The sequence below is a fragment of the Corapipo altera genome, unplaced genomic scaffold (assembly GCF_003945725.1).
Source record: "Corapipo altera isolate COAL_440 unplaced genomic scaffold, ASM394572v1 78, whole genome shotgun sequence".
NCBI classification, from domain to species: Eukaryota; Metazoa; Chordata; class Aves; order Passeriformes; family Pipridae; genus Corapipo; species Corapipo altera.
Genome location: NW_020884904.1, coordinates 5,812,371 through 5,883,470, shown reverse-complemented (window position 1 = coordinate 5,883,470; position 71,100 = coordinate 5,812,371). Strand labels below are relative to the sequence as shown.

Below are 71,100 nucleotides of genomic sequence, written 5' to 3'. Positions count from 1 at the left end.
GTTTACAAAGCTGATCCTTAAACAGCTCTGCTGTTTCCTCCGGGAGCTTTTCCGAATTACTAGTGGTGGATGGAAGTGTGTGACTGGCTTACTGTTCTTGACTCGATGGGGTTTATTATTCTGCATCAACACAATAAAAACGGTATACCTGCACCTTTGTTAGCACAAGTAACCTCCCAGTCCAGCTATGCTGTTGTTGGGAAAAGGATGTGGTGTGAGATGCACTCAAAAGAAAAGCGTTTGGAAGAAAAAAAAAGATGGTTTTCCTAGTAATTGTATTACTTATTACAAGTGTGATGCTAGAGCATAGCACAAACTGATGTGGGGTAGAGGAGAGTTGCAGAGGTTTTAAATAAGAACGTTGCTTGTTTGATGCAGATCTCTTTCCAAACGGAACTGAAAATTCAAGAAAAAACGTGTGATGTTTGTACAAGATATTGTGCAATATTCGTTTAGAATACAATCTGTGTTCAGGAGTGGTAGTGGTGGATGATTTATGAAGAATCCAAAGGGGAAGCAGAAATGGGGCAGGGGAAATGAAATCAGACACACAAAAGTATTTTGTTAGTTGGCTTTGTCGTCTTTGAAGGCAATTATGTCCTTCATTCCCCTGACACTGCGAGTGGACCTGGAAAAAACTTCATTATGTATCTGGGAGAAAGAGAAGTTGCTTAAATTGAGATCACTTAAATTGGAGATCGCTTAGCACATTTGTGGGAGGGGGGAAAGGGACTATAATTGCCACCAAGTTCTGTTGTCTGTGTTTTGGGGTTGTGTTTTTTGTTCTAAAAGCAAGTTGAAGCAAAGCTAGTAAGAGAAAGAAAGTTGCATAGAAGATAAAGGCACTGAGAGAAAACAGAGAGACTGACAAATACTTGAAGTTATGTGCCCTTTTGAGGACAGGACCACAAACTAGGCAACTAATAGGTTATTTAGAGTCCCATCTTCTTAAATGGTGTACTGTATTTGAATTTTCTTTTATGTTCGAATTTCTTTTACATTCTTTTACGTCTCTTAAAGATTATTGTTTTTAAAAAGTACATGGGAGATCTCAAAAAAGATTTAAAATTTTGTCTGATTTAATAAAACAGATTTGCCCTTCTTGATTACAGTGCAATAGTAATCCTGATTTACATACTTGAGGTTCCTCTCTCCTTTGGGTTATTATTGTCATTGTTAAGAACTCAAACATAAATGTTCATCAGTATAGGTAATCAGTGTATCTAAATTGATTATTTAGTTATTTTTATCTGATTTGAGTAGCACTCTGTGTCATAACAGAGGTAATTGAATGCCTGAAATAGAAAATGATGCACTTCAAAATGTCAAGTAAAAAAATATTTTCTGAATTTGTGTTCCTTTGTTTCTTACTTCTCAAACTAAGTTGAAACTGATGATATTTCTTATCCAGTGCTGCTATTATATCTGCTGTCTAGCTGGAGAAACTTGGATTAAATTGTTTTAGAAATAAAGATGCTGAGATGATGTTTTGGAGCTTTTTTTTTTTTTTTTGTCATGTTAGACTTTTATGTGGGATCAAAACCAGACCAGTATGGGATTATTTAGAAAAATGAATGCTAGATTTGAATTTTATTTGAGCAGGATTGTGTATTGTTTGCCTTTAAACTCTTAAAGAATCTTAAGGCTGACTTATGGGAGCTTTAAAAATTGCAATAAATTAGTACTGGTAGGTAGGCCAGTGTAAGTATAATGCTAACATGACTAGAATTCATAAAATACAGTACATGTTTTAAGGTCAGCCTTAATGACATTCACATGATGATGTTCCATTTTTTTATTTTAGAAGTATTGTCTTTTAGTATTAACAGTCAGTGCAGGAATTACTTGGTATTTATTTATTTTTAGAATAGGACAACAAACTTAAAAATGAGACAGTACAGCACAAATGCAAATTGTTTGCTTCGTGGAAGTGTAATTGTAAACATGTTGCTCCATTTTAAGCAGAAGATGTGGATGTGTGACTAATTACCAGAACCAGAGTTCAGTTTTTATCAACAGTGGTCAATAAAATCAGTCATGTAAAGAGCATCATCCAGCCTCTTTGTAGGTGAGGAGGTCACGGTGAAGTCAGTTTCTGCAGAAGAATGATGAAGTTGTTTCCAGACCTGGAAGGGAAGGAGGAAATGTTTCAAAGCATTCCAGTAATGATAAACCTCACTCAAGCTATAGAAGTTTCAGAACAAAATGCTTTCCTCAAAGCTCACATTCAAAAAAGCTATGAGAAATATTACTTTAAGCTGTACCTTAGAAATGCAACCTGACATTATTTCCTTAGGTTAAGTTTAGTTTGTTCCAAGTGATGGTCACTTCTGAGTGCTTTCATAGAAGAGATTGAAATTGAGGGCAAAGGTATGTTTGTGTGTTTCATGTAACTTGTAATTTGAAGTTTACAAACAAACCATCACTTACAAAATCCCAGCCACAATTGGAAACCTGCAGTACGTAGTGTATGAGGACCTCGTGGTATTTGTGCTGAGAGGATGTCACTGGTTCCCATCTGGAGATTGGTCAGTGCATGGTGACCTAGGGTAAATAATTTAGCTTGTAGGTTTTGATATTGTAGTTGATGTTTTTAGGAGGTGCATTTAGAACAGGTCATCAATAACTGATGTGATCTTCTGCTTAGATTGTAGTCACGGTGAAGAGCAGAGCGTGGTGACAGTGCTGAGTTATGAGGCGAGTGCTGAAAGTTTAGATGAGTTCAGCATGTGGCTGGACAATTTGTGGATGAAAAAGTTCATCAGGAGTCTTAATCTTAGAGAAGTTACCTCAGGATTCAGGAAGTACTTGAGTGGCAAATTAGTGGGGACTAGAAGGGTATTTTGAGGAAGTGTCATTACATGCTTGTCTTGGCTTAGGTTTTTCCCATTTGCATTTCTGAAGCCACCCTTAGAGACAAGATAAGGATGAGATGAACCTTTGGCCTGACAGGGTGTAGCCGCCTTATTCAGTTTTCTACCTGCGTATTGTTAAAAACAAACAAACAAAACCAAAACCCAAACAAAACCCTGTGATCATTGAATCAATACATGAAAAAAGCATTTAGTATTTTCTAATGGATAAAGCAAAAAGGTACATGTGAATTGTGTGTTTGTTCTGCCAGTTAATAATCAGCAATTCTGCTTCATAGTTCTATGAATGCGAGGTTTGTTGACTAAGAAGCATCTGCTGGTTATAACTGAAACTTTGCAAGTTTCCTGCCTGAGGGGAAACTCATCTGCTGAAGCAAGTGGTGGAAATAATTTGGCTACTGCAGCAGAATCACATTTGGTTAGACTGGTAGGGTGATACTAATACAGTGATACACACTTAAACCTGGGCCAGAGCCGTGGTGTCAATGTTTCATCTCAGTGTGTGTTTTTGATTATGTTTGGTTGAAGGTGTGTATTATGCCCTGCTGCACAGGGAGTAATATTGTGGTGAAGGGTTTTTTTCATCTCCCTGTGTTAACAGCCACTGTACCTTGCATCACGAACTTCCTGCAGATGGCTGCATTTTGAATGTTTTGTGACATCAGGAGGATATCTGCAGGGCTTACTTCAGGCATGTAACTTAAGAAAAAATCTGTTTTAACATGGTCCTCTGTCTATGCTGTAGAATGTTATAAACCTGTATGAAAGGTGTTTGGGCATTGCTGCCTGGATAAAGCCCTGAGCACCCTTGTCACCTTCTCATAGCTGACCCTGCTTTGAGCAGGTAATGAAACTAGAGACTCCCATGAAGGCCCCTCCCAGTCTTAATTGTTCCATCAGTGATATTCCAGAATAAAGTTACTTTGCAAATCAGGGATTACTGCACCGATTATTTAGCTGGGGAATCAAAATATTTGAATAGAAATGGAAGAATAGAAAAAAACAAAACACCTAAGCCAGTAGCTAACGTTGATTCTGTATGAAATATTTTGTGTTGCATGAGTGTTTTCAAGAACCCTTTGCAAAGAGGGATTGGTGGGAAAAATAGGGAATAGTCAGGGTGACATGGAGAAAGGCACAACTTCAGAGGTGTCTGTAAAGCAAGAGAACCAGTAAAAAGTTTGTAAAACCAACTTTTGAAACGCAGGGAGTGCAATTGAAAGTATTATTCTGTAAGGAGAAACATTGCAACAGAAGTAGAATTCTTAGCCTTTGTCAAACAATGCTGGTAATAAACTTGGCTGTAAGACATGGAAAAAAAAATCTTGGCCCAGTACATCAGAATGAAACAGCCTGAGATGCCATCAGTTTGATTATTGCTTTTTTTCTGGTACCTGCATCAAGACAATACTGGGCAGGAACAGAATAGCAGGTGTGCTGCTAGAGAGTTGAGAACAGAATAGGGAGAAATATAGGGATGCAAAGGCTGATGAGTAGTTCTGCAGCTGATGGAACTGATGCCAAGTTTCCTGTTGATTTGTGTGTTCAACTGATTGGCTTTAAGGACTTCTTACCACAGTTCAAGTATTTATAAAGATTATCCTGCTAATAAATCTGCAGTGTCCAGTAATATGAGCTCATGCTACAGTTTTCTTCTAGCTGTGACACCCAGTGTTCTTGGCAGGGTCTGGCTGCTTGCTTTTATAAAACTTATATGGAATTTAATTATCTTTAAGACCCTCATCTCTTTAACAGACTTAAATGAAATGGTGATTGGATTCAAAATTTGAGGGGAGGAGTATAGCAGCACAAATATGCTGGATAAGCTTGCAAACCTGCTGTGGCAAATCTGGATGTATCCACATCTACTGATGGAATGGCTTGCAGGGGCTAATGATGCAAATGCCTGGTTCCAGAAGGGGAAGAGTACTTTGTGGCAATGGAAAACACATGATCTGTAGGTAGCTGTGGCTGCCTACACTGAGGTTTGGCTGGAACATCATGACAGATGCTTGTTGGAACACTGATCAAAAACTCCAGATTCTACAGTTAAAAAGTATGCCATATATAATAATGGTCCTCTGCACAGTGTCCTGCATGAAAATTGATTTCAGTAGAACACTTCATAAGCTTTTATAAGCACTGAAAGAGCAGGGGGTGTATTTTTCAAGGAATTTGCTGCTGATGTTGAAAGATCTTGAAGTTTGAGGCTTCCTGTTCTAGTGCTAGAAACATCCTATTCTTGCCCAGCCCTCAAGATGAAAGGTTTTGTGATGAAATTCCAAAATCAAAGTTGAGAAGTAGTTCCTGCTTTGGTATTTATGAGCTGAATGATGTGAGTAAAACAAATGAATTGAGTGTTGGTTCAGAGTTTGTGCCCAGTTAAAAATTGCACCTGTATTTAAGCTATTGAAATTTAATTTGAAGATTCTGTAGATGTGACATGAAACAAAATAGATTCAGTCTTCTGGTTAACTGTCTTAATCTCGTGTGTAAGGGAGCACTTTCTAATTTTTCTAAATGACTGGATTAAAGAAGCTACTAAGTTTTTAGTGGAAAGATAGCATGTTAGAACTATATAGCTTAACCACTGATCTTTCAGAAGTGCTTGTGTACACGATTGAGAAACTTCCAATTTAAATTTAACAGTATTTTATAAGAATAACAGCCCTACTTCAAGAAGTCATGTCATGAATATCTGTTCATTTTTTTCTCTGTACCAATTTGAGTGCATGTAGCAGAGAGGGCTTTTGAACATCAAAGTGCTTCTGATTTTTATTTTTTTTTTCTTGCTAAGGAGTTTTCCTGCTGTGGCAAATGTCTCGCTATGAATTCCTTTGCAGATGGTTCGTACTTTCCACAGTATATTACTGCTGTCGTAGTTTGCTAAGTTTTCCCTGGTATCCCATAAAACTGCTGCTGTCTCTGGTATGCAGGCAAGATTTGTTAATTCTTAAGTTAGCTATCATTCCATGTTAGGCAAATGCCTCAAATATTTTTATTTTTTTTGTAAGTAATGGTAAAATAACTTCAAAGTTACTGTGAAAATTGCACTTGTTTTGAGGAAGCTTTGGCTACTGTATGCCAGGGCATTACTTTATAAGGAATGCAGGAAATGGCCTGACTTGTTATCGTTGCTTCTGTATTTAGTGCTTAGACTCCAGGGAATTCATGTGCACTGATTTGTGATAACTATAAAGTACTTCTTGTGAATAAATTACCAAATAATATGTTCTGTTCTTGCGTAGCACTAGAACAAATTATAAATAGAATATTACAAGCCGTGGGGTTTTTTGAGGAGAAAATTGTGCAACTCATCTTAAGTAGAGAAGAATGTTAACATGTACATGAGCATATGGTGAGATTACCTCTGCTTAAGGTAACAGGATTTATGTCTAACAAAGTCATCCCTGGATCATTAAGACAGGAAACTAATTTACATTTTGGGAGTCTTTGTCCTGGTAGAGGTGGAATGTCCTGTATTGGTTCCCCTGAAGTTTCTTACCGCAAACCTATAAATTCATTATTGGGGAAAAAAGTTCTTCCTGATTCTATTTTATGTATTTGCTAAGTTAGTGTATGTGTAATTTTTTTTTTAATGTAAGGCACTGTAAGTGAAAATCTGGTTAGAAATTAATTACCATTCCATGTAGAGGTTTTGATCTGAAGGACATGGTTGGACATCTTGTAGTTTCTTGGTTCTTGATATTAATGAAGTTTTGTTGCTGCCTTTTTTTTTTTAAGAGCATTTTACTCCTTTGAAATAACAAATGATGTGCAATACTCAAAATTACATAACAATACATAGGTACTTGAGTGATATAAAATTAACTTTAGACTCTAAACACGTTTATTTAAAATTGTCACCAAGGAAATGTTGCTTTTATGGAAACTCTGCTAGGCTGGAGCCAAAGGGGTCTGCAAACTCATGTCTGATCACAACTAGTCAAATGGTTAAAGGAGAATTTGCTTGAAATTAATGAAGTCTCACTGCAACAGACAGATTATCCTTCATCTAGGCTGCAGATAAATTGGGTGGTTGAGATTTTAGACCTGCTTTTAAACAAAGCAGGCAGTATTGGTGAAGTATGGCTAGAGCAGCGTAAATGTGGTGACTTCATACAAAGTATGAATGTGTTTGTTTAATTTCAAATTTAGGGGAGAAATATGTGGTGTAGCAGATTATAACAAATTCATAAGTGATAAAACAATCTCTTCAATTGCTTCTAGCTTTCATTGAAAAAAAATGAAATGTTTCTCACATTCTTTGAGTGCTTGGCAAGAGTAGTGCTCTTGAAGGTGGATAGATTGGCAGCTGAAAACTGATTATTACTGTTACTTAAAATAGCGTGCAGCAGTTGAGATGAGAACAATCCTGACTCTGTAAGGATTACTGCTAGGTCTTCTCATGACCTCCACTTGTTGCAAACTTCTGCTGAGTTCCTGTGGCACAGTCAGTAATGGTTCGGGCTTCTGGAATTTGAACTGAAACATAGTCTTCTGAGTTTTTGAGAGGAGTTCCCTGCTGATAGATGGTCTTAATGGAATTTGCCCTTCTGTTTGCAAATATTGGAGAAGTTTAAATTCTGCTCACTCTCTGCTTTGAACTTGGATGGCTACAAAGTGAGAGGTTCAAAGCGAAGCTGAACTTACATGGAAATGTTAACTGGTGAGGCGTAGTTAGCATTTAAAAGAAAGTCTGTCGGTATTTTAATCATGCTTATGCCTAGGGAGGGAGCTTTTCTTCTTCTGATGTGTTGTGTGGATTTACTGCTTAAAACTGGCATGCAAATAGTTTTTGCCAGAACTATTGCAATTTTATCAGATTTTTTATCATTTTTTTAAATCTTCGAAATGTTTGAAAAAACCTGTAGTCTACTTATAAAATTTGACAGAAATTTATACACTGATTTGATTCTAGAAATTTCTCAAGGACAGGACTTAAATACAGCAATCAAGTTAAGTATATGTATGCTGATGAGGCTGCCTTGCAAAAATAAAAACTAAAATTCAGTTTTTCAGATAAACACTAATAATAATCTTCTATCTTGAATGCTGGAAGCCACTGACAGAAATACAGCACTGTTAATGTAAAATTGTAAAATAAACAAGCAGTTATTGAGTGATGGGGATTCTCTGGATGTTATGAATGAATGTGCTGTGGTGGCTGTGGACCATGTTTCTGAGTGCTAAGGAATGTATGTTTATCTGCAGTTGTGACTTTGTGGAACAGTGACTCCTTGTGAGTAGGATACTGCTTGGCAGTATGGAGTTCAAAGCTGTTGATTTCAGCACAAAAATAAGGCTTCCTAATTTTTTTAAGAGCTGGTGGTTGTTGTTGTAATTATCAAGCAGCACCAGAATGCTCTGATAATCTTCCAAGTTGTGGCCCAAACAGTTCTGAATAGTCTCAGAAAGTATGATACTGTTTTAGTTTTTTAAATAAAATTCAGAAAAAAATTCCCACTGCTGTTTAGAATCCTTAGGCAACAGCAAGACTATGAAAACTGCACTTACCTCATGCTGCTGAGGTAATCCCTCTTGGAAAAACCAAGTAGGGATTATTGGGAGGACTTCACAAGTCAGGGTGTCCTTGTATCTGAAAATTTGACATAGCAATTTTAGCCATCTGTAAGTTAATAAAGAGATTAAAGCCTGCTTGGCTTTCTAGGCAGTCTGATCAAGTGAGTGTCAAATATATTAGCCTTCTTGTTAGAATATTATCTGTGGCTAGTAGGCTTAGACCATCTACAAAATGTTCTGTATGTCTTTAGGAGAAGGTTTAGTATGACTGCCCTGCTAACAGGAGCATAGTAAATAATTGAAGGCCACAGCTGTGCTATTAATGGGACCAGAGACCTGCACTATCTATAAAGGAACTCGGCAAAAGGGTTTGGTTTGGTTTTTTTTTTTTTAATTGATTCCCTGATTGGGTTCAACACTCAGCTCTGCAGATAGCCAGTAGAGAGGACTTCATCCTAATGGCAATATTTATGGCTTAATGTTTGTCAAACTCTGCAGCTTAGTATATTGTTCGGAAAGAATCTGGTGTCTGCTTTTTTCTGTAGACTTAGTATGTGTTGAACACTTATATAATTATCCTGTGGCATGGATATGTACCTGTGACCTCCCAAGCTTCTCATTAAGACTTTATGCCCCAAGACTTCAGCTGTGTGGTTTTCAGGGTTTTATAACTTTGTTAGTCTACCACTGTTTCAGTCTTTCTGAAGACACCCTCTTTGGTTTGAATCTTGTCTTGGTACCTGTAACATCATTTCTGGTTTAATCTTGCTTTGTGAGGGGTTTCACTTGACTATGTCTTCAGATTTAGCTGAAAGGTATAGAACCTCTTATAAACATGTCTGTCCTTCACACTATAAGCCATTGAAATGAAGCAGATAAAACAAAAACTTGGCCAGTCTTAAAGAATTTAGAGAATCTTTTGAGAATCTTGCTATCCATGTGGGGAATAGAGAAATACCATCACTTTGTTTGAAGCACATATCTCTGGTTTGATTCAGGGAGGGAAATAAAAAAAAAACAGCCCAAAATCCAAACCCTTCTGATGGGTGTGAATACAAGGGATCATAAAGAGTTTAGAGTTATCTGCATTATTTGCTGCAGAGATCTCTTAATTTGTAGATCATTGCATGACTTAAACTCAGGATGATTTGCATCCGTAGGGCTCATCCAATTCAGTGAAACTGTGTTTTAATGAGGATTGCTGATTATGTAAGCCTCCTAGCAGAAACTCATTATTCTTGATTTTTATCTTGCTACTTGATATGCACACTAGCTGTTGCTGAAGACATCTTATCTCCTGGACTCAGCTCTGACCCGACTGTGTGCAAAAGCTGTAGAATAAAGCAGAAGTAGCACTGAAAAATAACACAGTTCTTGTGGTTCTCTTACAAGATTATTTTAATAAGGAGGCATAGATACTGTGGTGAATATGGGAAGTTTTATCGTAGTCCTAAGCACAAGACTGGAATTGTAGAAAGGTAAGATGTCATTTTCTTGGTGGCGGCCCTAAGCAAAAGTGACCTTTCAGAGTTTCTTCCTTTACCTAGTAGTGAATGACACTTCCTTAAGGGGCTGTTAAAGAGATTACTCAGTGAGCAGCTGTACTTAAATAGCTCAGTTTGCTTGTCCAAGAAATAGCATTTCATAAGCATTATTTTTCTTGTTAAGAGGGTAAAGTACAATATTTTCCAAAGGAAGAGGGGTCCTTCGGTGTCATTATGACCATTATAATCATGGTACAGCAGTCTGAAAGGTGTGTTGTTTTTGTAATCTGTTGAAGTAAGCTGGAAGTCCTCTTGATAATGTGCTTTATCAGTGCTAGATATTTGTATAGTCTTTAGCATGATTTCTACTTCCAAGATTGCACCTGTGTGATTGCTCAAATCTGAAAACCACTAGGTACCTGAAGGGGAGCTTCTCTGTGTCTTGGGTTTATTGGTGCAAAAAGAAACCCAAGTAATTACTAGTATTTACCAGTGGGTAGAGTAAGAAAAATTAATGGATCTTGCATAATTCAAAGACTGTGGATTTATTTGTGTGGCTTCCTTTTAAGTTTGACACCCCCCAGACAAATAAAAATTGGTCTCTTGAAAATTTTATGTCCTAGGTTTCTGAAGGGCATATGCAGCCTTGTCAGTTGGTGATGTATGGCATGATGTCTTCTCTATGTTTCTAATGTTTCATTTCCTTTTAGGTCTGCTAGATCTATTCTGAAGCCAAGAGTAGACAACCAGGGGAGTGTTGCTGCCTTAATTGGACATCTGCTCTTGCGGCATGGCCCAGATATCCAGCAGCAATGGGTTCAAACAGCGCTCGTCGCCTTCTCTGTCGGCTGCAAGGTCAAAAGACGTGGACAAAGAGGAGGCATTGCAGATGGAAGCTGAGGCATTAGCCAGGATGCAGAAGGAAAGAGGTGTAGCTGGTAATAAACAAACCTTTCATTCTTTAAGCAGCCCCAGACAAAAAGCACAGCCTCATAACAAACAGGACCATGATCTCATGGTGTTTCCAGAGTCTGATGCCAAGAGCATGGAAGATAAACTAAGTACCATTGACATAGAGAAGCTTACACATGCTGAACTAGAGAAACTGCTGCTGGATGAAAATTTTGAATCTAGTAAAGTACCTGCATTACCAGCAAGTCCTATTTTGAGCCCGTCTTTGTCTTCGCAATTTTATCTTGGGCCTGCGGGTCAGAGGAGACAGTGGACACCTGGGATACCAGCACCTGTGACATGCACTTTACCTCCTATTTACACCTCAGCTTCTTACACAAAACAGACTGGTGTATTTCACAACGGATTCCATCCAAGTATGTCGTCCTATCCCTCCAGAGAGCCTATTTATCTTGGTCTTCCAAGACAGTCACAATACATTTCATACCCATTGGCAGCTACCACACCTTTCCATCCACAAAGAAGCCTACCTATATATCCCCCAGTACTCACACCAGAAATGGCAAAAGTATTTGACAAAATTGCAAGCACTTCAGAATTTCTGAAAAATGGGAAGTCAAGCACAGACCTGGAAATGACTGCTATAAAGTCTGCAGTTTCTAACCTGCCAGCCTCGGAAAGCTGTGGGGATGTTAGTAAATTTGACTGGTTAGATTTGGATCCCCTAAGTAAACCGAAAGTGGATAGTGTGGAGACTTTAAATAAAGCAGAGAATGATGGAGAGAGGGCTTCAACTATGACTGCTGAAGATCCATGGGAGGCTGTGCTGTTAGAAGAAAAGCTGTTAGTAAATTGTCACCTGGAAAGAAAAGTTAATGGGAAATCTTCTGGAGCAACAGTCACAAGGAGCCAGTCCTTAAACATGCGAACAACTCCACTTGCAAAGTCACAGGGCCAAACATCACAGGTATGTAAATTGGTATCTTTAAATTGCAGTACAGTAGTCAAGATTAATCACAATATTTAAAGACACTTTAAGGTCTGGGTTTGTTTTGTTACTTGGCTTGAGCAGTGTCCAAATACTGTGTTCTCATGGCATATGTATTAGTGCTATTCAGAAAATTGAACGTTACTACTGAATTATCTCCAAAATAACTCTGCCCTTGTGTAACATTTCCACGTTTACTGAGGAAATTGCTGTTTTTCAACACACTCCTATAAGAAATGGAAATAATATTTAGAACAATTAAGTATTTAAATCCTATTGATAAATATTTAAAATTTATGAGTAGTTCACCTGATACTGCAAAATAAAAGGGTGGTGAGTTAAGAACTGAAAATTTTATCTTGAGCAGACTTTATTTTGATTTCGGAAAAAACAAAAATTTTTTTTCCTTATATTTGAACCTTTCAGCTTTTTTTTTGTTTGTTTTTATTTTATTTTAGAAAAGGTAGCATGGATAGGTGGCATAATCAAAGATCTTTTCTGCTTTCCTAGTGTCACTTGCAGCCTTTTACAGGACCACTTTAGTAGGTAAAAAGCTTTCCTTCTGTGCAAGAATGCTAGAGAACATTTTGATTATACTGTCTTGGATGGTGGGATGCCTGTTGGGTCAGAAACACTGTACTTCTGTTCTGAAAGAAGGGAAACCATCTTTGTGTGATGTTACTTTTATCAGGCAGGGCAAAAAGGTGACTTCTGCTCTAGGATCAGGATCACTTCAATGAAATATTCAAGACAAAACTGTCAACAGGAGCTTTAGTTATGACACTTCTATCTTTGGACATTGAGCACATGGAGTTCGTGTCAAAATTAAAGTGTGTAGCAGGTGATCAATACTGTCACAATCTCATCTGGTTAATTATGCCCCCGTAAGTGCATCCTGTTGTTTTCCGAGTCCAATAAATGACTGTAGATTATTTAACTTTTCCTATATTTTTAAATTCTTTCCGCGATAATTCCATCATAAAACAAGACATTAGCCAGGTCACTAGAGAATACTTCTGGGGTTTTATTTGTTTGGGTGGTTTTTTTGGTAGAGAGAGTAGAAAGACTGAAGGAGAAGACTTCAGTGGAAGAGCCAGCACCCTGGCAAGGGTGGTAATGGCAGAAAAAAATGGTACTTGTAGAAGCTGATTAGAGAGAGGGGAGTAAACTATTTGTTTGCCTTGGAGCCTTTGGATTGCAGCTGTTTTGAATCTTAGGTATTGTCTTTCTAGGTGTTTTTAATAGGCTAGGGACATGCCATACAAAACCCAACTGTTATCAGTCAAGGATATTTTCCAAATTACTCCTTAATTCTTCCCTCCCCACCTCCAAAGTGGAGGAGGTTTTTCTCAGAAATACGAATATTTACTAGACTTTGGCCTAAAGGGCTGTCTGAGTTTCCACTGGAGTGAAATTTTTGGCCCCTTGTTTGAAGGATTTCCTGTTTTTTCTGGGTTAGTTGTCACTATTCTGGCAAAAGTTTAATAGGAGGCTCATAGAAAAGGACCAAAAAAAACCCCTAAACCCAAAAAAACCCTTTACCTCTGTTTTTATGGGATCACATTTTTAGCATTACATATGTGTAGATCTTGGGTCTGACTTAATTTTGCTTTTTTTCCCCCCACTCACAGTTGAACTGTGATATATTAACTCAGTTATTTCCTAGTATTTGGAAAGGCATGTAAATTTGGTCTCTATAGCAGTTTGCTTCTCGGTTTGCTATGTCATCTGGTGTTATGTTTGTCAGTTTTCCAGTGCTGTTTGGTTGGTTGTAATGCAGCTGCTGATGGTAATAGCTGGACTGTATTGGATCAGTGTTTCTGGGGTGTTGTCTGTAGGAAGAAGTATTTGACTGTTGCTGAATGAAATCTGGTTTTATGAATTCCAGGTTTTTTTCAAGAATGCAGGTTTTGAAAGGAGCTCTCCTGTTCATAAGGTCCAACCTCCTGCTATTTGCATGTCACATAGGAATTGGTTCATAAATGAAGCTCAAGCTCTGCCTTCATATGTGGTCTTTTTCCTCCTGCCACGTTTGATTTAAAGGCTATTCCAGACCCTTACTGTCCTAATCAGTCATCTTATTTTCAGCAGAGTGCATTTGTAACTAGCTCTTAGCAAATGTTCTTCTTTCAGGGTAGATCAGCAGGTATTTAAGATAAAAGAATCATTTTGATATTTACCTCAATGTGCTATAAAAGACAGTGACTTTGTCAGCTTTCACTGCAAGCTCTGTGTGAGAGCTTCCCTTTTATGTCATGCTTTTTTGAAGATGGCTTATGAGAATTTTAGTTCTCTCTGTGAGAGCATAGTGTACCATGTGCCTTGTACAGCAGCATGAATAAACACTCATTACAGGTAGGGACATCCTTCTTGATACACTTCTATTGCATTTGCTTTATTCACCGTGGCATCACAACAGTACATATCAATCCTGTAGTCAGTTAATCTGATTTTCTTAAGCCACCATCTCTTTCAAACAAGTTCTTAGGTTATAGCAGATTTCTGAAGTGAATGCCCAATTGAAGGTTTGAGATTTACTTTCCGCTTTTTCTCCTCTAGTCTCTGATTGACTAGTTTTGGCACCAGGCTCCAGTTCTAGTCTGTGTTATGAGATTAGCTGATGATACAAGACTGTAAGTTAGCATGGTCATTTCTGCTAAGTTATTGAAGAAGATAATTAATAGATTTAAAGATGAGTCTCTCAAATAGATATCTTTGCAACATAACCTGGCTCTTGTATCTTTTGCCTATCCCACACTTCTACTTGCTCTTCAGGTTTAAATATTTTTCCACCTACTATAGTAGGAAGCTGAGTTATGTAGCCCCTGTTCTTGGCAGTTCTCTTGTATTCTATCCAATGTACCCCAGATATCTGTGTTCTTCAAAGTGTATTCTGAAGTCTTGCATCTTAACTGGTCTGGATCATTTCCCCCCCACCCTTTCTGAATAACTCTGTCTCACTGCCCCTTTAAACAAAACTATTAGTAAAAAATTCTAGTCATATATTTAGGTTCTATCAAAATGTATGACTGCTTAGTCCCTGAATCAAGAGATTGCTTTGATCAAATAGAAGAATCTATTTGTATCAAGAATCATATTTGTTATGATACAGTTGATCTATCTATTTGTATTTGAAGTATTCCCCTTTAAATACTTCAGTGTTTGTCACTCTTTCTGAAAGCAGAGCAAAAAGCCATAATTTTGTTGTATTTTATGTGCTGTGTTCTCTTCCTTTCCTTTCCACGGAGCTGAAGAGTCTTGTGAATTTATATACTTGTGGGATTTTATTTAACATGGCTTTTGGTAAATTACTGGATTTTGGGTTTGCTTATCATTGTTCAGAGTAATTGTATTTACAGACCCGTTCTATTTTTGCAACCTGTGCTGATATGAACTATCTATCTTACTTGGCCTGAAGCCCTTTCTTACGAGTTGTTTCCTGTTTGACTGATAGCTTTTGCACCTCTTAGACTGGCTCTTCTGGAAGTTAAAGAAATTAAACTCCTTCTTGTTGCTCAAAACCCATCTGAGTCTAGTGGATTTTAAATAGAATTCTTGGTTTTTCAGAGCTTGTCATCCTGAAATTGTTTTCTCAAAAATGATCAAAACTTCATATTGGAATTCAACTAAAAAGCAAGGAGGTATATAATGTTCTTATTTTTCCACCAGGAGATATTGTCCATCATTGCGTATTTGTAGTAACATTAGGTTTCTCTCCTTAGTCAAATGTGACTCTGAGGTCACCCGTGGGGAACCAAGTCTTTTTTTTCTTTGCTCATTAGGTTAGAATTTATTGTTTACCCTGGCTAAACTTGCATGTGTTCACATGCCTTGCAGTTCCCCAGACTTCATTGAATTTAACAGCAGAATAGCCTGCAGATTTTGCTCTAAGTATTCAAAAGTGTCATATAGTGGCATGAAGTGGAGATGTTGCATCACTGGTGTGACTTCAAGTATTCCTCTTCTGTAGTGCTTTTATGCTATGGTTGCATCGTGCTTTGTGTACTTATTTGCAGTATTCTTTAAAAAGAGTTCCTCAGTAGAATTTAACATTTGTAATAGGCAGCTACTTGGTTTGAAATGACCGAGTTTTGTCTTGAGTGCTGATCAACGGTTAGCTGAACTTTTATTCAAAATGTTTACCTTTCCCTTGGTCACCTTTCTGTTTCCTCATGTGATTTTTTTTTTGTATTGTTATTGTGTAATTGCTTAGAGAGTATGTGTACTAGATAGAGTTACGTGGGTTAGTCAACAAGTGTTGTGCAGTTGCCCTAAAGTATTTTTATGTGACAGAACTTGTCTGAGATGTTAGAATAGAAGAACCCTTTTAAATTTAAGGTATTATACATGCTCATGAAGCTCATTCCAGATTTTGTGGCTTTACAGCTTCCTGCTCTAATTGCCCCCTATGGTATTGCTAATCCCCAATTATACAGAATTTATCCTTTTGACTGATCACTGTTCATGCAACCAATATTTTAGCTGAAATAACTAGGTTTAAATGCAATTCAAGAGGCAATTATAGGTTGTATCTCTTCCAAGTTTGTGGTAACAAGTTAATTTGGAGGGAAAAAAGTGCTAAAAGGAAAAGACCTGACAGTCCCCAGCTCTGCATGATTTGACCCATTTTCTGAGACTGTCTAATTCAACTAGATTATCTGATATGCTCTAATGAAATTAGTTGCCTAGCTGACTACTTTGGCTAATAACAAATAACCCACTTACTAGTTAAGTAATTAATCACTACTTCAAATAAAAATAAGTCGTGACGATTTTTAGAAAAATTATAGTGCAGTCTGCTTTGTTTTTGGAGTTGTGGTTGAATTAAAGGTTTCTATAAGCATTGTAGAAGCTTTGGGTGTTAAAGGTAACTGATCAGAAGCCTTTATCCTCTGTGTGCAATGACTCTGGGTTGGACATGAGCAAACTCTTCAACTTCTTCCAGGAAGTGTCTGACTGGAGCTACATGAATCCTTCAGGCCAGTGGTGGCTGTTAGACTGTGGACAACTGAGTTTCACCTCAATCCCACTGGTTATTCCAGCTTTTCTCTGCTTTTTGTTCACTCCCACACTTCTATGGCTGTATTGTGAATTGGATCAGAAAAAGATACAAATTTAGAAACTACTGCAGATCTGTGTTTGTGGTTTTGTTGGATTTTTAAAATTTATGAGATTTTGTTGTTTGCAACTTCAGCTCTCTTTTAGCAGTTATTTTTTAGATTGGATAATTTAAAGATTGTGGTTTGCAGCTTGGGAGATGGTGGGTGCCTATGGCATAAAGGATAAAACCAGCAGTAAATTGATACCACGAGATTAGTCCTGAATTTCATGTTGTGAGTGCTACTTCCTTGCAGTGTGTAACTTCCTTCCAGTGTACAACTTGTATTTTCCTCCTTTGTAGGAAAAGGTAGTTGTGGAACAACTGATTTGTAATGGCTCTTTCTGGAACTATACTGAAGGCTGAATTGGAGAAGTGGAGGAAAAAACATTTGTCTGTCTTCCTCCTCTGGTTCAACCAAATCTAGCCAAATTCTAATGCAACAGGTCACTGCTGAGAGCTCAGGAACTGTTATGCTTGCAACTTAATCTTAACTGATAGTGATGCTGTAAATAAATTACCTTCCGTCAAGGTCCAGTGAATCTTTACTTTTCAACTTAGTGATTATATACATTTTTCTCTATATAGCAGTAGACACAAAAACAACCTTAGACTTATGAAAATTTATTATCTACATGGGGCTTTGCTGGCTATGTTTGCAGCTATTTAAATACTGTATTATCTTTGAGTTGCAGAAAGACAATGGGACCACTGGCATGCTGACAGAAAATGTGCTTCTCCAAGCAATTGAAGGGCAGAATCAAGAGCTGTCAGCTTTTTCTCAAGCAGTTATGAAGTAAGAAATTACTGAATACAAATAAGCTTTCAAAAGGAAGAAAAAAAGCTAAATGACTCATTTTCACTTAGCTTGACAGGGATAGTCCTACATTTCTTTTTGCTTGATGAGGCAGATTTCAGTATGTGCCCTTTTTCCTTTTCTTATCCCAGTTTTTCCTGGTTTTGTCCAGTTTTGTTTAAGAATGCAACAAAATTGCTAAGACGTTGAGTACTAAGGTTTTTGGATTATCACATGACCTCTTCATTATTTTGGTCTCATGACTTTCCTCTCACTTTTTCCCTTGTTTTTATAACACTTCTTTATCCTCAAACTATTTTTCTGTATTTCCTTCTGTCTATTTTTAATATAAATTTTTTTTGCATGAATTTAAAGGATTTTTTTTTCCTTCTTAGCTGATGCACCTCACTAAATCCTGGCTTTCCAACGCTTAAATGATTTCATTTTTATTGCTTCCACAACTGGAATACTTTAACAAATAAAACCTTCAAACTTGTCGCTGCTTTGATCAGGTGGTGAAGTTCCTTAAAGGCCACACCAAAGAAGATGACAGAATGCTCCTTCTGTGGTTTTTTCCTTACTGCCACAATTTAATGAGGGGTTATTTTTTTTTGCTTTCTTCCTAGAGAAGACAAACTAGGAGTCTTGCCTTTCTAACTTCCAAGATCAAAATCCAAGAAATAATGGAGGAAATAGAGATCTTTGAAGCTGAAGGACAGCAGCTATTTATTAAAAAGGGAATGTTTATAAAATCAAAAGCAAACTCTATAAACCCAATGAGAATTCATATACTTGTGAAACTTACTGATTAACAACATTAAGAAAAATAGGCTTGTAAAATAGGCTTGTTGCAACAGTTTCTAGTTAAATCTAATTGTTGCCTTTTTTTTCAAGACCCAGTGCTTAAAATACGATGGCTTTTTGACTGGACAATTCTTGCTAGAGGGTTTTGGGTATTTTTCCCATTCTTGCTTTTGTTAGGAATCAAGATGATGAAATAAATGACCCTTATAGACGAGTTCTGTTCTTAATGTCCCATAATACCACTTTAATGTTGATAAAAGTTTTGAGTTAAATTATTTTATCCATGTTAAAAAGCAGAAAATAAAAAGCAGTTTTCAAAGTACTGTCTATTCACAAATAAGTGAATGTTTTATACTGTTTGTGTCTTAAATAAAAGCCATTCCCTTAACTAAGGCCTCTTTCTCAACTTCCACAACTTGGAATAACTACCTTCTGTGTAGCATCTAAATTCAGATTAGACTTCTAAAAATTGAAAGATGTGAAGAGTTTTATTGTCTTTTCTACGTAAAAGAAATTATTATTTTTTAAAATTCTTTTTTCGTAAATGCTGTGGATTACATTTTTAAAAACTGTTTTAGAACTTAGCTTCTGCAGAAGATGAATATGTCCTGTAAGCATTGATCTGTTAAATATTTGAAGCTATGTGGAAAACCTGCCTAATTATAAGCTAGGATTTTTTCCTGTCTAACTACTACTTGTATAATTATTGTGGGCAGTGTTCTGTGGAGAGCAGAAAAATTAAATGGTGTTTTGTACATACAATTTAAGTAGAGAGCCAAAGGTAGTCTTTACCTGGCTTGTGGTTATTACCATGTTTTTTTGCTTTAGTCTTTGACTTCTCCATTGCAATGTTTCATATACCTTTTTTACTTTCAGATTGAGGACCAAGTTCCCTTACTCTAATCAGCAAACAAACCCAGGCTTTGTGCTGAGTCCAATCATGCTGCAAAGAAATATAAGTGGGGAGAGTGCCAGTATCAAGGTTTCCATAGAAATTGAAGAATTCCAGCAACCAGTAACTTTTACATGTGATGGTATGTTTCTGCTTTTTAAACTGGAGTTTGCTTGTTAAGACTAACAATGATGGGTTAAGACTGTACACTGAGCCTAGGCCAATGGCTTTCACTTTTTCTAATCCCTGTGTCTCAGATGCATGGATTGTTTGTGGGAAATGTGGAAAAGGTAACTGAGGAAAGACCTAATTCTGGGTCAGTGCCTCCATTAGAAAATATTTAGAAGTTGACAAAGTGAAACATTTGGTTTAAAAAAGGAAAGTCAAGCAAACCAGAAGCACTATTCTATCCACAGCTGGATAGAATAAAACAGTTTTTCAACTTTGACCTACTTTATAGTAATTGAAGGGATGACGACACCAGGACTGGGATTCTTAATGTTCAGTTTTTTATTTCAATACTCTTAACTTATTTTTAAATAAACTTCTGTAGCCCATCTAAAAATTCAGACCAATTGCTGCTGGAAAATAAGAATAAGCACTAAAACTATCTGTTATTTGACTTCAATATATACTTATGAACACAAACACTACAATAATCCTGTCGTGATGTGCCGCAGCCTGCTGTCCTGGTTTTGTGGGTAATCAGGAATATTGGTTTGGGGTGGACCTTTTAGGTTTCCCTTGTACATATGTTCATATTTTCTGTGCAGTCTTGACTTCATGGCATTTGTATTCAAGGCTGTAACTCTGCATTCTGTCAGCTTCTGGCAGTTTTTGGTGATAAAATATCTGATAGTAAATTACCTCAGGAGCAACTTCCTGACAGTGGATCTGTGCTGTGATGTTTGCTTGTCCTTTGGTTCTCGACCTGTAATGGTGTAGATGCTTTAGAGCTGGTTGTTCCCAAAAGATATGGAGTTGCTGTATTACTCATGTAAACTGACTGCTCTCTTGGGAAAGCAGCTCTCAATGCTTTCATCCTATATTGATTTGCTGGACCTTTTATTTATTCTGCTGTGATGTAATAATCTTTTGTTAAGAAATGAGGGGGATTGTAAGTATAGCCTAGGAAGAGTTTCTGCTCTTAATCCTTAAGATTATACTTTTCTAATATAACAGGCTTAATCCTTTCATACAAAAGGCTTTGTTAGAGTAACTTAAATGTTAGGGCTTCAGCCCTTTATTTCTATTATTTTTCTGACTAGCTTGGAATGTGTTTTGAATTCTAACCCCACATATCTTATTCTTTGCACTCTCTGCTCTCTTCCTTTTTTTCTGATGCTGAAACTTATCACAGTTGAACTGCTTGTCTTCCATAGCTGGTGAAAGATGGGTGTGTGACTAGTAATAGGTTTATTTAAAGTTATTCTCTACCTTTGATTCCTTCTGCTCTTGGTCAAATTATTACATATCTTAGCATCTTACTGCTTTGCTTTAGTATGCCTTTCAGTCTTGCTCAGAAGGAACTGCAGCCTTTCAGTGCTCTGACAACTCTGTGTGTAGAAAGGACCAGGAGGGAAACAGATGAACTTTAGAGCTTATTTGGATTCATTTTGTATTAACTTATTAGACTTTACATAGAAGTACAAGTCTATCTGAGCAATCATTGTGTGTCAGCAAGAAATGAATGTCTTTGAAGTAGGGCAGGGAAAAGGTGGTACCATTATCTTTGCCTTACTTCCCTGGGATTTCCGGGGCTGGCAGACCTTTGCCAGTGCTTCCTGTGACTACAGCCCATAAACTATCATTGCATCTTTTTTCTCTTCAACTACCATGTTCTCTGTTGAAGGTAGAGAACAGCAGGTTCACTCTAGTTTAATCATAGGTTAAACAGTCTTAATGAGTGAAATCATGTTTCTGGATTCGTACTTCCTTGCTCTTGAATTTCACAGTCATTTTTCATATGCTATCAGATACCTCTGTGCTTGTAATACCAAATCATTTGTTAATTGTATGAAGCACGTGTGTTATCTTGTGGAAAAATACTGTGGCATTACCACTCTGTGTCCACCATAGCAGTAATATTTCTTTCTAAAGAAAAAAAAATTGAGAAAATTAAGTAAGTCCCTGGAGGGGAAAAAACCAATCTGAATCAAGTTGCTTTTATACAGTGTATTTTAGAGAATTTTGAGGCACTTAGTGATATTGTATGTAAATGATTTACAGGAGATTGCTGGAAACTAGGGAGAAAGGGCTAGAGAGCATTTTGTATTTAATCATTTGTGTTATTAAAACATATCTGTGTATTTTTCATCAGTGACAGCTGGTGGGTGTGGAGGAATGGATTTGCGATTTGACTGGGATTATTTCTTTTGCTCTGTAGTTGCTGGATAGAAGAGAAATTATTTTCAAAAAAAGGATTTGGAACATGATGTGAAAGTACTGGTAGCTAAGAGTTGCTTTTTGCAAAGGCTTGCTGATGCTGAGATCTGCTCTGTCCAAAGTGGAAACTGCATTAGACAAACAGAAAGGAAAAAATAAAAAACACTTTCAGTAGGATTTACCTCAGCTGCAGCTGATATTTAGTTCTTCCAAAGCAGAACAAATAGAAGAGTTCCACCTCCAGCTCTTCAGATAATGATTTTTAAACTTTAAGTGCCTCTGGGATCACTTACCTATTTGAAGTCCTTGCTAAATATGGCAGATTTATGATAATAATGAAAAAAAAGGCTATCCTCAGTCCTGCAGACTGTTTTTGTACTTCTGGTCAAGTGACTGCACTGTATCCTAATTTTAAAAGAATTTATGGGCTTTTTATAATGACAGGCTAGTTTTATGGGATACCTTTCTTTGAGATGTGAACATCTCAAACTATGACATTTAGGAGACAATAGAAGCATAAGAGTCTTTCCAACAAATATGAAACCAAATTTCATTAAATAGCTACAATTTGTGAGTGAATAATAGTTAGTATCACTCGCTATAGATTTATATTTAACTTTTAGATGTAATTTCTTTAAACAGTGAGTTCCCCTGTTGAGCTTATAATAATGCAGGCACTTTGCTGGGTGCATGATGACTTGAATGAAGTGGACATTGGCAGCTATATCCTGAAAGTCTGTGGCCAAGAAGAAGTTTTACAGAAGTAAGCAAACTCCTTTTCATTAATATTTAATTTCATGCTTTTTCACGACACAGTTACTGGAAAGTATATCTCTAGTGATTGTATGTATGAAGGCAGAAATCTTTAAAATGTAGAAGAGTCACTCTTTGCACAAAGATCAGAAGTCTTTCGAGTTGCTCTGGGATACAGCAAAGTAGTTTCTCAACACCTTCCTAAAAATATGTTCTAATCTGCCATCTGTTGTGTTGAACACAAACAGAGCATATTTCAGATGCAGATTTTGAGAGCATTTGTGTAGATTGATGTTGTAGTTTTCAGCTGCTCTTCAAATCCCAGCAACCGGGAAAAACAATCTACTGTTTTCTAATAATGGGGGGGTTTTGTGGTTTGTGGTTTTTTGGTTGTTGGTTGATTTGGTTTGATTTTGGGTTTTGGTTCTTTTAAAAAAAAAAAACCAAACAACTGATGGTTTACAAAACCCCATTAGTTTTCTGGATTAGAATATTTGGTTTGTGTATTACTCACTGTAGGTAAGAGCCTTAGCAAAAATACAGGTGTTTGTAATAGTGTATCAAAACTTCTGCAGAAGTGAAAATCAGATCAAGTGTGGTGTGGAAATTGATTGACCACTTCCTTGCTTTGAGGCAACAGGTTGTCTTAAATATTTCATGTGAGATTTTTAAAAGGCACTGCATATTTCTGTTGTGACTACAACTTGCTTTTGTTTGACAGTAAGCACTGCATAGGAAGTCATGAATATATCCAGAACTGCCGGAAGTGGGACACAGAAATCAAACTGCAGCTCCTGACCCACAGTGTGATCTGCAGCGACCTGGCACGGACAGTAAGTACTTCCTAGTCTTCAAGAGGTTGGGAGTTTGCATCAGAGTTGGTGGATCTAAGGTGTAACCTTCTAGTGTTACTAACAAGTTAGTAGGTCTGCTTGGTGTCGGAAATTGTGTCCTCTCGTACTAAGAGGAAGTGAAATACGTAACTGAATTTTCACAAGGCAGGTAATACAAATATGGGTCATGTCACTTATTAGACTAAGTATTATATCTGGAAAAAGTATGCAAGCATTTGGACTAAACTTGAGGACTGAAAGGCAAGCAACAAATTTCAGAGTTAACTAAAAGTTGAGAACAGTTTTTGAGTTTAAATAAATCTATATCAGACCATCAAAGAGGAAGGGGGAATATTTGATATCTGTGTAGTTATGCACTTGATGACTGTTTCTTCCCTGTGTCCCTGTGTGTACACATATCATAGGCTATTAATTAGTTATTTCTTTTCCCGTTTGAAGAAATCACCTTATCTCTTTCCCCTGCAACTCACAGGTATTAGTAATTAAACTTCTAACACAGTATTACAAATTATAGAAAGGTAAGAACTGGACTTAAGATCTAGTATTTTATTGCAGGAAGATGATGACAGAACACCCATTCATCTAACCAAACACCTCTACAAAGTAGAAAAGCCTTTCAGGGAACCTATTATAAGGTAATGGTTTGTGGTTATTTTAGTAACCAAGTGCAGATCGCTGCTCAACTCCTGACCTATGTTCTCTTCTTGCTCTTGTGTTCAATAACTGTTATTTCTTACAGGCCTTCTATTGAAGAGCTTCTTGATGCGTATCATAAGCAAGTTAACGTAGCTCTTAAGAATGAGGTAAGGTCATTGTAAATTATTGCTGAACCAAAAGTAGCATGAGAAAGTTCAGTAGTAAGGTAGCTGGGAAAAAGACTTGCAGGTATTCTTGGGGAAAATGAGATCTGAACAAGCTGTCAAATATGAATTTGGAATAATGGATTTTTAGATTTCTCTTCTTTTCTTGCAAACTAACTGCTACCTAATCATCACAATTAGAAATATATCTTCCAAGTCCTGGGGTAAAAAACAGCCTTTTCCTGAAAAATGCTCGAAGAGATAAATTCAGGGGAAAAGGTCTGAATCCTAACTACAACCATGATAGATATATTTGGTAACAGATAAAAATCTACACAATAATGAGCAGTAATAGCTGTGTACAGTGGGAGTTATAACTGACGCATGTTTGAAACATACACTTTGTGTAAAACTTATTCTGCATTATTTGATTAACTTGAAATACCCTGTCAAAAACATTGTCTATTTTGGTGTATGATAGGTAACTTGACGAAGGTTGCATGTCACGTAGTTTGGAGTGATTTCCCATATGCACAAGGTTATGGAAGTAACCTGCTTTTCTCATTTCCCAAAGGAGAAGCTGCATTTAACTCCTGATAATAGTGTAACTTGGAGACTTAAATGCTTAAACATTAACCGTGTTTCTTAACCCGTTTCTGTAAGAGCAGTCTTGAAACTAATTACTTAATTGCAATACTTTTCATTTCCACTATGTTTGTTTGCCTCTCCAGGAATGCAGGTCTGAACAAGCTGATGTCCACTATTCACATACACCCTTAATTTATTTAATTCCTTTGATGGTGATTCACCATGTTCTCAAGGGTAGTTTTGAACACAATCACTTTGTAGAAGAGGGAGCTGTTGCTGCTGCTTGATATGGTGGTGGTTTTGTTGCTTTGCTCCTGCAGCTGCTTCAACTTGTTTGTTTTACTGTGATTTCACAGGCTGAGATGAGGAATGCAAAACATCTCAATTCAGACTTATGTTCTGCTCTTTCTACAGTCTTAGGGTAGGAGATCTAGTTTGTAGATGGTGATGATTAGGTCCAAATATCAGCAGTTGCTGTATTTGAAATTTACTTTGTGAAGTGAATTCCTGTACATGTTCAGTAGCTGAAGCTTCCTAATCAAAGTGAAAAAGCGTGAAGTAATCCATAAATAATTTGTACGTAGGCTTTGATTTCACATCATTGAACACTTTAAAAGTTATCAATTGTCTTCTTATTGAGATTGAAAGCCTGTGAGGAAAATAGCAATGGGAATTTTGTTCTTCATGACTCAAAGCAGCTGTTAACTTCAAAGTGTTAGCTTTGAAAGTACGACTTAAATATTTACAGTGTCCTCTGACTTCTGTGGTTGTTTTCTTACCAGGACAGTTAATTGTTGCCAGGAAACTCTCAATTCAAAAACTTTCTGATTCAAATGGCTTCTTTGCTATCCACTTGTAGGAAAGCCATGACAATATGTGTGGGAGGGTAGGGGTTGGGAGTCAATTTACATCTTACCGAGGGGATATTGCACTAATAATCCTTCTTATTTAGTTTTAAGTGCTCATAAGTAGTTGTGAAAGAAACATATACATTATGCCTTTTAAAAAGTGAAATGTTATTTTTAAATAAATATTTTGATTTTCTATATGGGTTCTTTAAAATTGGGCGAAGACTATCCTTACATTTAAAAACAAAACCCAAAAAACCTAGGATAATTTAGATTTAACGTGAGTGGATTTTCTTCTGTTGGAAGAGTAGAAGGAAGAGAATGTTAGGAGCATCTCAACTTTGTCTTAAGTAGCCTACCAGCATATTCATTCTCTGATTAGAAGCTGATTTATTCCTTTCAAGAAAGATTCCTGTTAAGTGTGCAACACCCCTTCCTTTCCTACCTACTCCTAGGTAACAGTTTGCAGTTGCTTCATCTGGGAGAACCATTTAAATTAAATAGCATTTAAAGCAAAAGTTGCAACAAACTTTTTTTGAAAGTATGTTAAACTGAAGTAAAAGAGATAAAGTTCCATTAAGGAAGCAATACTGTAATGTAAGCAGTAGTAGTGTAAGTGTAATTGGAACTTATATGTTTGAGAGGACTCAAGTTGAAACACTGCTTCTTTAGAATTGTTTCCTCACACTAAGTGAATAGCCTTTTTTTAAACTACACTTTCCTTTTACCCCATGAGGGAATTTGAGCTTAATGTCTCAATAGAAAATACTTGTTTGCCAACAGCTTAAGAGAAAAATGGTTGGGAACCTCCTAGTATTTCCTGGAATTTCATTCTAGAATCCACACTACTGTGTTTTTGGCATTCATAAGGAAGTTCTTGATACCGAGGTTTTTCTTTAATCAAATTGTTACACCACAGTTTAATGTAATTGAGATATGCATCTCCTAGTGAAATTTTTGTGGCAATTCATTAAAAAAAAAAATCAAAACTGTACTGGGTTACACAATTGTGATCAGATCAATCTGTTCTCTCATACATTCCTTATTAGAACCAGCATAAAGCAGTAGATCATGTAATTAAGACTGTCAGAAAAATCTGTTCTACATTGGATTGTGTAGAGACTCCTGCAATAACGGAATCAGTGAAGAAGCTAAGGAGGGCTGTTAATCTTCCAAGGACTAAAAATGCTGAGGTAAACTTTCACACTATAAACTGCATTTTGAGGTATTCTTTTTAACACTGATAAATAGTATTTCATGATCTTTGGTAGTTGGAAATACCAATAACAGTTCTGCCAGGATTGTGTTGGGCTTTTTTTGCTGGGTTTTATTTATTTATTTTACCTAATATTTTCTATTTATGTTGATGTCTCTCTGCTGTTAATGCCTTAATCACTTGCTTGTTGAATACTCTCCCTTTTCTAAATAGTGACTTTTTAAAAACTATTTTTAAAGTACTGTTTTCTGGTTCTGTAACTAGAAACTTGTGTCACAGCAGATGCCATTAAATCTGACCGAGGGGAACTGACAGCTAGCTCATGCTCTTTAAAATCAGTGCAGTTATGCTAAGGAGCAATTTACACCATGCATTTTCCCAGTAGTGTTTAAATGACTAGCAGTAGCATCTTAAAACTAACTGCTCATGCTCCTGCATTCCTGAGCATATGGACAAACCCAAAATCTCTCAAACAGCACAGAATTTGATGATGCAACTACCTTATAATGAATGATTCACTTGAGCAGAATTGGTCTCAAGTCAACAAATGGAGAAGTGTGCAAATAAAAAAAGCTAAATAATTTTGTAATGCTGTTTCTGTTGTCCTGCTGCCTTATTAGAATGGCGATTCACATGATGGTCTGTTCACTTCTGGCTTCATTGATTCAGTGATGTATTTGTAATACTGAGCAGAAGTCTTGCAAAGTGCACAGACAAATAAATATAGTTGTCCCAAGAACTAAAATTCTTGCAGGGAAATGCAGAAGATATTTAGAAAACAGTGGAATAGAGCATGTAAAATATTTTTTCAACATTTGCTTTTTGATAGGAGAAAGCTGTAGAAATAATTAGATTACAGTGTAAAAATAACTCCCAAAAATAACACTATCCCACTAGAGTTTGAAATAGGTGGGATTTTATCAGTAAAACAGTGCCTTTTTTTTTTTTTTTTTATGATGCACATTGGCTTACACAGTAACGTGGATGAAGGCTTATAGGATTGCTTTCAGAAACAAAATTGTTTTAAAGACTGGAGACAGGTGCATCCAAACATTTTGAAAGATATTGGGTTTTTTTGTTTATTTGTTTGGGGTTTTTTGTGGGTTTGTTTTGTTTTGTTTTGTTTTTAAGTAATTCCTTGTGGTTGGAAGAAGTGACCACATTTCTTATAAGAATGGGAAGGTTTTTTGTAGTTCAAACTAACTGTTCACAAGATGCTCAATTAGTACACTAAAAGTGTAAGGAGAGCTTTCATTCTTCAGCAGCAGTTGTTGCAAACTTCTCAGACTTTCTTTGAGGTCTTAGGAGTTCACTGGGTTTTGATTTTAAATCACAGACTCAGTTTTTATTAAAAGCTTTAGTTTTATCAGGAGTTGAATTTGGCATGAAACCCTTCCTGATTAGAAGAGAGTTGAGACTAGACATTGCTGTGGTGGTGTATCATGTTTAGACTTCCATTTTAGCAGACCAAGAAGCAAACAAATATAGTCCAAAGTAACAGTACTTACTGTTCAGTTTTCTTAGTTGTTTAACATTTTTTTAATTCAGTAAATTTGCAGTAACTCTGCCAGCAAAAGATACCTTAACAAATGCCACAAACAGAACAGCTGTTCAGACTTCAATTACTCGGTAATAGAGCTAACAGCCTCCGCTTTCATCCGTTACAGCCCTGAGCAAGTTTTATTTCTACCCGGAGAAGTTAGGGTATCCTGAGCAATATTCCAATGCACTGTGGCTTTTAGGAGTTCATAAGGAGTGTCAAAACAGTTGACTTGACAAAACATGAACTTTTGAACTTGATGAATAGTTGCTGTACAATGTGAAAGTTGTGATGCTGTCAGGTAACTCTTGAGGAGCTTTGAGTGAAAAGATGTGTTACATAAACCTAAATATGGACCTAAGTCAGATATTTAATAATTTCTGTACAAGATGCTTAAGAGCAATGGAAAATTAGTATGGATTTCTCAGTATTGAAATTTGCTCTAACTTTACTGTCTAGACATCCTTCAAATGTGGTGATGACACTAGCAAGAGCTCACCTGGTGAGTAAAGTTCTTCAATTTTTATTCAAAAACTGCTCTCAGGTGGTTGATTTAGGAAAAATGCATTAAAAATAAATTATAATTTAGGTTCACTGCAGCCTGAAAACCCTCTGAAAGTGAGTATAGACCAGTTAACAAGAGCAGTCGAAGCTCTTGTGCGACTCCACGTGAATTCCTGTAGCAGTTCTGCAGCAATTTCTCCAGAAGATGGTAAGAGTACCAAGGAAGCTTGTACTGCCACAGAACATCTCCAGTTCACAGTATTTGCTGCTCATGGAATTTCTTCTGGTTGGGTGTCAAAGTAAGTAATTAATTAATTGTAAAATTCCTCTCCTTTTATAGGTTTTTTTTTTCCTTGTTTAAATTATTTTTTTTTCCTTGTCCAGTTATGAAAAATACTACTTGATTTGTTCTCTGACCCATAATGGAAAAGATCTGTTCAAACCTGTGCAGTCCAAGAAGGTTGGCACATACAAGAACTTCTTCTACTTGATTAAATGGGATGAACTGTAAGTGATTTTAGTATGTAAAAATTCAGTAAAATATTTTGGTTTAGCTAGTACCTACCCAGCTAGCTACTGAATACGGTCATTCAAGCAACTCTGGATTCTGATTCCATTTGAAGTGTCCAAAGAACAATGTGCAAGACTTAGTGACCAAAATCAAATATTTTTCCAAATGGTATTTTGCTACTTTCATTTTGAAAGTGGGAATGGAAATGCTGGACAAGTGTCCTGTGCTAATGTGTTTGTAGTACACAATTATAGGGAGTTGGGGAGGTTGTAGTGGGAACAGCTTGTGCTGCTTAAAGAGGGATCATGTAAGTCCTGCTTAATTTATGTAAATGGAGAAGAAAAACTCACTTTTACTAACATTAATATTCAATTGTTTTTTGTTCCAAATACATTGTAACAACTTTATATCTGAATTTAAAAATCTGATTTAGTACTGTTGCTATAAAGAGGGCAGATGCAGAAGTGCTTTAGAATATCTGTCTGTAACATAAGGGAATGTCCAGTTTGAGCTACTGAACTCCAGTTTCCCCAGGGCAGGGGAAGAGGGTAGAAAGGAGGTAGGAAGGGCATGCAGAGAAAAAATAGGGAGATAATGGCAGTTGGTATTTGATAACTGAGAGGGGAAAATTTTTCACTATCTATGCACAGCTTACTCCCTCCTACTTGAGTTATCAGGCAGTCTGTCACAGCTGAAGCATCATGGGAGCTCCACTGTGCCCTATATCTACTCTCCTGACTGCTTTTAAAGGTCAGAGATAGACCCTGAGGAATACCCTGAAAGTTTACAGTGAACAAATTATTTCAGACCAGGAAGGAGAGTTTCTAGAACACCTACCTTCAGAGAATACTCCAACTACATTTTTTTTTCTGGTGATGCAAGGGATTAATTGTCAGATCTTTTGCTTGCAAATGCCAGTGTATTACAGTGAAAGATCTGTTAGTTTACTTAAAAGCTGCTTACTATAGTGCAGTATTTTATAGTGATATGCTACAGAGAAATCAAAGAGAACATTTTATGCAGTAAAAACAGTGTAAACAAAAATGGGAGTTTGATGGCTCAGTGAGGTGTATATTCCTGAGCTGCTTTCTTTACAGGTTTTGTACCACTTGAATTTAATTTTCAACACTTCTTAGTAGATTCTTTCATTGTCAACTGACCCTTTAAATCTGAGAGATTAGGAGGTGGCTAACATGGAATTGTGTGTGTCTTCCTAGTGAGTAGAACAGGAACAGTGGTTGTGCTGGACAGATCAGTTTCTGTGTAAGGAATGGGACTTAATAAACAAAGATTAAAAAGGGTTCCAAATCTGACTACAGTGCAGAAGTACAATTTAACAGGTTTTAGAAACTATTGGTGTGGGAGATGAAGTGGAGTTAAATATGATTGCATGGAAATTTACCACTTGTTCTTCAATGTTAATTAACTTTTTGAAAGCAAGAGGCATAAATGGATTATATGGATAAGCCTGTGACTTACTAACAACTGCTTTTCTTTTAACTGACTTATTTTTAATACTTTTATTTTGTAGAATAATTTTCCCCATCCAGATTTCACAGTTGCCTCTGGAATCAGTCTTATGTCTGACTTTGTTTGGAATCCTAAATCAAAGTAGTGGGAGTTCCCCTGACTCAAATAAGCAGAGAAAGGGCCCAGAAATTTTGGGTCAGGTTTCTCTACCTCTCTTTGATTTTAGGCGGTAAGTATCCAAAACATGGGTAAGATTATTAATATGATTTGATCTGTATAAAGCTTACTCCACTCCCATAACTATAGAAACTACCTCTCTGGCACTGAGTATAGTAGGCCATGGTAAAGGTAAAATTGTAAACTATATTTTTACAGAAATAAAACCTTGCATTAAATAGGGAATAAAACACAGTCCTGTGTTACAGGATTTCCATCTAACCGGCTGAAAAAAGTTACCTGCTGAAGGAAGTTTAATATTGTTTGGATTATTATGTCCCAGAATATTCTGAAATTATTCCTTTTGATTCAGAGCTGAATTTATTTTAAAAACTTAAAATAAAGGGATAATTAACAACTGTGTTAAACTTATTACATAGTTCTAGTTTGAATTGGCTTTCCATCAAGTACAGCTGCTGGATCCTATTATACTTTTTTCACTAAGAATGAAAAACCTACTGTAACTTTCCCAGGCTAAGTGTTTCTGCATTGGTTCAAGTTTCCTTGCCCTTCAAACTTTCATTCCAAAGTGCATTCCAAAATGCTTATCACTTCGGTAGCTGCTCAGTGAGACATTAACCAATAGACTTGAACCACAGATGCCAGAGTTAGGCTTGATGTTGCAGGAGTGATCACACCATTTTAGAATAGCTTCAGCATTTATGCTTACGATTTCCCATTTATCTGTGCTCTGACTTCTAGGTCTTACTGGAAGCTTAAATTGTCCACCATGGCTGCAGAAAGACAGCCAAGTCTTTCCTGGAAAGTTACTGCTGTGTATTCCTTGTGTCTGTTTCATGTGCTTTATGTCCTCTGGTTCTAGGTTTGACTTTACTTGTCCTGCTTCCTCTTTTGTCTAGTAATGATTCCAACAGCTTGAGGGTGTTTAAGATTTTAGGATTTCCTTCATTGCAAAGATGGCCTGCAGCTGCATTCAGTCTCCACTTGAAACTTGGATTTCTTTTCATAAATGATGCGTATTTCAAACTTCTGTTTAAATGTTGCATTTCAGTCTCCTATCTAAATACTACATCACACGGTATTTGAAAACATAGCTTTTGATTTGAATTGCAGATTTAGCTTGTCCTTCTGCTTCATGGTGTTGTCATAGTAGTTAGTTTTGGGGGAAAACTGGATTTTCTGTTTATGCAGAGCACTACAATAGAATGTGTTGTGCCAGAGTTCGCTCAGTGGCCTGTATGTAGCAGCTGCAGAGATGCTTAGTGGTCTAATCCGCTTGCAGTCCATGTAAATTAAATTCAGACCTAGGTAAAGATACTACCCAAGTATTTCAGTTACAGTTGAGAATAGCAGCAACAGCAAGCAGGAGCTAAAACTTGTAGCTAACAAAAATGTAGGAAGAATAAAAATGGTCATGTATGTGCTTTGGAAGAATTCACAGCCAAGTAAAAATCCCTTCAGCTGAAGTGTGTCTTAAGAGTGACTTAAAATGTCATTACTTGTAGATGAGACAGAAGGGTATGGCAAGTATATTAAACTGGAGAATTATTAAAAAGAACAAGCTGTTCAGTTGTGCTCTAGTGGCACGATTTAGTAGCTTTTATTGGCATAATAAGCTCCCAGTTAATCAATATTTACATATAACAAACTGTTCTTTATTTGAAATACATATAAACCCTAAAACATCTTTCAAAATAAACTTAAGGTTTGGTCTTCGAGCAGTCTTTTGAGACAACATTTTGATTTTTAAAGACTGATAGAACATTTCTGTACCTAACATTCACCACTTAACTGATTTATGAGGTGTCCTCAGTTGTTCCCTACTAGGATTGGAAATGGTATTAATATTGGGAATACACTGGCAAATGCAAATGTCATTTGATATGCACTTGCAGAATCTGGTAACGTGGGAAGTCCAGGCAGATGGTGGTGTTTGTAATGTTCATATGCCTGGACCTTTTCTCTGAGAAGGTAAGAAGTGTGTGTGTGTGTGTGTGTGTTCAGTTTATTTGTCAGAGGCAAAAGTATTCCTTTTCTCACTTAAGGAACAGGGAGCACTTAATTTATCTGTCAACTGTGTCAACACTGAACATTTTCCATTGCCTTTTCTGCCCTAACAGTTGTGTGCAGCACTTAAAGAAGACATCCAGTGAAAATTAAAATCATTTGACAACTAATATCTTGGTGAAGTAAACAGATTGTGGTACTAATACCTGTACCTGTTTTTTTCTCAGATTGCTAACTTCTGGGACAAAGCTCTTGCAAATGTGGACCTCATCACATCCGCATCATGCAGCAGGGATGGCCACTAAGAAAGGAAATATGGAAAGAATAGTATTGCAGGTTATACATAAATCTGACTTGCTCTGACTATGTGTTTTTTAGTACTGTGGCTTGTAAGTCTTATAAGAGTCGTAAGAGATGAATGTTTTGGAGAGAGGGTGGTAAATACTGCTAAGTCATATTTCAAAGCCAGTACAGAATAGTGATTACTAAACTGCAAGGGGAAAGAATAGAAAGCTCCTGGAAGTCCATACAAATCAGTAATTGAATAACTATTTTGAAATAAGAGAAATTGGAGGAACCTTGGCAGTACATCCTATCAGTACTGGGAAAGAACATTTTTGACAGAAATCCATAGAAATGTGTGCTGAGAGTTGCCTAGACCTAAGCACTAGCAATTCCAGTTTCTTTACAGTATATAAGCACCTCTCTTTCTAAACTCACAGTATGAATTTCTCTCCAAAGAGAAGGCACCTTACTAGGCATGGCTTAGCAGTCCCAAAACATGATCTGAGTTGCTGGTTGAGTTGAAACCACTGGTGTGAATTTGAATAGTTCTGTGATAACTCGCCACTCTAAGCACTCTCACTTCTCTACTAAGGAGTGCTCCAACCACTGCACTGTGCAACAACAGTTGTACATTTAAGGACCATGTAAAAGAATTGAGATGGAAAAAAACCTTCAGGAAACAGTATCTGAAGACTTTCACATGTAGAACTAAGGAGTTAGATGCCTAAATCTCTGAGGTTGCTGGAAGAGTGAGCTTTCTCTTCTGTGCTTACGGACTTGCATCATCTTTTTTTTTTTTTCCTATTTTCAGATTGACTTCCCATCCCATGCATTTGATATTGAATATAAAATTCCTGAACCTGCAAAGACTACTGTGCATCATTCCATAGAATCATTAGAAAAACCATTGAGAGAACGTCTCCTTGCCATTCTGTCCAAGGATAACACTATTGGGTATGTTCATCCCTTCTAACTGTGGTCTCTTTGCACATGACAATTTGTGGCTAGTGTATGGAATGCTTATATATTCTTAGGTTTCTTTAATACTCTTTTTTAATATATATTGTGAAGACTTATAGAGACTTAACCAAGAGATTGAATTAAACATCTGAAATAATGGTACTGACTTGAAGAATTTCCTTTTTTTTCATGGCTGGTGTTATAGTAGTCTCTTGTTACAAGATTACTGCCCCTTTGGCTGCCTGTTACAGTTGTCTATTCCTGCTTGGCAGTTTCTCTAACAGGAGCAGTGGCTGTTCATGTGCCATGGAAGCTTTTTTGGCACGCTTTCCTGCTCATTTGCACCAAAGTGATATTAACATTTTGGTTTATTTTAGATTATACTAAACCTTAATCTTGTCCTGCCCAAATTATAACTTTTAACAACTGTTACCTTAATTGTTTGAGGCTTTATTTGGCTTTCCGTTTTAAGTTTTGCAGAGGAAATAGCTATTTCCATGTCATTCCATTTTGTGCTTTTGTCTGCAGGCTGTCAAAAGAAGATAAAGAATTTTTGTGGGAGAAAAGACATTACTGTCACAGCCATACTAGTAGCCTACCAAAAATACTGGTTAGTGCCCCTCACTGGGACTGGGGAAGTCTTCCAGAAATATATTCGTTACTTCAGAAGTGGCCTCCTTTATCACCCTTAGCTGCACTGGAACTACTTGATTCAAAGTAAGGAAAAACAGTGTTAAATAAATTCTGTGTGTGTTGTTGAGCATTAAATGACTTTTCTTTGGTAGCAGATCCTGAATGGTGTTCTGTAGAAAGATATTGCTGAATTTCTTGTAGCGAAAGCTAAGTGTTCTTAAAATCTTAAAGAACATGTGCTTACTTTATTGATGTAGGCTTGACCAAGTCATGTAGTGAAAGCACAGTAAGAGTGGTTAGGATTCTAATATCTATTGTGTGACAGGACAGGAACTATAGGGCCACACTATCAGCACTAAGTTTTGAGAGGTTACTGTGCTTGTCCTAAACATGCACATGTGGTTGCATCTTATGTGATGAAGTGCCTCACACTTGTAGGTTTTTTTAAGCTGTTAAAGCCTTTATATTGATTGTTTTCTATCTAGCTGATCTCAAAAAAAAAAAAAAATCCTGTATGAACAGAGATAACTAAATATGGATTTGTGGTGACTTTTTAGGTTTGCTGATCAGGAAGTACGAAATACAGCTGTGAACTGGATGGAGTCATTAAGTGATGATGAGTTAACAGATTTCCTCCCTCAGTTTGTACAGGTAAGAATTTCTACCTACACAGAAGTTTGAATTTTTATTGCTCTTGAAAACCCAAAGGAATTGCTGATGGCTAATAGCAGAAATGCAATTGCATGCCTCTAATAACTTTAATGCATAGTAGGGAACGCAATTCATGTAAAAAAAAAATCACTTTGTGACTGTCTTAAAGATTTGTGGTGATTCTGCCTGTGCATTAGTCATAAAACCTCAGTCTTCATCTAGAATTAAATCCAGACCTGATTTATTTCATTTTCTTTGTATTTAGGCATTGAAGTATGAAACCTATCTCGACAGTGCTCTTGTGAAATTTCTTTTGGCTCGGGCACTGGGAAGCATTCGAATAGCACACTACCTGTACTGGTAAGAAGTTCTCTGTCCTGTTTTTCATGGACCACAAGATTAATATTTCAGAAAAAAAACCTTTCTTAATACTAATATAACAATGACTGTTATCAATGATGATAATACAAACTGGACATATTTTTGGGAGTTTTTTAGTGAAAGAAAAGATAGTGCCTCTATGAAGCACAAACTTCTTGCCTTTTCCATCCTTTATGTATATATATATATCTCAGTAACTTCAGACATGTGTAGAACTGATTCATTAAAATATTTTAATGTCTTAGCATTGCATCGTTTGCAGTATTTTCCTTAGGAAAATTTAACTTAGATGCTTTGTTTCAGGCTTCTTAAGGATACACTGTATGATACGAAGTTTGGTGTAAGGTATGAGCAAATTCTTGGAGCTTTTCTTTCGGTCTGTGGAAAAAGGCTGAGGGAAGAGTTGGAGAAGCAGACCAAACTAGTGCAGCTCTTTGGAATGGTAGCAGAAAAAGTAAAGCAAACGAGTGGATCTGCTCGGCAGGTGTGTATATATTTTTAATATTCTTTAGGAAGATTAGACTGAGTATACCCTCAAAACTAATCCATTCAATTGTCTTTTTAGTCTAAGTTCAAAATGTTATGTATACGTTATAGGAAGATCTGTAAATCTATTGCTATGCATTTTAACAAATTAGAAGTGTAATGAATTTGATTTTTTTGTCAAGTTTGTTGTCATCACAAACATAAGATTGTGATACAATTGGACAGTTTGTGTATACAATAAACTGGAAATTAATTTAAACCTATTACTGCTGGAGAGTGATCCCATTATACAAAAGAATGGGGTATCTGCTTATGTGCTAATAATACAACTTAGTTTGATAGAGTGGGATGCCATCATCTGGTTCAGTAAAAAAAACCCCAAAAAGTCATGACATTGTGTGATTATTGTTATACTGCCAGGCTTATGTATTTCTAATATCTAAACCAGCAGTTATAGTTCCTAGCATTCCTTTGACTCTGGAGTTAAAACATTTGTTTTAGGATAACTTTGTCCAGAAGTTTTCTGTAGATGCTTTAGTTAGGAAAATATCAGCTGAATTTTCTTTTTTTTTTCCTGTAGGTTGCCTTGCAAAATGGTATGGAACGTGTGCAGTTATTTTTCTTGAAGAACAAATGCCGATTGCCGCTCAATCCCAGTCTCGTGGCAAAAGAGTTAAATATTAAGGTACTGCACATTCAGAATTCCAAAACCTTTTTGTAGAAATTAAATCTAGGCAAAGCTAGAATGTAGGACAAGCAGGTAAATGATGTTTCCAGAACTCTGCAAGGTTTGATAGTATCTGCTCAACCACAGTCTTGATTATATCATCATGCATGACTGAAAACCTAAAGGTCTGTTAACGCTTGAACTAATCCTGTGTTGGAGAGACAGTTCATCTTGCTTTCCTTCTCTACTGTAACTATTAAATTATGAGTATGTACTTGAAAGCAGATAAATGAGGAAAAATACTGTGAAACACACACTTTTTTTTTTTTAATGTGTTTGTATCTCCTAGGTTTCAAAAACAACTACTAATAAAATATTTATTCATGTTTTATTCACTCTTCCCTTCAAAATGTATAAAACATGACTGTGCAGAACTATTGGCTTTTGTACAAGAATGCAACAAATAACAGCCAAAGGACTCGTTATTCAAAGGAAGCACGTATTCACCACAACTGCAGTGTTAAAAGTCTGAATAGACACATTGTGTGTCAAACCTGCTTGTTGTCAGAATGTCTTGTTTTCTGGGCTAGCAGGAATAGCCTTTTTGACTATTAACACTAAATCTACTTGCAGGCATGTTCTTTCTTCAGCTCCAATGCAGTACCGCTTAAAGTTGCACTGATAAATGCAGACCCTCTGGGAGAAGAAATTAATGTGATGTTTAAGGTAGGCCTTATGTGTGTATTGGAGAAAAGAAGTTGAATGATAATCACTATTTCATTTCATTGGTATCAATTAACTTTGGCATAGACCAACAAGCTTAGTTTTTGGGAGTTTGCTCCTGTGTATGTAGAAGCCAACATCTGAGCAGGTTGTAAAATGTAAGTCTATCACATGTGAAAGCTTAATTGTAGCCTCTCTTTTTAATTGTGTAACTATGAGAAAGTAGCATTATGTATCACTTCCTAGAAGTGTAAACCAAATAAAATCTGTGATGTTCAGTTTTGCTGAAAGCATATTATGCCTCTAGTTAACTTTTATTTTTTCATTTAAGGTTGGAGAAGATCTTAGACAGGATATGTTGGCCTTGCAGATGATTAAGATCATGGATAAGATCTGGCTGCAAGAGGGACTGGATCTGCGGATGGTTATCTTCAAGTGTCTCTCAACTGGAAAAGATCGAGGTGCAAAACCAGATGCTGCTTTTAATCTTTGCTCCCACACTTCAATTTCCTGTCATGCTCATAGTGAAAAACTTCAGTGCAGAGGGGACCAAAGAACAGTTCCACTGCAAGGAACTTCAGTACTGGAGAGTACAATGTTAGATTGTTCTGAATTTCCTGATGGCTGAGTGGCACTTAAATGTGTCTCTTGAGCATTCTATTGTCAGTGAACAGTGGTGCAAACACATAAATACAGTGATAAAAGCTAAGGTTTCTCTTGATGCTGTTATTGCAACACAAGCAAATAATGAGGCTATAGCAATCCTTATTCTGAAAGTTTAATTATGGTGAAAGAAATATTCCAATCAAAACCAAAATTCCAAAATATCTGGAATCTACTGCAGTGGAGTCAGGGAGAATCATTCACGTACTGAAATGTGGAAAGAGAAGAAAAATTTAAAGCGCTCCCTGCCATGGAGGGAGCTATCCCCCTAAACTATCCCCCAGAGTTAGTGTCGTATGCTGGTGAAAGTTCCTTGGCAATGTGAGGCTGTCTCTTGGGTTTGAAAGTAGGTCACAGAACTCTTGAGTGTAAATACTGCCCTGCACCTTGAACATGCTTTTTTCTAGTTTTAGCTAATTCTCTAGAGTTAACCAATAGAAACCAAAGATATTTAAGAGGATAAACAATAATTTAAACATTTCTTTGGTCAGATGCTAGAACAGCATGACAAAAACTCTTGAATACATGGAAAAGTTGGAAATTTAGGTTGGCAAAACTAAGCAAAAAGCTTCTATTTATGCAAGACTTGCTTTTTAGAGAAACAGATGGCTTTTCCTCCTACTCTGAATGATGAATCAATTTGCATAGCATATTTTTTTCTTGCTGCTAATATTAGTGTGTCCCTAAAGTACTCGGAAGGATTAAAGTGGGAAAGTAAAATGGATGTAAATCAGATTTACCTGTAGTAGCTCTTTCCAAGGTGGAAGTAAAATTCTGTTAATCAACTGAATGTTTTCCTTTTATGATTTAGCTATACAAATATTTTAGTAAATTATATTCCCAAAATAAGACCACACGTAAAGCTCACTGTCTGGTCTGTTTCAACATTTGACAGCCATTTAAGTTACTAGATTGCCTCAGTGTCAGCTATGAGAAATGTCAGCATCAAAATATTTTGCAGTTACTGCTTGTAGACCAATAATAGTTTATGTGGTAGAAAGCAGTTATTCGGAGTATAATTTATATGTTCATTCTAGCGACTGTAACTAATTGTAGTAAAGTAAGCTAAGTTGGATTGCTACATGTGTTTCATGGTTTGGTTTGTAACATAGTGTGTGAAATTGCTTAGGAGACTAATAGAATTATTTTTACATCTAACTGGGTTTTGGAAGAGGTTAGTCTAAGATTATAAAATTCATCCTTGTCAAGAAAAATTTCTACTGAATAACGGAAATGCAAGTATAACATGTGCAGTATAACATAAGGAGATGGTTAAATACACTTTGTTGTGTTTTATATAAAGGCATGGTAGAGCTTGTTCCTGCTTCAGATACACTTAGGAAAATTCAAGTGGAATATGGAGTGACAGGTTCTTTTAAAGACAAACCTCTGGCAGAATGGTTGCGAAAGTATAACCCTACAGAGGAGGAATATGAAAAGGTAACTTATCTCAGTGTTGTTCTTATTCAAAGATCTTTTAAAAGGAATAAATACCAACTTATGAAAGAATGAAGTTCATATTTCAGATCTTCCATAGAAATTTGTTTTGTATATTTAAGAAACACATTGGGAATACAAGTCTTGTACCTTTTTCTTTGCCAACATAGTTTTGTGATTTGATTTCAACTCTTTTTCTCTTTCATTTATATAAAAAGGAAAATGACAATCTTTGCTGAAAAGTGTGATTTCTGAAGATTTTTGCAAACCTATCTGGGAAAAAGCAAATTTTAGGGTCTGTCTTGCCTGGCTTGGATTTTACACTCATCAAGATTGATAGTTTAATGCATGAATTATATTTTCCCACTGATATTTGATCTCAATTCACTTTTTTCCTCTCCCTCCCAGGCTTCAGAAAACTTCATTTACTCTTGTGCAGGATGCTGTGTAGCTACTTATGTACTGGGAATTTGTGACCGCCACAATGACAACATAATGCTCCGAAACACTGGGCACATGTTTCACATTGACTTCGGAAAGTTTTTGGGACATGCACAAATGTTTGGTAGCTTTAAAAGGTATTTTCTGGTTTTAAGCAATCTAGAGAATGAAGTGATGTTTTCAGTTTCCTTTTATAAGCGTTATAATTCCAAGCATTCTCTTTTAAATTCCTGTTATTTGCTGTACTTGTTATGAAGCCAATATCTTCCAGTTTAACCAGAGTTTCCAAAACTCATTTGAACTTAAACATACAGAATTAATTTGGAAAAGGCTCCAGTTTCCTATTTCCATATTCTGATCTCTGGAACTGTTTTAAGGCAAACCACACAGGCATAACGTTCAAATAAAATTACTGTTCTAGCTACTGGTAGATCAACATAAGGGATTTGGTCTCCTAAACATCATTTAACTTCAGTGCTTCCAAACTGCACTCACTTCTTAAGAATCTTGTGCTATACACAACTGACAGATTTCAGTGGCAATTTCTTTCCAAGTCATGGAAGCAAAGTATTTTGGTACAGAAAAAGATTAATATAACTTTTTATTGGTAATTTGGAGTCTTACTTCTAACACGGATCTTGGTGTTATACTTTTCCAGGAATATTGGATAAAGCTGTAGTGTAGTTTGATCTTGATAGCTATTGTCATGTCATGTATGTATTGCATGCCTATGAGGTGAACTTTACCAATGGCTGAGAAATTGAGTGTCAGAACCTTTACATCATCTGAATGTGTGAAACAATTGAAAACAGACTCTGGATCATAGGAACAGTAGTGAATGTCAAGATTATGGAAAAGAGTGAACAGCAAATCTGTATTGGCTTAATCCTCTGTGTAGGGGAAGATAATCTATATCCAGGATAGAGGAGTTATGTTTTAGTCTGGTGATAATATAGTCATTAAATTTGTTTAAATATGGTAGGGCTTCCAGAAATGAGGGAGGGAAGGGATTGTAAGGTAACCTTGCCTCCAAGTGTTGATCCAGATCTACTGTTGGTCCAGTACCCTGTGAATGTACTGGGTAATCTGAGGTAGCACGAGGGAGCTGAACCCAATTCAAAAACTTGAAATGGCATTAATGGAATATTTAATATCATTACCCCAGCATGGAGGTGGAGGAGGGGAGGAAGCACATGACAAGGAATAGCCCTTATAATTAACTTATGAATTCTCTGTGCTTTTTGAACAGGGATCGAGCTCCGTTTGTGCTCACGTCGGACATGGCTTATGTCATCAATGGTGGGGAAAAACCCACCATCCGCTTTCAGTTGTTTGTGGATCTCTGCTGCCAAGCTTACAACTTGATAAGAAAGCACGCAAGCCTCTTCCTTAACCTACTTTCATTGGTAATCATTTTTCAAATTCAATTGAAACTTGATAGATCTGTCATGCTGGGTTGTATTAAATGCTATTTCTGCTGCAGAAACTCTTAATGTATACTTTTAAAAGCCAGAAACATTCAATCTACTTTTTGGGAAGGTTTATTTGCAAATTTTTAAGCTTTTTTACTGCCTACCTCTTTCCTGAAGATTTAAAACCAAGATGATACCATGAATGACATTGCATAGTGTTATTAACTGCTTTTAATTCAGCAGAAGTGGTGAATAACTGCTGTTATAAAAGTAACTGTTTGCTATCACTGTTTGCATTTGGCAATTTAGTGCATCTACAAATTAATTTGAGAGTCTAAGTTGTAATCATTTCACTATAAAAGCATGTTGTTTCATTTCATTAAAACTGTAAATTTTAATTTCCTGCAGATGCTTTCTTCTGGGTTACCAGAACTAAGTGGGGTTCAGGACTTGAAGTATGTCCAGGATGCTCTCCAGCCCCAAACAACAGATGCAGAAGCCACCATTTTCTTTACGAGGTACTGGATAGTGAAAACTGAAATATCTCCCAGCATCATTCTCTTAATGAGAGGTTTCTGCTATGAAAAAAACATATGAAGGATGTTTACAAACACGTCTGTAGAAGTCCAGTAGTTACACTGTACAATCATAAAATATCAGTTAACTATGTAAGATCAGTTTCGTATAAGACTAATGCTTGTGGTAAAAGACTTTGCTGTCCTTAGGAGTAACCTAAAACCTGGCTGTTTGAGGACGCATTTTGAATGCATCCTAATTTTTTTAATAGGACTGTATATGATGTAATGCATTGTAAAGAAGTTCTCTCTTGGAGAAGTGCTTTTGCACACTGGGGAGAGAGGGATGATGCTCCAGTGTCATGAGTGGGAGTGTGTATATAGTATAACTGAGTAATTGCTGTGTGTTAGAGAATGTATTACTGTACTTCACTTTAAAGGTACAGGGGAAACTGCAGTAGTATGCATGCAACTTAAAATTGCAGAACAGTTTGGGTTGGAAGGGAACATTAAAGGCCATCCAGACTAATTCCCCTGCAGTGAGTAGGGGCATCCTCAACTACATCAGGTTCCTGAGAGCCCTGTCCAACCTGGGCTTGAATGTTTCCAGATGTGGGACATCTACCACCTCTCTGGGCAACCTGTTCTGGTCTTTCACCCCACTTGCTGTAAAAAAATTTCTTCCTTACATAGAATCTAAATCTACCCTCACATAGTTTACCCCTTGTTCTCTTGCAACAGCTCCTGCTAACAAGTTTGTCCCCATCTTTTGTATAAACTCCCATTAAGTACTGCAAAGCCACAATAAGGTCTCCCTGGAACCTTCTGTTCTACAGTCTGAGCAACTCCCACTGTCTGACTGTTCTTATGGGACAAGTGATCCAACAGGTCCATGTCTTTCCTGTCCTCAGGGCTCCAGAGCTGGATGTAGTACTCTAGGCTTTTTAGCAAGTCTGGAAAGCCTTCACTTCTTGGATAAAACGTATTCCAAAGTTTTGATACTGAATCTTCTATCAAATGTTGATGTGATGCTATTTATATAGTCCATTGATCACACATAATTTAAAAATGTTTTCTTTGTCAGTAAGAAATTGGGGGGTTGTTGTTCTTAGACTTCAGTCTGGTTTATTGACAGAACCCCTTTTGTGTGTTTTGATGTTGGTGTTTTTGGTTTTTTTTTTCCTAGGCTGATTGAATCCAGTCTGGGAAGTGTCGCCACAAAGTTTAATTTCTTCATTCACAATCTGGCTCAGCTGCGTTTCTCAGGTTTACCTTCTAATGATGAACCCATCCTCTCATTTTCTGCTAAAACCTATTCTCTTAAACAAGACGGCAGAATCAAACAAGTGTCTGTGTTTACGTATCAGAAGAGATACAACCCAGATAAACATTATGTAAGTATGTGGAGTCTGTTTCCACTCAGTGAAGATACTGTTGTATTTTCTTCCAAAACAGAGCAGAGGCAGCTGACCAAAACCGTCCAAGAGATATTCCACAGCATATATTGTCACACTCAGCGATTAAAAACTGGGGGTAGAGCAAGAAAGCAGGGGACAGGAGGGTGTTGTCATCCAAGGTGGCTGTTTGGGAACTGGCTAAGCGTGGGTCTGCTTGTGGGAGGTGGCGAGAGGTTTTCTTTGCGTCACCTTCCCTCCCAAGGACTGTCTCTATCTCAGCCCACGGGTCTTCTTGCTTTTGCTCTTCTTCTCCCTTCTGTCCCACTGGTGAGGGAGTGAGACTGAACAAGCAGCTGTGTGGGTGCTCAGCTGCTGGCTAGGGTAAACCAGCCACAGGAGTGCTAGAGTACAGAGTGGGTTTTCTAGCATCCCATAATATTCTTCAAAATGAAAACACCTCTTGAAAAGGATCTAGAAGGAAGTAGAAAGGGCAGAAGTAGTGTTGGTGGAGATTATTTTAAAATACGGGAATTTGAGTCATGTTTATGGGCTTCTGTAGCCACCTTCTGTAAAATGGCTCCTTCCTGAGTAGGAGTCTTTAAGTCAAGCACTCTGTTTTTGGTCTGACCTTCCATTAAAGTTGTATTTGTTCCTTTTAAGTAAAAGCATCATTTCCTGTAGTAACGCACCTACATTCCTCAGTCTTACAAGGGGCAGAAAGCATTGCAATTTGCCCTCAGGGTTTTTATAGCCCTGGGTTGCACTTTAAGATTTAATATTTGTATTCCTATGCAGATGTGCAACTCTCTTCAGTTATTTTTTTTACTATTTTATTTATCTGCTGCTCTTTGCTGGGCTGGAATAATCAGCTCAAGTTACATTTTCCTGAAGTTTTTTTAAAAGTGAGCTCTGTTGATAAATGCAAATGTACATCTCTTTCCAAGTTGTATTTGCTGTAAATGTCTTAATCTGGTAAGACACCATCTAGGGAAGGTAGAGCAAATCTGAAATATGCTGGAAGTGAAGAAGAGCTTTGTGCTGAATCACTATTTAATAAATGTATTTGAGTACTTCCAGTCTAAGCCAAAACAGCCTCTTACCTTCCAGGAAGCTGTTAAGGCAGTCTAGATTCTGTCTAGATTTTTAAAGTTAAATTATACATTGTACATTCAACTTATCTGCCCATAAAATGAGTCCACTGTGCAGCTTCTCAACATTCATTTCCTTTTACGAAAGTGAATAACTGTATCCTGGGACTGCACCCCTGGTATTTTTAAAAATTCTTTTTGTATAATGCAGTATACTTGCATCTGCCCACAAAATTATCACTTTAGAAGTGGAATCTTTTGGAATCCTGAGGGAATTAAATTGAAAAAAATTACGTTTGAAGGGTTCTGTGGTAGTCCTGGTTCCACAAATACATGTTTCCCTGTAATCCTGCACCGATGTAACATTTTGTATACCTATACCGTAGATGTATGGTATGACCTTACAATAAGGCTTAAAAGGGAAAGTGCAGACAGCTTAGCCTTAACTACCTTCATCCCCTTGTCAGCTATGGATCTATATTATAGGAAGATCATGGGATGTTACTTTGCATTAAGGGCTATTTATAATTCTAACTCCACTATAAAATGCAAATGCTGGGATGTGGGATATAATAACAGGATATGTATTCAGGAGAAGGATTACCACAGGAGAAAGAGTTGATTGTTATAAAATTATATTGTTAAGTCAGTTCTATAATATTGTTATATAAACTACGTTTATCTTTGTGGTTTTTGTGTTTTGGGCAGATCTATGTAGTGAGAGTTTTGAGAGAAGGGCAAGTTGAGCCAACATTTGTCTTCCGAACATTTGATGAGTTCCAGGAGCTCCACAACAAACTTGGCATTCTCTTTCCTCTTTGGAAGCTACCAGGGTATGTTCCTAACTCACTCATCACTATTATAAAAGCAACAAAACTGCTCCCAGCTGGGTGGAGGAAGAAATTGCTTGAAATGGAGACAAAACTGCTGAGGGGCAAAGTAAGACCTCAGAGTTGGCGATTAAGGGAGAAAACAGTTGTCTCCAGGTTTTAAGGAGAGGAGCCAGAGAAGCATCTCAGTGTTTTGGGTCTGTGTGTCATATCATGTATAACAATTGCCTATAAATATTTCTTTGCCTTTCTGTAGTGTCATAACCTGTTGGCATGCTGTGTTCCTGCTCCTGATTGGCAGAAAATAAAATGAGTGTCAGCATTTCGGGATGGAAACAACAACGAAATCGAACTGTACTTGCTTCTGATAAATTAACTGAAAACCCAATTTTGCTCTTCTCTTGTAGCTTTCCTAATAAGATGGTTCTGGGAAGAACACATATAAAAGATGTAGCAGCTAAAAGAAAAGTGGAGCTCAACAGCTACATACAGAGCCTGATGAACAGCTCTTCAGAGGTGGCAGAAGTGAGTAGAAATAATTTAAATGAAATGCAAGTTTTCAAGTTTTGATGCTTTTTAACACTTAAACTAATATGTAACATTTCTTCCAAATTTAGTGTGATCTTGTTTATACTTTTTTCCATCCATTACTTCGTGATGACAAAGTGGAAGGAATAGATGGAATAGCCAGACCTACAGGTAGGTAACGTTTGGGCGGGGGCTGGTTTATAAATTGTATGACACCTTTGCAGTGTGAATTTTTTAAATCTTGTTTAGTTAACTGTAGTTTTCCCTCATTAGAAAATGCATCACTGTCTGTCCAACTGTGCCTGCCTACAGTTTCAAGGAAATACATAACAAAAATTGCAACAATATATGTGATCACTTGGAGTTGTTTATGGCTTGACTAAATTATTCAGGTTTTCATTCCAAACCTCGAAGCTGGTTCTTGCAAGAGAATGCAAAAAATCTTTAAAGCCTGTAGCCTTGCCCATATTAGGGAACTAGAAATAAAGTCAGAAACAGAGCTTGGTGTAAGGCTTTTATTTTTTCCCCTATGAGTGGAAATTGAGTGTAGCATTGATGAAAAACATACAAATATTACAGAAGAAATAATTCTTATTTTTTCAGATACAAGTCCATCAAGTCCTACCTCAGGCAAAGTGGGAGGAGAAGTGAAGCTGTCCATATCCTACAGAAATAGCACTCTATTTATCATGGTGATGCACATCAAAGACCTGGTAAGTACAGATGCTGCACTTGCTGCCAAAATCTGGTTCCATTTGTTAATTACCATCTTGACTTAGTTCCACCATTCCTGCATCAGTCTTTCTCTCTCCCTCCAAATTTTCCAAGTGCCAGCTTGATTAACTGCTGCTTTTGATTAGCCTGATTGCAAAGTCTAGATACTTGAAAATAAATATGCAAATAGTTATGCACTAATTAGTTTTCTAACTTGTCTTGTTTATTTGACTGCAGGTTACAGAAGATGGTGCAGATCCAAATCCCTATGTAAAAACATACTTACTTCCAGACACGCACAAAACATCCAAACGCAAAACCAAAATCTCCCGGAAGACAAGAAACCCAACTTTCAATGAAATGGTGAGTTAAAATGTATGTAGTAACTCCCTGTGGTTTGCTATTATCTCTTATTCTAAGCAGTAATTAAAATATTGCTTAAAAAATAATCTGAGGATATAAAAATGGAAAAGAAAAAGGAACTGTTTTGAAAAACTTTGTGCCCTGTTTAAAAATAAAACAAAGCAACTGAGTAGGTCAGTGTGCTGTGACAAGTAGGCAGAAATTTCTCAGACTGAATCTGAGAAGACATGGGGAGAAGGAAAGGAATCTTAAAACTAAAGGCCCCCCCCCACCCCAGATTCACTGACTCATGATGTGGAGAAAAATGAATTCAGAAGTCTTGGCATGTAAACTGTACTTCAGTCAAAAAACACTAGTCCTTCTAAACACTTAACACTGGGAGCACAAAATAAAATAGGGATGTATTTCAGCCCATTCTCTGAGAAACAGATGTACTCAATGGTCATCATGTGCAGTTAAGACACCTGTCAGTGGCTGGCAGTCAGAAAAAAGGGCAATCTGTGTAACACATAACCAAAAAATTCTTGACTTGTTACCTTCTAGCTCGTGTACAGTGGATATAGCATGGAGACTCTGAAACAGAGAGAACTTCAGTTAAGCGTGCTCAGTGCAGAATCGTTACGTGAGAACTTTTTCTTGGGTGGAATTACACTCCCACTAAAGGACTTCAACTTGAGCAAGGAGACTGTTAACTGGTATCGACTAACTGCTGTACCCTATCTGTGAACTCATTTCTACACCTGAGTAAGACCAGAACAATTGTATTCACTTGTGCTTTGCGCATCTTCCTACTTGAAGATAACTTGTACATCTTAAATTACAAGACTCTCCATTTCAACAGATACACGTTGGACCAATGTTCATGTAGCCTAATCTGGAGGACTTGCAGAAAACCTGGTTTATGCTCATGTGATGTTACCAAGGCATCATTTTAAGTGTTTAAGAGCTGTGGGTAAAGGGAGGGGTTTTTAAACCATCCATGAAAGCGAGATGAACAGTTTGACCATGCTGGTTGGTTGAACTGTAACTTAATCTTTAGGCCTGTGGATACAGTGCATTTTTGCTTTTAATTTGTTACTGCTGTTGTGTCATCCATGGCATGATGCTGGAGAACATCAAAGAAATTGCATATTTTAGGATTACATCCCCACTACTAACTAGGTATCACAGAAGCAGCGACAGGTAAAAATATTGGTGGCTTCACACACACCTGTAGAAATGAAGGTTTAAGGGCTGGAGAAATTCCTTAGCATTGCATATAATCCCAGATTCATGCTTCTCTAAGATTTATTGGAGTGAGTGCCAATAATGGAAGTTGTAAATAATGGTGCCTTATAATTCAAATGCTTCTCTTTTACCTCATTTCTGGTATTTAAATATGTATACATATTAACTTTCAGCTCCTTATAAAGGGGTAACATTCTCATATTTGATACCTTGCAGGTCCTACTGGAAGTCTTTTCCTAAAATGTGTTATTTACAGGTAACATCACTTACACTGATCTTCATAAATAATTCAACTTAGATACATTTTTTTCTGCCCATGATCTCCAGAAATTGAATGAAGACTGGCTGTACTGTAGGAAATGTGCCCAGCTTCTCAGTGAGTTTTTTGTTGTAATTCCCAGAACTTTTAAATACTGCAGTGATTAAGTGTGAAACACATTTAAACACTAACCCGAAGTGGCATTTGCACCTTTACCTCCTGGTAAAGGATGGCCTCTAGTTGAAAAGCACCGCTGCTGGATGAATTGCAGGCCAGAAATGAGTTGTGTTAAGTGAGCTTTGAGAGAGGAACTGGACTGCTTTTTTTTTTCTTTAACAGTTCTCAGCAATACTGTTTTTCACTCTCAGTAAGAACTACTTCCATTAAAATACTTCATTCCAAGGAGCATTAGATTTGAACTATGTTGTGACAGCGGAGTGCAAATGTCACTATCTCCTGTTAATACCACTGGTTACTTAATAGGTGCTTCTGCACTACAGGTGTCGCCTTTTTGTTCACCTTATTCGGGGTTTAGGTTGTTCATGTTCTGTCTAAACAAAGCTAAAAAGTTGCACACTCTTCAATAGTACAAAATCTTGAAGCAAACTTTGAAAGTGAAATATGCAACTATGAACAAAGACACAATATGGGGAAAGCCTTCTATCTACCCAACACTAAAAACCTCTTTTATAATCTGAATTTCCTTCCCCTGCTACTGACCAATCTCCCTTCAATACAGAAGAGAGAAGTAAACTTGAATCTCCTGGTGCCTAAACTATTCACGGTCCAATTTCATAGTAATTATTACAATTAAAAAGCTAATGCTATCTTGAATGTTAGAAACTGGGCCAATGCTAATGGGCGCTTACAAATCCCAGTTGTAGTAGGCATCTTCTGCATATTTTTCATTTAGTATTTAGCCTGTAAATAATAAACTATATAACTAACTAGATATATTTCCTGCTCACTTGATGCTTTTGAGACTTACTCCATTCCATCATTAGAATCACAAGTCACTTAAAACACAGGAAAGTAGACTACTGTTTTTGTGAAACGTTCCATTGTGAAATAAAATGAAAGCAATATGGACTGCCTTTTTTGCAGTTTGCTATTAAAGCACAGTGTCTTACAGCACAAAATACAATTAAACTAAAATCATTTATAAAATGATTTGCAGTTTTAACAGTTGTCTGGACTGAAAAAAAAAAAAAGTGTAGTACTGTATTATTGTTAGCACATGTCCTGACTTCTGATTTAATCTTCTTCATAGCTTAACTCATTTTGTGCCTTTCCCTTCCTTTTCAAAATAGTCACTGGCTGGAGCTTTCTATGGTCATGGATTTTATGTTGTCTATGGGATCTAGCCTTGGCCTCTCCTCATGTGTAGAGGACCAGCACCAAGCTTGCACCTCTTTGCACTATTCTCAATTAAGAAAAAAACCTGATTGTTGCAATAAGAATTTACCGTGCTACATACAAAACCCAAGATGGATGTGAAAGAGGGAAATATTTGATTGGGATGGAATTTACCAGTATACTAAGTAGCTTGAGAAATGTAGTTTTAACAGCTTTTTGTATCTTGTTACATGAAAAGAAAAAAAAAAAAATCTTTTATGCACCGTTTGACCTGCAGCCAGAAGTGTAATTGTCCGTACAGACCTTGCGTTGGTATCCGAGAGCAGCAGCTTGCGCTAGGACCTCCTTCCTTTACTAACCTACAACTTTGCACTGAACTTTTTATTACTGCCTTTGTACGACCTTACAGCTGCCTGTCTCCGGACGCATGTGCGATCTCTGGTAAACGCTCTTTTTCTCTATTTTTACAAGTGTTAGAGTTGTGTAGAAACCCCCGTCACCTGCCTTAACGCCGGGGCTCCCCCGGGGCGCGCCGTGTCCCCCCTTCCCGAGCGCTGCTCGCCGGGAGCCCGTCCCTGAGGCGGTGCTGGGGGTGAGGGAGGGCAGCGAGAGCGGGCGGGGCGCCGCCCTCTGTCTGTGTATCTCTAAGAACCAAATACTTTTAACTAAGCGGTAATAAAGATGTACAATGTCGCCCCCGCGCCGTGCGGCGGGTTCAATGTGACTCCGTAACTCTCCTGTAAGTACATTAAACACTATTCTGGAATAAAACCCAACGCGTGTCCTGCTCTGTGAGGGCGGGGCTGGAGGGGGGAGAGGGTGAGGAAGGGGCGGGGCGGCCCTCCCTGATTGGCTGCCGCGCGGGGGGGCGGGGCCAGGCGCGGGCCCGACGTTTCCTGCGGAAGCGCGCGCGGAGGCCGCTCCTTCTCTCCCTCCGCCGCCATCATGGGTCGCATGCACGCTCCGGGGTGAGCGCCGGGACCGGGCCGGACTCGCGGGATAGGGGCGGATCGGGGCTCCTCGGGGGGATCGGCGGGCGCTGCGGACCGCGGCGGGAGCGGGAAGGCTGCTGCGGGAGCGGCGCGGGGCGTGTGGGGCTGGCGGGGGAGGCGCGCGGCCGCGGGAGATGGCGGCGGGGTGGGGAAGGCTCGGGCCGCGGCGCGGGGTCCCGGAGCTCCAGCGCGGCCCGCTCCGCTGAGCATCTTATCTGCTTCTTCCCACAGAAAGGGCCTGTCCCAGTCGGCCTTGCCCTACAGGCGCAGCGTGCCCACGGTGAGTTCCTTCCCCAGCATCTTTTCCGGGCCTCACAGCGCAGCTCAGGAGTGCCCACGGAGGGAAACGAAACGAGAGAGCTGTAATTTGTGTCATCGCTTTTAAATTACGGCCTGGTAAAAGGCTGCCTTCGCCTATGATGAATCGGGTTGCTCAGGGAGGTTGTGGAGGCTCCCTGGGGACACTCAACCGCCTGGACGCGTTCCTGTGATCCTGCATTGCAATGTGCTGGACTAGATGATGGCCAAAAGTCTCGTCCCTTCCTATCAATTCTGTGTTTCTGTGATGATCCTTACGGTGCTGGAGAAGCAAGTGTCCTTTCCTGGCCAGACGGTTCATTAGGCAAAAAAAAAAAACACTTTTACTTAAGTGTTGCTTCAGTTATTTCCAAGAGTCTATATGCCGATAATTCCTTGAGATTAAATTACTCTTCACACTCGAGTTTGGCCTTCTCTGTTGTGGAATAAACTGCTTACTTTCAAAAACATTTACAGCTAATTTGTTGGTATGGGGAGTAAAGTAAATAATTTTGGTGCACCCTTAGTTCTTTCAAGTTACTTGTACTTAAAAAAGGGCTTTCTCTGTCCTTTGGTTGCAAGACCATTTCTTGGAGGATCTGTTTTGGTGCATGTGGAAAAGCATGGACTGGAAAACAGTGAAATGAGAACATAATTTCATGTTTTGTGCTCTGATTTTAAGTAGATACAATCTGAAGTAAAATAATATGAAGCTACTCAAACTACTGCTGACAGTTGAACGTTTTGATAACGGTCAGGATGATCAAATGTTGTATTTGCTTTAAAAAATTGTGTGGGTTTTTTTGCTCAGTTTTATTTATATTCTGTTTTAAATTGTAATCTTCGGAGCACTTCTAAATTTATTTTTTCTGTGCTTTTCAGTTTCATACTGTGACAGTATTAAAAAGGAAAAAAATCAGGAGCTTCTGTAGCTCACTGAAAGTGAGGATTACCTAGCTTGTTGGTGTTGTCTTCCCCTTAATAATCGTAGAAGCACTGACTTGATCAGCACAGTTTAACATAGAACTGTGCCTTTTCTATTAATTCTATCTCAGTAGACCTATTTGCTTCTTTTTTTAATTAATTAGTGTACTTAAAGTCAGATTTTTCAGTAATCTCTGTAGGTGGTTTACTAAGAGGTGGCTAAATGGGTCTCAATTTCGTATTTCTGTAAAAAGACCTAGTTTAAGAATTCCTTCCCAATGGCAGTGATTTTTTTTTTTCTCTGTAACTTTGTATTTCTGCTTCTGGTGTGGCAATTGAAGTAAACTGATGGTAAAGCAGTTGATTTTTACAATGGAGGCTCTCATGTTTTACCTCTGCCTTCCCTCACCACATTTCACCAGCACTATAGGTATATTGTGTGTCAAAAAGTTCTGTATCATTAAAAGTACAATTTCAGTTCTTGATCATTTTTCAAGCACTACAAGGCATCTATTTCTACCATTTATAAAAAGCTGTCATGTAGCTAGCCTGTGCCCTCTGTATTAAGCAGTGTTAATCAGTTTAGGGGTTTTTTTTCTGATTTTCTTTAGTGGCTGAAACTCACTTCTGATGATGTAAAGGAACAGATCTACAAGCTGGCTAAAAAGGGCCTGACTCCGTCCCAGATCGGTAAGGATTGTAAACGACTCCTGAATGGGGACAAAACCACATGTTTCTGACTGTAATAATGTAATTGTTCCTTCAATCTATGTTAAATAACATGCTAAGAAAACACTGCATATCTGGTGTATCTGTGTGTGTTCACTGTGGATAGCACTATGAGCCATAAAGTAATATCCTGAGGTGGAGGGGACCGATGAGGATCTTGATGTAATGTTGTGTGTTATGGGGATGTTTAGTCTGCCCAGGTTCCTGGAGGAAGTTTTCAAATATTGGCAGCCCCTGTGCTCAGGGTTTATTGAGACAGGCACTGTAGCTGCATCATAGACCAGTTCTCTGTGGTTTGGACCCTTCTAGAGCTGAAGTGTTTGCATGACAGCTTTGTGTGGTCATGAGCTGTGTATGCAGTGTAATTGGGTGCTGTGTAAATGAATTCTTTTGTTACTGTAATCCTGAAAGTGATAACAATCCCTCTTAGAGGGGTTCATAGAGTGATTAAATACATTCATTTAATGAGCCTTGTTGAAAATTTTCCAATAATACTGTAGCACTTCATGTACTACCTGTTTAAGAGTGGTGGGTGTGTTAGTTGTCTTTTAAGATTTATCATAAAGTGTTTCAGCATTTGTAAGTTGTATTTTGCTCGCTCATTGTCTACCATTTCTTCAATGTCCACTAGAAAGTTTTTTAACTTCCAGAAGACCTTTTTTTGGATAGCTTGTAACTGTAAGGTTGGTTTCACAAGATTTCTTACTGTGTGGGTTTTCTTTCCAGTGTAAGATGTGAATGTTTTTTCCAGGTGTGATCCTGAGGGATTCCCATGGTGTTGCCCAGGTTCGCTTTGTTACTGGCAACAAGATTCTGAGAATCCTTAAATCAAAGGGACTGGCCCCAGACCTTCCAGAGGATCTTTATCACTTGATCAAGAAAGCTGTTGCTGTTCGCAAACATCTTGAGAGAAATAGAAAGGTGTGTGCTCATTGGATAACTCGGTGTTTGTGTTTTTAAATTATACAGCAGTTTATGTACAGCTTGACAAAGCAAAGAAGCTTTGTGTACTTCCTGTTAGCCCTGCTTTGAGTAAATTTAAGGGGTTGGGGATGCATTTTGATCAAGGAGGATGGTCTTTGTCTGTGAAAAGGATTTTAAAAGCAGCATTTAAACCACGTATTTCTGGTCCTGTTCTGACTTCCCGGGATTCATCAGGCTTTGGTAATGGGAATGTGGAGTTTGTAGCAGCAGCTGTGGATTTTTTATTTTATTGGAACACGTCTGAATTGTACATTGAGGAATTAAAGTAGTGCTTTATTATAATGTAACTTTCTTTTCAAGGATAAAGATGCCAAGTTCCGCCTGATTCTGATTGAGAGCAGGATCCACAGGTTGGCTCGCTACTACAAAACTAAGAGAGTGCTGCCACCCAACTGGAAGTAGTAAGTCTTTTGCATTCCTGTTGTCACTGAAGACTCAAAGGTTTTGTAAAATGCTGGGGGTATTACTCAAAGAGTGAAAAGTGTTATGATCAGGTTTGTAAATAACCCAGGCAGCAAAGAACCAGTATTTTTATAAAAATTAACTACTGGGTAAAATGACCACTGTAACATTTAGAAACACTTAGTGACCTCGTTTGTTGAGACAATGATTTTTTTCTATCAACTAGATAATTTTTATAAGAATACAAACTGCAGTCTTTGTTCTCGCTCGAGATACTTTTATAGTTCGTGTTACTTTCAAAGATTTTTGAGAAATGGCTTAGTAAGTATGGCAAAAATGAAAGTAATTTATAGTTTTTCTCTTGAAAGGCAACCACCACAGGATTAGCCTTGCTTTTTCTAAGAAGACTCAAGCTATCCAGGTTCTTGAATATATGGTTTTGTGCTGTGTTCCTAGTATTTATATTTTAAAAGGAAGAGTGAAATCTTACACCATAAAAAATTTTAAACAGGCAGTGATTTAGCTCAAGACTAGTAGTTAAAGCTTTGAACTGTGTGACAACTAGTTTGAAAACCCGCCTCTGCAATTGATATTTCTCTCTTTTCTCTCTTCTCTCTTTTTAGTGAATCATCGACAGCTTCTGCCCTGGTCGCATAAGAGCTGGCTGTGACTTAATGGAAGAATAAATTTTCTCTATCTGAATTTGTGTTGTCTCTAAATGATTAGTGTTTTAGAAGCTTCTTCTTGTTTCAGGAAGCTGCTTGTAAGTGGGAAGTTTTCTAGGTGGAGCAGCCGTGCAGCCGTGGTACTGAGTCAGTCACTGCTAATGTGTTTTATTCATGTCAGGCTCTGCCTCTGTGTCCTGCAGGAGGAACTGGGGAAGAAAGCAATAAGAGGAGGAAGACCTGGAAATTTAGAATTTGAACAAGGGATTGTGCAGGAGATGAGGGGTTAGGGAAACAGAGTTGGAGAGATTCATTCACTAATTGCAGGTCATGTAGAGCTGTTGCTTGTGCAGAAAGCTTAAGCAGACCTCAGCCAGTTCCTGATAGTGACTGTTGCTGTTCGTAAGTAATTTTAAGAATAATCTTAGAAATTTGGATAGGTACAGACAACAGTTTGGTTCTCCCCAGTGTGTCCTTACTGAGGTAGTTTTCCCTAAACCCAAAGGGCAGGAGCTGTTGTAACTGTTGCCAAGGTTGTGCCTCTGGGTTCTGATTGCCTTTACCTGAACAGTCACCTTTCTGCTGGAGAAACATGGAGAACAGACTGACAGCTTTTTCCTTTTCCAAGAGAAAATTATAAATGGAGTTACTGTGGGTAGTTGTGACTTGGATTCTGAGTCTTGGTGTGTTACTTAACTTTTGCCATGTTGCAAACTTAAGTGAGTTCAAATAAGCCCTGTCATTTTTGTGGAGCGTCATAGCTAACTAATTTCTAGGTCATAACCAGTGGGACCTGGTAACTTGTGAATTTAATTTTGCAGAAAGACAGGAATCCTCTGCCAAATTACAAAGCTAAATATAGACATGTGATTTTTTTAAAAAAGAATTTTAGGAGGGAAATACTTAATTCCGGTTTAAAAATGCTACTGTCTGGTCCATCCTAAATTACCATCCTCGATCAGAAAAGCACAGGGACACGCTTTCTCTGCTCCTCGTTCCCGACTGCCTCTATGTAAGTAGGGAAAGCACCAGGAGGTGGCGCTTGGAAACAGGAGTTTCCTATTGCAAACAGCGCCACCGGGCGGTCACATGTTGAGGCCGCCGGCCCGAGCCCGGGAACAGGTGAAGGATTTAAAATGTGCCGGCTGATCCAGTGGCCTTCGGCATGTTGGAGCTCACACAGTTCTTGTATTTCTTGCCACTGGGGTGTCTCGGTCTGAACACATTCTGTACTGTCTTTTCCTGGCACTGGTTTGCTGGAGGGGCTGCAGGCAGGCTGTGCTCACGTGGCATTTCACCCATCCAGTGGTGCTGAAAGCTGCTGATGTGGTAGGAGAAGAGGGAAGGGCAGGGGTTGTTACAGTGATGGGATCTGCCTCACAGGGGTGCAGGGGAGGAGTACCACCATGTCAATAATTGCCTTGTGCTGTACTGTCAGGAATGAAAACATCCTGGGCTTGCAGTAAGATCAGATCCAGGTGTTGAAGGTACTCTTGAGGATGGAGGAGAGGTACCTCTTATCTCTTATTGAGAAATGGTAATGGCATTGTGATTGTACTGTTACACACATGGAGTCCTGCTGCTTGTCTTGCTAAAGATTCTGTATTTCCTGTAAACATACAGGCTGTCTTAGGTACATTGTCTGTTCTCAGTAGGATTAATCACAAAATCATAGAATGGCCTGGGTTGGAAGGGACCTTAAAGATCATCTAGTTCCAACCCCTCTGCTCGAGTTGGGGACACCTTTCACTGGTTGCTCAGAGCTCCCTCCAACCTGGCCTTGAACACTTCCAGGGATGGGGCATCCACAACTTCTCTGGGTAGCCTGTGCCAGTGCCTCACCATGCTTACAGTAAAGAATCTCCTTTCAGTTTGAAGCCATTTCTCCTGTCACTATACGCCCTTGTGGAAAGTCCCTCTCCAGCTTTCTTTCAGGCTCCCTAAAGGTATTGGAAAGATGTAATTAGGTCACCCTGAAGCCTTCTCTTTTCCAAGCTGAACAATCCCAATTCTCTCAGCCCCTCCTCACAGGAGAGGTGTTTCATCCCTCTAATGAACTTAGTGGCCCCCTCTGGACCTGCTCCAAAAGGTCAGTGTCCTTCCTGTGCTGGGGACTCCAGAGCTGAGTGCAGCAGTCCAGGTGGGGTCTCACCAGAGCAGAGGAGCAGAATCCCCTCCCTCGACCTGCTGGCCACGCTGCTCTGGATGTAGCCCCGTGACTGTCTGTCCTTTACTCCTTGAGTTGCCAGAACAGGAACACCAGGAGTTGAGCTCACTTGCCCCAGGGCACGCGGGTTGTCTGTTCAGCAGCTGCTGTGCCCCAGGGCAGCGGGTGCCTGGCAGCTGTAGGAACAGTGGAGCCAAGCACTGACCCTGGGGAGCAGAACCCTGCAACACATGATACTGAACAAAACATCAGGGGGATGTGGTCCTACAGCTCATCTGGAGAGGAGGGTGGGACCAGGAGGAATGTGGTCACGTGGAAGCATCAGCATTTGGGGCTGTGATACTGGGCTGTGTCTGGGTGAGGGTGAAACTTTCAGGTAGTCTCTTAAGGCTTCTGCCATGTTAGCTGAGCACCAGGATTGCCCCAACAGCTCAGGACTTGTGATCCAGCTGCCCAGGAGAGTTAGTGGAGTCTGTCCTGCTGCTCTGCGTAAAAGTACTGTAATTTCCCTTGTCTGGAGAGAGATGATGATGGGAATAAATCCAAATCTGCAAATAGTTGCCCAAAAGGAATTCTTTTTAAAGACCAGCACAAAACTGTCCCTGCCCCATGGTTATGTCTAGGCACCACACTGGCTTCCCTTTCCACAGCAGCCTGGGTTGTTCTCAGGCTTTGGGCCCCACTGCCCTCTTGCTTTCTATTGTCACAATGTCACATCTGTTTATGGCTTCTTTTGCCTTGATTTAACCTACAGAAGGTGTGTTGCTGTTTCTGCCTCATTCCCAGCAGCCTTTTCTGAATTTCCAGTGTTGCTTTTCCTTCCTGCAGCACTTTTTGCTCTCCCAGCAGGTACAAATCTGAACAGTGATTATTTTTTTCCCTATTCCAGTGTGAGCTTTTTCCTGTGTTGTGCCAAGGCACACCTCAGAAAGGAGCTCCCAGCCTCTGCCACTTCCAGCTCTCTTGGTCCCTCTGGCACAGTGAAGCCTGCTTTTCCTTCTCCAGGGAGGTGCAGCCACAGGGCTGTGCTTTGACAGCAAGGTGTGGTAAACGGGGCCCCTCTGCAGCCACGTGGCCACGCTGTGCTCTGCAGGTTTGGTTCACAAAAGCCTTCCACTAGACTTCAGTCCTTGCCAGCTCTGCAGCTCTTCCAGTGTGTATGGCAGAGGCTGCTTCCCTTTGAAAGGCTCATCAAGAGCTGGGTTTGAAGGCTGGCTGCAGTGGCACCCTTTCCTGTGGTGGAGCCCTCCATGGTTGCCTGCAGTTTCCCAGGAAGGTTTGTTCTAAGGTTTTAGGAAGAACAGTGATGGTTCTTGCAGTCACTTCTGGATTGCTGAGGGTGGTTAGAAATGGTCTCCTTAGGTCTGAAGAACTGGGTTCTCTGATGAATGTCGAGCAGGGATATGGAACGTGGGCATTCTTCAGGTTCTAGGATGTTTTTTCCACATAGATTTTTCTAATCCATTTTTTCGTGGATTAGAAAAATTGATTTTTTAATAATCAATTATTAGAAAGCAGTCCTTTCTAATCCATACTTTTTCTTGGGAATATGAAGGTCCTCCCTTTCTTGCCTTTCTTGGGCCTTCTCCCTTCCTTCCCCCACGTTTCTGTGTACTGCTTGCCCTGACACTTCTGGAGGTGTGTCCAAGCTCTTTTTAAGGAATTTACCCCCTTTTTTGCAAATCAGTCAAGCCAATTTTTTTCCATTCCTTTAGGTAACCTGAGTTTAGCCCACCCTGATTTGGGTCTGCTAAGGCAGCATTCAAATGTATGAACACAACTTAATGTTTTCTTCACTTGTGCACTTCAACCTGGAATGGTAAGTCCAGAAAGCTTAAGTCTTTGGTTAACTCAGTAAATGCCATGTGCAGTTTCTAACTTTGTTTCTAGGAAAGCATTTGAAAGGTGACCATTAAGTACAAAAGGATTAACCTTTACAGGGATGTAAGGGAAAGCTTTGATTCAGTCATGGCCAGAGGACTCACTGAGTGCTAGGTGTCTGTTCATTCTGAAGGATTTGGTGATGTGCAACTGGTTCCATTGTGGAGGCAAATAAACCATTTTTTACCTCTACCTCTCTGAAAAATAAAAAATCCTTAGTAATTTATTTCAAGTATGGAAATTTAAACAACAGTTATTCTGCTGCCACATCGTTACTACTGCTGGAAACCATGAATTTCTTTAGCTGAAAAGGGGCAAAAAAAGTAAACCAAGCTATAGTAATAACAATCAGAAAAGGCAAGAAATTATTTGGATTTATAAATGTAAAGCTGTAAGTGTAGGCTGCCTTGCTTTTTCTGGAATACAACTTCTAAAGTGTGTTTTCAGTTGCATTTTCTGCCAGTGAGCAGTGAGCTTTTTAGTTTTCAGCTCAAAATCATTGCTTGCAAGTTAATACCAAATAGCAAAATGTGAATGAAATGTGCACCCTGATTTTTTTCTGAGCGATGGTTTGTGTGTCACTTTCTTCTACTGTTTTCAGTGTCACTTACAGATGATGAAAAACAATGTAGTTAAAAAGCACCTCACGTGTTTCTCCAGACTCAAGGACCAGTTTCTTTACCCATTCCCATTTAAATAAAGAGCAGTAGGGCCTATGGAATTCTCCAAAGGCAGGTTTGGTACTCCCCGAGCTCTGCGATAGCTGGTGATTCTGGCTTAGGCTAATGCTGCTTCACGTTCCTGGAGTTGTTTTGTTTCCTTTTCAATGCTGGGATCAAACTAGTGAAAAAATGCGGCTGTTGCTGGGAAGTCCCTTCAATAACTCGGCACATTTGCATGACAATATGTCGCTGTGCCCTGGTAACCTCCCTCCCTCACCAGCACATATCTTGGCAGCAGGAAATGGTTCCACAGTGTTTGCTGCACTAATGGGATGTCCGTGAATGTCCTTTTCTTGCTTCCAAGGATTTCTGGACATAGTTGCAGTTGGATAAATGAAGGCTTCCCTCTTTCCTCTTCCCCCTCTCCTGTGTTTAGGATATATTTTACCTCTGGTTAGAAATCCATAACCTTTGTAATGAACGGTGTTGCTGACTGGTGTGAGTGCTTTCCTGTCACCACAGGATTTATTAAAGATGTTAACCATCACAGATGGAACTGTAACTGGAGCTGAATCAATATAAAAGGACAATGTTAATGGCATGGCAATATGTATTGGATGTGAGGATAAATGGTAGCATTGTGCTACAGGGCCTGATGACTAGAGAAGAAGCACTGGCAGTCGCTTTCTGGAGGTTTGCTCAGTGCTTGGGGCAAAAGGAAGTGAAGCACAGCCTGTTACATCAGCCCCTGAGCTGAGATACTGGGTGGCAAGTAATTATGTTGGCTGTGCCTGAGGCAAGAAGTGTACCTACATTAAAAGATCACCTGAGTTTTCTAGTGAGTGTTGGTTTTACAGGCTGATATTTTATTCCCTTTGAGGCTGCTCACTCAAGACCCCTTTTCAGGTCAGAATTCTCCTTCTTCAGAGCCAGGAAGGGGCTTTCAAGTTTAGTGCACCTGTCAGGGATCAATCTCTTTTACAGCTCCTTCAAGTTCTTTATGATGCAGATGAATAATTTCAGTAGATCCTGACTCCTGTGTTGTGCCAGGATGGGAAGAGGGTGGCTGGTGTTTTGAACTGTAGAAGCTGTTGACTGACTGGGTGAAAAAACAAGTGACACCCATTAAAAATTAATCAGGTTAAATGAACTTGGGAAGGATCCAAATCTCAGAGGACCTGTTCTGATGGTGAAGGCATTTGAGATTTGCAAGAAAGAGGATGGAAACATCTCTCAATATAATATACTTTAGTGGACACAGGGACACACTGAAAGCTGATGTGAAATACAGGCTATAAAAAATACTGTTTCCTTGTGAGTTTGGTTTTTTTTCCTGTTGTTTGGTGTCCCAGAAAAACACCATACATCTTCTTTTTCTTTAAGGTAAAGTCCATCCCATCTTGCTCAGCTCTGCCAGTCTTGGTTAAACTCAGACTACAAATTGATAAATTTTCAGAAACTGCTGATGAAGCAATACTTATCTTTTGTATTGGGTGTTCCATTTACAGCTCAGACTCATGCTACAGATACCTCCTTGGACATCACTTCAGTAATTATTCCTGCTAATGTTCTTCAGCAGTAGAATCAGGTCTGGATTCTCTTTTGGTTTAGTATTCTGTTATTTCCAGCATTGTATCTGAAAAGCAATGCAAGAATAATATTTAAAAACAGCATTTAACTACTCTCAATCAAGATAAGATCTAAAATACCTATAAAATTAACAAATAAAGCCCTTACTACAAAAGAAACATTCCTGTAACATTCAAGGAGATGACTATTTCAGTGGTCCCAAATTCCAAGTAAAGGTTATGTGAAGACCTGGGAATAGTTAGTTACTGGAGAAAATGTGTAGTTTCCTGGAATTCGCCAAGTGAGAGTATTGCAAATTTGATGCTGCAAGAACAACATTTCACTGGTGTCCAGCTCTTACATGGTACTTTTGACCCATAAATCTCCGTGGTTTGTGTGAGAATAGAGTAGACTATCCCCCAGCTTTGCAGAGAGACAGAGGCATAAAGCAGTGAAATAATTTGCCTGGGGCTGTAGGAGAGCTCAGCATTCAGCTCTTGATGTCCTGGATCCCAGTCTGGTGTCCGGCCTGTGAGCCTGTGATGGTTGCACTTTAAACAGGGGTGGATGTTTATATGTAAATAGCTTGTGTGTAGAGCCGAGCACAGAGGCAGTTCACAGAGGCTTCTGGGGACACAGACTGTGGCACTGACTCCTGGCACAGGATCCCATAGTGTGACCCTTGGTGGACAACAGTCAGCAGTTACAATAACTCCTTTTTGCACTGATGTATGTGCGAGGTTGAGAGTGAAGAGAACAATTTCCCAACCTCTTCCTGCCCAGAGAGGGGTGTGGGCTGGACCTTTTTCCTTCCCCGATAGAGCACCAGGGAAATGGAGCCAGGTTTGTCCACCTGACTGTGCTCTTGTGGGGCAGATAACTTTATGCTCCCACCAGCTCAGAGCAGATCGTGGTGTGGTCTGCTGCTGTTAGCTTGTCTTTCTGTGTATGGCAACTTTGGATATAGAAAAGGAGGATGTTGGGACGGTTGGGACACTGTAACTTCTCAGTTTTGAAACTTCTTCACTTACAAGTTCTGTAGTATAATCCTGCACAATAATCTCCTTGATTAAGCTGCCAAATATACAGGATTTTCCTTAAAACATAGGAAAAGCCTATGTTTTAGTGATCTCTGGAAATAGCGTATCCCCTTCTTAACAAACATCAGTACCTTCTGCAGCTGTGTAATAAAACTCTGAGGGTCACAGATTAGTTGAGTAAGAAATTCTATTTCATAGAGAGATTCCTGAGCCTTGCTTCTAGTCTGATCCAAAGATCCAACTAATGGGGTCAAATCTGAGTGGTTTAATGAAAAAATGTTATTTAGGCAAAGCAATCTTGTCCTGTTGCAGTATTGTTTGGTATTAAACAGCAGTTAGATTTGTCTCCCCAAGAAAATTGAAAAGCTCCTCTGAAAGCAGCTGTAATCGGAAATGTCATACTGCAGATACCAATGACAGATATGGTCTAACAAAACACAGGCTTTGGCTGCAGTTCATCACAATGATGGATAATCCCACGGCACACAGCAGTTTAGTACTGTTTATGTAGCTTGCAGTTTAGGCTGAGATTATTCCTTTCACTGCCGCGTACGCGCTCGTGTTTTTCTTTTTCACTCCAGCAGGCCATGTGACCAACAACCAGGTTAAAGTGGAGTGTTTTGCCCTGTCACTTACTTTGTAGTGAAGGTCAAGTGAAACAGCATTTGGAATGATGAACCTGAGGTTTACTGAGTGGTACTTACTATAAAAGCACAGGTATTGAACTCCAGCCTGATCTTTTTGCAGTGGCTCACTCTGGAAGCACAAGAAACTAAGCAGCAGTTTTGGAAAGCTGCAGAGGTGGGTCATGCAAAAGTCAACACAGACAGTGAAGCAGATGTGCTGAAGTGCTGATTCAGAGGGGTGTTTACACGGATTTTAGAGGTATATGACTGGATATGGTTCAGCAGCCTGCATGGGAAGTTTGACAAGGGATACTTTGTGGATTGCACAAGGCTCCATCTCCCAGATTCATACAAATTTACAAGAATTTTTTGCTTAAAAAAAAGACTAGAACATGTTGCATGTGTCTTAATGCAACTGTCAGCCAGTCTTAAAAAGCAAAACTTTTATTTGGCACAATACCCTGAGTAATAAGCCTCCCTCCAAGCATCCTGACTTGTAATCCTTAAACATCTGTGCTAAAAAAATATTAGAAATGAAAGAAAGCCATATTAGCATCAGAGTGCAGAGTAGGTACAAGCACACTAAGTGTGTAAAAGAACTGATACTGGTGTATTTTTAGTCTTAATATTTTCTCTCCTGTGAGCAGGGAGACAGTAGGAAATTCCCTCTTGCTGTGGGAAGATATGAATGCTGTGAAGAAGTGTTGAGGTGTAGTTGCCTTGGAGGTCTGCAGCACTAGCATAACTCCATGCTTTTATGTCCATAAAACCAGTTACAGACTGTGGGTTAGACTGTGCTAGATGTTTCAAGCAGTGTTTATTTTTTTCCTGCTCCTTAGTCCCTGCTTACTCCTGCACTTATTAAAGCACAGAAACTCACCAGGAGAATGTTCAAGTGCCTGGAGTCCTGATGTGTGTTATTTGTAACTTTCTCTGATCTGTGCCATGGAGATATAGCTGGGGTAGTCTGAGTGCTGTCTCTCCCATCACTTCCCCTCCAAACCAATGTATTCTGGTAATCTGATGAAAACACCTCCTTTCCAGGTTAAAAGCCTTTGCCAGAAGTAGTGGTGCTGGTTCCATATTACCTCTTCTCAGAGGGCACAAAAGGGGGCCCATCTGATTGCTGCACTTTCCATGGGCACACACTGACCCCTACATCATTTACACACACAATGGCCTGTTCTGGTGCAGTTACATTTCCTAGGTCCATTCAAGATACAAGTTAAGAGCTGGATTAAACAGAAACCTGCTGCCCAGTCAAGTTGCAGGCATTTACTCCTCATTTCCAGGATGCTGCTATACATTTTGATGCAGGACACAACAAGTTGCAGGCACCTCTCTCGCTGAAGGAGGAAGGGGAAACAGATTTGCCACATATTTTTTTTGCCTCTGTTTCCCAAGCAGAGGAATGGGTTGCCTTCCAGCTATCTGCTTCCAGGAGGGCTCCTGGTGCTGGAAACCTTCTCCAGTTCCATGGCTTGAGAAGAGCCAAGCTTCATGTCTATTGATTTAGGCTTCAGCTTGCTCTAGGGGTGAAGATGTCATGAAGAACAATGTGTCCATATCTGTGCACTTAGGATATATTCCCCGTTCACAGGTGCATGGCTGTTTTCTGTCATATGATCCATTTCCCCCACTCCTGCCACTGACATCTTTGGTACCCCTGTTAAGAAAGTATGATGATAAAGTTCTCTCAGTAGCTGTGCAGGAAGCAGTTTACTCCTTGAGCAATGTTGGTGTAGCAGCCTACTGCTGCTGAAAGCGCAGCCCAGTCTAGAGCTACTATTGCAGCTCAGTCTGCAGACACTAGGTTGGACATAAGGATAGAGGCAGCGTGGGAGTGGGAGTCAGAAGAGGATCCCTCTCAGTGCGTGGCTATCTGTTAAATGCTCTTTGCTGTCATGCTGACTACAGGTTCAGCTTTGCCTGACAGCTGGCTCAAGGCAGCACAGAAGTGAGTGGGTGTGCAGGTCATGCAGCTCTCTCCGTGCTGGAGGAGGCTTTGGCATATCAGCAGCTTTCCCTCCATGCTTGAATGGTGTCACCAACCCAACAAATCTGTGAAACTGCATGTGAGATGAGTTTTTGTGGTCCTGGTAGCAGGAGGCTGCTGCCACCAATGCCTTTTCTGGGAGACTCTCTTCCCCTCCCTGCTATGTGACTTGCGTAGGTCTGTGATAAAATGGGGAAAAGCCAAAAGAAAGGAGCTGTGGCACAGAGACGTGGCCCTATGTGGATGCAGGCCACAGTCCAAGCAACCCCATTAGGGGCAAGTCAAACCCCAGAAAATTAGGATAGTTAGTTTTATGTGTAGCATTGTCATAGTTCCTCTCAGAGGGGCTCCAAACCTCTTAGTATAATTTTTTTCCCGTTTTACAATTGTTCAAATGTTTCCTCCCTCAGTCTTGAATTACTCTGCGTGCTTTCCATGTGTTAGAGGTAGCTCTGCCTTTTTACCCTTCAGGGTAATTGAACAGTCATTGGGTTTGCTTTTTTTTTCTTTTCTCTTGATCTTTCAAATAACTACTAAGCCATTGTCACTTTTTAAATTAATTTTTTTAAAACATAATTATTTAATAGTTCAAGCCTGTTGTAAAAGCAAGATTGAAATTGTGCCTTTCTCTATGGAGAATGATGAATGTGTCAGGTAGGGCTGCAGGTTCTGTTCTCGATACAATAACTCCAGTAGCAAAGACATCTTTCTTCAAAGTACCTTCTTTCAATTACCCTCTTATTTTTCTTTCTTTGCTGATCTTAATAATTCAGTATGTGGAGGCGAAGTCTTAAAAGGGAAATAAATGCTTTTCATCCTGTTGTCTTTGAGCTAAAATTCCTTTGGTAAATACAGTCCATGGTGTGTGGTTGGGCTGTGGTGTGGCCTCAATAACTCTGGAGCATTAAGCGCAGCCGGATCATGCTGCCTTAGGAAACCCACAAGAAGACAGCGCTGTGTGTCAAGGCCTTGGAGCAGTTGGTCTCCACTTTTTAGATTCATTTATCCAATCCCCTAGGAAAGCCTTTTAGTACTGCACTGTATGTTATATTGCCTGCTTTTCCTGTTAAGTAAGGAGTACTTAGGGAAAGCAAGGGAAGCAGTACGTTTTGCACAACAGTAATTACTTCAGGCTTCAACACCAGAGACCTTTTGACCTAATGCCACTCAGGCTGATTCTGTCATGTTCAATCCCTCATGTCCCATCCGTCCCTGTCAGTCTGCAGACGTGTCCTGTTCTTTGGCTTGAGCCAAACGGCTTCTGGATACTTACATATAAACATGATCTGAAAGGTAAAATTCATGTGGTGTTTCACTTTGAATTACGCACTGAATCCATTCAGGAATTGCTCTCAAGCTTTGAGCAGAAGCCATGCTTTTGTTGGGGGGTTGAGATTGGCTGGTGGTTCAAGTGAAAGGCTGAGATTATGAATTGTTTCTGTTCTGTCCCTTGCAGGTTTGCCTGGAGCTGGTTGTTAATTGCTGTGCTTTTGAAAACAGTTTAACATTTTGGCTACATGTTTTTGTTTCCTCAGGGCTGGTTCTGCCTAAATAGCCCCATTTAATCATTGTTTAGTTTTCAGACTGAATGCTTCATACAGGTGTGGGTAGACAGTGGCTTCCTTTCTGGTTGGTAAAATCAGGCTGTTTGGATAGCCACTAATTTTCATTTCTTCATAAATTCTGGGTGTAGAAGTATGGACATAAACATGCAGAGTGTTAATTAAGAGTCTTTTGGCCTTATTATTTAGTTTGTCCTTGGATTGGCCCACTCCTAATTACTACCCTGTTACTATTGCTATTATTCTTGTTTAATGAGATAATCCAAATAATCTCATTTCAGTTTCACAGATCATTAGATCCAACACACTTATTAATAAGGCATTTGTGAGCTCTTTATGTCCACTCAGCTGTTTTCAGTCCTTCTCTTATCCTCTACGATGGAAGGAAGAGAGATGCTGAACACTTTGTAGTTGGGTATGTTTCCTTAAAATATTAGCACTTGTCACTACGTACTGTTTGAACAGCTGCTTCTTTTTGTTAACTGCGTAATAAAAATATTGTACATCTTGGACAGAGGTGTTGATTGTGCTAGTGAAGGGTGGCTCTTGCAAAGAGGGAACTGCTGCAGCCTGTCTTCTGCCAAAAAGGGTCACCTTTCCCAGGCAGGCAGTAATGCACAGCAGGTGTGGGGCTACTCTGCTCCACTGGCAGTAGGATGAGAGTGAGCAGGGACACTCTCATGCCAAGTTCCCAGTGACAGCCAAAGGCAAGGAAGCACTAGTGGGACCATCCAGTTCATTGCTTCCTGATCTTTTCAGCAGCACATTCACCCATGCAACCAATTACCTGCTCTCCACAGGTCTCCCCAGAGCAGAACGTGTCAGTCACGGATGTGTGCCCCATGCCTTATTGGCTGCTTGTAGGTTCCTTGCTGGAGAGATGGGCTTCTGAAGCAGGGTGTATAGATCAGGAACATCTGGTGGGATGACAGGGAGTTTAGATGCGCCCTTGGTTGAAGTATTTGCAGTGTCCTTTTACCCTGCACATCTCCCACTGATACCAATATCAGTGTGCCCTGAACACTGGCACTTGGATTCAGCTTTTGCTGAGAGGTATTTGGATATCCTTTGTTTGCTGGGACTGTGTTATTTAAAACAATGAAAATTCTCCAAAGAATTGGAATAAACAGGTGTGTGTGTCAGTGCTTTTGTGCTAAAAATGAAAAAAAAAATCAATTTTACACACACACAGAGAAAATTAAATGCAAAAGGTAATACATGCTTCACTGCTTTTGATAAAGCAAACCTCTGACTCTGGAGGACATGTGATCTCCTGGTCATGTCAGTGGGCTGCTCAGGGTGACAGCCCTGGCACTGTTGCTCTTAATCACTGGGGTTTGAAGCCAGGCACACATTGCTGACTCGGAACAGTGATCCAAAGTGAAATGACAAAAGGAAAAGGGTTAGAAAAATCAACCCTGTTTCATCATTGGACAAGCTGGCACAGGCCGCCTGGGCATCTGAGGTTCCATCTATTCTGTGACTCTTCTCCCTGCTGTGTCACCCACGTGTGACTGTGATAGAAATGGAGGGAGAGTTGCTGGAAAGGCCTGTGGGCTGGAGGCCCAAACCGTGTGTGGCACCCAGACTACAGCCTGTGGGTCTTTTAAATCTTGAACTTGCTTTAAAGGCAAGAGCTAAAGGATGCTGCACTGAACAGCTGATGAATTCTTAGTGCCCAGGGAAGCTGTTCTTCACGGTGGGGGAAAACTCCATCTGCTCCACTCATGATCACTGTGGGCCTGTTTTCACCACTGCGAAGTTCAGCTCAAAGCCAGGCTACTGACTTAGCCTGCACTCACATGCAGAAGTCTTTAGCCTGATTAAGTGTTAACTCTTTGTAAGGAAATGTGCATCGAGGCTTGCTTAGTGCTACACTGGGGATAACACAGGCTGTGGATTTCTCATGTGATACCAACCCTGCTTAAGCTGGATTTAGCAGTCTTCTCAGGTCCCTCTTTCTACCCCTCTGCCCCTCCCTGGGTGTTGGCAAGGATGTTGCTGTGGCAGTATGGTGAGCTGGAGTGAGACAATAGAGTTTGTGAAGGAAACAAAAATCATAAAACAAGTAGGGGCTTTATTTGGTTGATTAAAAAAAAATAATTTAAGTCTTTTCTCGGCTCTGTTTTCCCATGTCACTGCACAAACAGCTCTGAAAGAAGTGGAGCAAAGGCAAAAGCAGATCTCTGCCCCAAAAGCGACAGGGATTGCATAAGGTTTGTTTTTGTGTTTGATGGCAGGGCCAGCAACAACGCTGAGCTAATGCCATCTGTGCTGATGCTACGGTGCTGTCACCCGGGTTCTGCCAGCGCAGCTGGCTGCAGGGTTGCACTGGGACTCGCTCAGAGCTGCTTCCCGGCACAACAATCCCATGTGCCAGTGCTGCTGAAACCTCGGGGCGAGCCACCGTGTGTTGCGCGGTGCAGCCCGGGCAGAGCTTCCAGCTCTCCTTATGTACTCGCTTGGGGAGCAGGGAATGAGCTTAAGGATGGATAATCCAAGCTAACGGTGCAGTGAAAACAAGTACCTTACCTCAAATATCACCCAAGTCTCTTCTGCCCTTCCAAACCTCCAACTTCACTGTCCTTTAACAGCAGCCGAGATTCTCCTGGCAGAGACTACAGCAGGGAAAATTAATTGTGCTCTAATGACAACCCCCCTCTCAGAAACTGGCCTTCTGTTCAGTGTAAATGGAGGGCAATCTGTGGCCTATCAACAGACTGTTTCCTTTGGGGAAACAGCCTCCAGTTCTCAAATGTCCCTTTATGCTACTGACTGTTGGCATTTCTTCCTACCTCAAGATCTTCTATGTTGCTGCTCAGGGTTTTTTTCTCTTTAATTAATTTCTTTCAGCTCTGTCAGGATAGAGGGTAATTAAATGCTTCAGTATCTTGTCATAAAAATGCCACTTTTCAGAGGAATTGTCTTAATGAGCCTGTTTTTCAGTATAGCAGAGGCTCATCTATTAGTCCAGTGTATATTTTTAGAGCATGGCATTAGCCAGAAAAGCCCATTAGATCGTTATACAAGTGGCTGAATCAGCAAACTGTATCTGCTGCTATTCTGTCAAAGCAATAACGTTACCATCATCAAAGTGATTAAAAGCCATTCATTCATTTTGCATCTGGGTTGACAAGTTCATTCCTGCAGAGGCATATAGTGTGAAGCTGTAAGAAAGGAAAACTAAAAGCTCATCATATCCCCCAACCTGAAGATCTACCAGTGTGTGACAGATGCAATCAAAACATGACAATTTAGTGGAACACCGGATGCCTGTGTTCTGTCATATGGTGGGTTGTCACTGACAAAGCAAAATCAGCCTTAGCCTGGGACCCTTTTTAAGGGTTTCCATTTGTATGCAGTGAGTTTATAAAGCTGAGTGTGCTGGAACAAGGTAGGGTTTCCACCAGAGAAACCCTTGCTGTTCTTCAGCTCTGGGTCACCCTCCTGGGCCTTCAGAGCAACGGTGATGCTGCTGGTCTTTCCTTAGGAGGGGGTTACAGCAGTGTTTGGGCAGTGGCTTCTCCAGCTCTTTAGTACCTGTGAGCGCTGGGTACTTCAGTTCCAGTTCTTGGTCTTGGCAGAGGTGTTTGTGCAGTGTTCATATAACAGAGCAGAAGTTAGGGGAAGGATAAACAAGTGTGAGCATTGCTGTCATGACTTTTATGAAACAGCTGAGTGGACAGAAAGGTTCTATTCCTAGGGGCTGCCTGGGGAAACTGTTCCATTAACTTGCTTGCAAAAGGTGCAGCATGTGCAAATCCTTCCTAGGGATAGGGCAAGATGGTAAAGGGAGTGAGAGTTGGAAGAGCAGTCCCTGTGTCTGAGGCTGGAGTGACACAATCCCTGAGTGGGATATTTGCATGTAGAGGCCTCTGGTTTCTGCTTACGAATGTTAAGCAGCTTTGAGTTCTGCAAGTCAAAATGTGTATCAAGGAAGAAGAAAGCAGAGGAGGAGAAGGGCAAGCTGTTACTTGGTAAAAAATTGGCCACCTGCTTCCATTAGTGATCCCACCTACTCAGTTCTGGTCTGTACCTGAATGTGCTAAATTGCATTAAAAACCAACCCAGTAATGACCCAGTGAGTTATCACACTAGGGGTACATACGTGTAGCTGAGTTTTTTCCCACATTGTGGATTGTCATAATTCTGCTGATGTCAGTGTGGCCCTTTATTATTGATTCATTCTAGTGCCACAGGCCTGTTGTGGTGAGGTGTCACTAACACCGTGTGTCTGTTTTAAATTAGTGTCTTGTGATTACACCTGTATTACTGCAAGTGTCAGAATTGTGTGCTGTGTGTGCTTGTGCTTGCCTGTCCAAGGGGTATTTGCCCCTTTAATGGTTGTTGTGCATGCTATGCACAAATAAGTCTTTCCTACCATGGTGAAGAAAAACAACTCTTTTTTTCTTGTCTTTTTTTTTCTTCATTTTTAATCTGCAAAGAAAAAGAAGTAGCAAATCTGCTGGCTGACATTTATCCAGGGAAGAATTGCTCCAGTAAGGCATCAGTGATATTCTCAGAGCCCATGAAGATAAAAAAAATCCATTAAAACTGTGATTTAG

At 39.1% G+C, this 71,100-nt stretch overlaps 2 protein-coding genes across 4 annotated transcripts; both read left to right on the top strand.

Moving 5' to 3' along the window:
• Positions 1 to 10,590: 10,590 nt before the first annotated feature.
• PIK3C2A (phosphatidylinositol-4-phosphate 3-kinase catalytic subunit type 2 alpha) lies at positions 10,591 to 50,810 on the top strand. 3 transcript variants are annotated; one of them, XM_027651107.1, is made up of 32 exons: positions 10,591 to 11,759; positions 17,574 to 17,674; positions 19,355 to 19,512; positions 22,398 to 22,518; positions 23,230 to 23,341; positions 23,918 to 23,997; positions 24,102 to 24,165; positions 26,648 to 26,791; positions 28,814 to 28,856; positions 28,944 to 29,157; positions 29,243 to 29,365; positions 30,901 to 31,068; positions 33,251 to 33,359; positions 34,120 to 34,262; positions 34,797 to 34,985; positions 35,459 to 35,552; positions 35,818 to 35,912; positions 36,237 to 36,417; positions 37,000 to 37,104; positions 37,720 to 37,812; positions 38,141 to 38,270; positions 39,776 to 39,912; positions 40,318 to 40,487; positions 41,600 to 41,756; positions 42,171 to 42,280; positions 43,464 to 43,671; positions 45,471 to 45,595; positions 46,000 to 46,117; positions 46,210 to 46,291; positions 46,724 to 46,833; positions 47,072 to 47,197; positions 47,741 to 50,810. In XM_027651107.1, exons 1-32 carry the CDS (start codon positions 10,671 to 10,673, stop codon positions 47,921 to 47,923), a joined length of 5,082 nt encoding a protein of 1,693 aa, XP_027506908.1. In that variant the 5' UTR covers positions 10,591 to 10,670; the 3' UTR covers positions 47,924 to 50,810. The 3 variants fall into 3 exon arrangements, with proteins under 3 accessions (XP_027506908.1, XP_027506906.1, XP_027506909.1); XM_027651105.1 differs by having other exon boundaries at positions 17,568 to 17,674; XM_027651108.1 differs by lacking the exon at positions 26,648 to 26,791 and having other exon boundaries at positions 17,568 to 17,674.
• A 98-nt stretch (positions 50,811 to 50,908) lies between these two features.
• RPS13 (ribosomal protein S13) lies at positions 50,909 to 55,069 on the top strand. Its single transcript, XM_027651109.1, has 6 exons — positions 50,909 to 51,007; positions 51,263 to 51,311; positions 52,864 to 52,942; positions 53,733 to 53,902; positions 54,266 to 54,366; positions 54,991 to 55,069. Exons 1-6 carry the CDS (start codon positions 50,985 to 50,987, stop codon positions 55,022 to 55,024), a joined length of 456 nt encoding a protein of 151 aa, XP_027506910.1. The 5' UTR covers positions 50,909 to 50,984; the 3' UTR covers positions 55,025 to 55,069.
• Positions 55,070 to 71,100: the final 16,031 nt, after the last annotated feature.

Coding starts and splice junctions, on each gene's coding strand:
- PIK3C2A (XM_027651105.1), top strand. CDS start 10,671: ATGGCCCAGATATCCAGCAGCAATGGGTTCAAACAGCGCTCGTCGCCT. Junction 11,760..17,567: donor CACAGGGCCAAACATCACAG/GTATGTAAATTG, acceptor ATTATCTTTGAG/TTGCAGAAAGACAATGGGAC. Junction 39,913..40,317: donor CAGAGGAGGAATATGAAAAG/GTAACTTATCTC, acceptor TCTCCCTCCCAG/GCTTCAGAAAACTTCATTTA.
- RPS13 (XM_027651109.1), top strand. CDS start 50,985: ATGGGTCGCATGCACGCTCCGGG. Junction 53,903..54,265: donor ATCTTGAGAGAAATAGAAAG/GTGTGTGCTCAT, acceptor TTTCTTTTCAAG/GATAAAGATGCCAAGTTCCG. Junction 54,367..54,990: donor CTGCCACCCAACTGGAAGTA/GTAAGTCTTTTG, acceptor CTCTCTTTTTAG/TGAATCATCGACAGCTTCTG.